The sequence below is a fragment of the Littorina saxatilis genome, linkage group LG7 (genome assembly GCF_037325665.1).
Source record: "Littorina saxatilis isolate snail1 linkage group LG7, US_GU_Lsax_2.0, whole genome shotgun sequence".
Taxonomy (NCBI): domain Eukaryota; kingdom Metazoa; phylum Mollusca; class Gastropoda; order Littorinimorpha; family Littorinidae; genus Littorina; species Littorina saxatilis.
The window spans coordinates 55,715,507-55,787,595 of NC_090251.1; the positions used below are offsets into that span (position 1 = coordinate 55,715,507).

At 41.5% G+C, this 72,089-nt stretch overlaps 1 protein-coding gene and 1 long non-coding RNA gene across 2 annotated transcripts; both read right to left on the reverse strand.

Annotated features, from left to right (window-relative positions):
* Positions 1 to 5,404: 5,404 nt before the first annotated feature.
* On the reverse strand, positions 5,405 to 38,344 carry LOC138970248 (receptor-type guanylate cyclase gcy-13-like). Its single transcript, XM_070342745.1, has 5 exons — positions 38,245 to 38,344; positions 33,887 to 33,967; positions 23,281 to 23,539; positions 10,052 to 10,216; positions 5,405 to 5,595 (listed from the first exon to the last, which is right to left on the reverse strand). Exons 2-5 carry the CDS (start codon positions 33,953 to 33,955, stop codon positions 5,405 to 5,407), a joined length of 684 nt encoding a protein of 227 aa, XP_070198846.1. The 5' UTR covers positions 33,956 to 33,967; positions 38,245 to 38,344.
* A 2,275-nt stretch (positions 38,345 to 40,619) lies between these two features.
* LOC138970394 (uncharacterized) lies at positions 40,620 to 50,410 on the reverse strand. Its single transcript, XR_011456921.1, has 3 exons — positions 50,332 to 50,410; positions 48,470 to 48,545; positions 40,620 to 40,922 (listed from the first exon to the last, which is right to left on the reverse strand). It is a non-coding gene; the product is annotated as an uncharacterized lncRNA (long non-coding RNA).
* Between the last annotated feature and the right edge of the window lie 21,679 nt (positions 50,411 to 72,089).

The following is a 72,089-nucleotide window of genomic DNA, read 5'->3' on the forward strand; positions in this document are numbered from 1 at the left end:
TCATTGCTTTGTTGTTGTTCTTTGGCCATTTACGTTGAATGACTTGTTACACATCGACATTGATAGTTTTATTCTTCTTCTTCTTCTTCGTCGTTCGCTAGATAGTTTTATTATAAGAACCTTTTCTAATTCCTATTAACTCGATGTTCTTTAACTATATTTATACATAAATGCATATTGTAAAGCAGTATGCATTGCTAGAGGATTTTCTAGTAGCAGTGTTCAAATGTCGAAGCTGCTTTTCCCAGTTTTACCTAAGAGACCGACTGTATTTTGTGTTATTGTATTTGTCAGACTTGATTGTACCAAGTCCCTACACATGTTGTAATGCGCTTAGAGCCAAATATTTTTGTTTTTTGTAAGGGATAGGCGCAATATAAATACACTTTATTATTATTATTATGTCAATGTAACCGCTAATTTGTTTAAGTCCAGTCAATCGTACAAACGTTTCATTGTGGGTGACTCGAGCTGTCGGGGTACTGCGACGAGATTTCTTTCCCAATTATATGATTGGTGTTATATATTCTTTTACACATTTTAACTAGCATTCATCATCTTGGTTGAAGCGGGACAAAATGATTTTGTCACATTGATTAAATTCTCGGACTGTCCACATTGACTGAAATCTCAGAAAAGGGCACAATTTATCGCTGTTTTATTCTTTCCCAATTATATGATTTGTTATTGTTCACAGAACCCACTGTACATTTACCACTGGGTTACTTTTTCATTCCTATTTGCTGGTGTGTAAAACTTGTGTTTGTACTGTGCACACTATTCGCTCATTTAATGCTGTGTTTATGTGTTTGTTTCATTCCCATGTGTCATATTTTCTGAGATTTCGGTCAATGTAGCCACTTGTTTTGTTTTGCCGCATTTAGCCTTTCCTTCGTGACTGTCTGCCTTCACCAAGCTGTAGATTCTTGCATTACTAATGGCGAGCAGCTACGCAAGAAAACAAAGAAAGTGTATTCAAGCGCCGAGCCTGGTAAAAAGAAAATATCGCTACATTGACCGAAATTTCAGAAAGCGTCACATGTTTGCTGCTGTGTAAATGGTTTGCAGTTCATTGCACATTGAACGCTGCTTTTTTTTAGGTTTGATGTTTTATCACATTTTGTTGTTCTGTGTGTGCTAGCGCTTTTTTGGGGGTAACTTTGTCGCAATTACTTCTACATTTAATATGTTACTGTTGTCACTGCACAAGTCATGGCCAATCCACCACTGTGCCCTTTTTTTTTATATATATCTCCCAATTAATGTATGGCATTTTGTTCTGTACGCGCGTGCCATTGCACATTGAACACGTTTTTGTTGTTGCTTATTCATAATTAACTCTGTGGGGCGGGGATATAGCTCAGTTGGTAGCGCGTTGGATTTGTATTCAGTTGGCCGCTGTCAGCGTGCGTTCGATCCCAGGTTCGGCGGAAATTTATTTCAGAGTCAACTTTGTGTGCAGACTCTCTTCGGTGTCCGAACCTCCCCCCCCGTGTACACTACATTGGGTGTGCACGTTAAAGATCCCACGATTGACAAAAGGGTCTTTCCTGGCAAAATTGCTTAGGCACAGTTAATAATTGTCTACCTATACCCGTGTGACTTGGAATAATAGGCCGTGAAAGGTAAATATGCGCCGAAATGGCTGCAATCTACTGGCCGTATAAAATTTCATTTCACACGGCATCACTGCAGAGCGCCTAGAACTGTACCCACGGAATATGCGCGATATAAGACTGATTGATTGATTAATTAATGAAGAAGAAAAAATCTCGTGCGGGGCACGGGTATTCCTAGTTAACATTAACCGCAGAAAAATACAGAATCACATGTACCATTATGTAGAACAAAATTCCACAGCAAGCTTTCTTTGGACTGTCGTTGTCTCAAAACTCGCATTCTACCTGCTGTCCAAAAGAAGGTATCTTACGTTGTGCTGCCTTGAAAAAAAATGCCAACAAAGACAAGGAATTAGCTGTTGCAAGGTAAGTTTACCAAACGTTACAGACATTAGCGAATCATGAAAGTGCGTAAACAACGAACAGTACAATCAAAGAGAGGAGTCTGGAATGAAACGTGATACAGATCTAGGTAGATCTAGCATTCTAAAACTGTCTTTCAAATTTAAGGAAGTTGTTGCAAGGTACCAAATTTTACAGACAGAACCATGACAGAGCATGTTTTGAAACTGAGGCTAAATCGTAATAATTTTGACTTTGAGAACAGATTCATTCCGTTTCCTTATATCTGCATGTTCAAATAAATGGTGGACAGTTTTATACGGGCAGAGCAAACTTGAGACTCTACTGCAAGTCTTGAAATTCACATAAACCGAACCAAGAACAAAGACAACCAAACATTACAGGCACTTTAGATCAACTCATTTCACTAGAGGTGACTGCCTAGCACTGTGTTTGATTACCGTGTCTGCTGAAATAAAAAGAAATTAAACAAAACGGATTATCAGTAAGCTTAGGTGACACGTTGTAAGAGTGGGAGACACTAGATCTGTGTCTGTACTTACCGGGGACACGACTGCCAGATCGACACTGCGCTTTCGACAGCTCTTCCTCGCGCAGACACTGGAAACACGCTGTGCAGATCAAACAGTAGCAAATCTCCTTTGGTATCTTCTTTATCTATTTTTCTGGAGCTAAGAAACCGAACAATGTGAAATCGTCTTTCCCGAATCGGCGAATGCAGAGATGAGAACTGAAAAGTAAATCTATACCACAATCCTTCACGCGACCTGACCTGATCTTGACCACATACCACACACGACACAAACCAGTCATCTGCTTTTACCCCCCCCCCCCCCCCCCCCAAAAAAAAAAAAAAAAAACACCACCCGTTTTCTATGGATACACACTTTAACTACACACATGCCGACGAAATGTTGATCATTGCTTCAATACTTTGAAGATGTTGCTTGGATAATAACCAAGTCAAATTAGTATTTCGGTGTTTAGTCAAATGTTAAAGTTTCTATCACACACACACACACACACACACACACACACACACACACACACACACACACACACATACACACACACACACACACACACATACATACTACATACGCACAGACAGACAGAGTTTACCATCGCATAGGCTACACTTACGTGAGCCAAAAACACACCAATAAACCAACCAACTTTATTTTACCAAGGCTCCCCGAACTGCGCGTCCCTGCGTCATATACGCACTAGAAGCCAAAAGCGCGTACTATATAGAACTATATTAGCATGGCCGAGGTGCACGACAAGAATACCAACCCGGTGGGACCCAGCCGCGATGTTTATTTTTGTTTTGTTTTTTGTTTGTTTGTTTGTTGTTGATCTCAGTTGCATGCAGGCTGCTTCAAGTTCAACCCCTTCTTTTTTTGTTTTTGTTTTGTTGTTGTTGTTGTTGTTGTTGTTGGCGGGGAGCATCCTTCTTCATTGATTTTTTTTCCTGCTTTTTATATTAATGTTTCTACTTTAAATATACCTATATCATTAACAATACTATATCTATATGTATTTTAAACAACTTTTCTATATAACAATTCCTTCTCAAAAATGCATACAATATCCAGAGGGGAACCATATCTATAAATACCAACACACATTTTGGCTATCACAATCAAATAATTCACATAACTTTTTAGTGCCTTGGAACTTTGTGAATTTTCAAATACGCCAAAAAAAACTTCCTTTACGGTAAATTTAACAATCATATATTTACAATTCACTTTATCCTCAACGCATTTCCAAATGGACATAATTTTCGGGCAAAAGTAAAAAAAAAGTTCAATATAATCAATTTCGTTCTCACAATAAGTACAACAATTACTCGAGGAAATGCCTATTTTATACAATAAAATATTTGTGGGGTAATTATTGTGCAAAATTTTCCATTGTAACATTCGCAATCTTGTTTCAGTGGTTACTTTGTTTACCATTAACCACTGCTCTTTTCCCGGCCTGAAATTTAACTATAACCGGCTCCACATATTTTTCCTTTATAATTAATTTGCGAAATTGACAAGGCTTACTCAGATTCTTTAAACCGTTAAATCCACATACATTTCCATTTGCAGAGCGTAGTGTTGCTGCTTTAACTGCTGTACAAATCACCCTATATTCAAAGAATCTTGTGGGCTTACATATAACCTTCTGCTGCATAACATTAAAGGGCAAAAACTCATTACCAACAGATACATCCTTTACTCAACAAACGCCTGCTTTAATCCAATCGCTAAAAAACAGCGTTTGGCCGCAATACATTATATCACTGCTGTTCCATTAACACGTATCACTTAATAACATTGCTCCACCTACTGCTCTCCAGCCGCGATGTTGCATTGGATGAAATTGAATTTTGTTGTGATGTCGACGAATCAGACCCCTCGGTTTGTTCTCACCTTATTGGATGGCACCCAATTTCGCTTCGTGCACCTCAAGCCTGCACTTTATTCTATTGCACACTGCTGTACTCTGCTACGTACTACTCTACTCTACTGCACACTTATCTACTTCACTGAACACTACTCTACACTATTTCACACAACCCTCCTCTACTGCACACTACTCTATTCTACTGCACACTACTCTACTCTACTCAACTTGACTCTACTCTTCTTAACAATAACTGTACACTTCTCTACTCTACTGCACACTACTCTACTCTACACTACTCTACTGTACACTACTCAACTCTACTCTAGTTAACAATAACTCTACACTTATCTACTCTACTCTACACTACTCTAGTCTACACTACTCTACTCTACACTGCCACACTGCACTACTCTACTCTATTCTACACTACTCTACACTACTCTACTCTATTGTACACTACTCTACACTACTCTACTCTACACTGTACTACTCTACACTACTCTACACTACTCTACTCTACACTACTCTATTCTACACTACTCTACTCTACACTACTCTACACTACTCTACTCTACACTACACTACTCTACACTACTCTACTGTACACTACTCAACTCTACTCTAGTTAACAATAACTCTACACTTCTCTACTCTACTCTACACTACTCTACTCTATTCGACACTACTCTACTCTACTCTACACTACTCTACTCTACACTGCCACACTGCACTACTCTACTCTATTGTACACTACTCTACTCTATTGTACACTACTCTACACTACTCTACTCTACACTGTACTACTCTACACTACTCTACACTACTCTACTCTACACTACTCTATTCTACACTACTCTACTCTTCTCTACACTACTCTACACTACACTACTCTACTCTACACTACTCTACTCTACTCCACACTAGTCTACTCTACTCTACTCTACACTGCACTACTCTACTCTACTCAACTCTACTCTACTCTACACTGCATTACTCTACTCTTCTCTACTCTACTCTACTCACGGGTTAGCATGTGACCGCCGCAGTCCCCGCAGGAGGATCTTGGCAGTAGGGCGGTGGGATGGGACCTCCTCCAAGCATGACTCGACAATGGGCACCATCTTCTCCAGATGGTTCTTCGACACGTCCTTGATGTAAGGCCGAAACGGATCTTTCATCCACGCGTAGTCTATGATCTTCTCGATTATGGCTGTGTGCAGAAACAGGTTAACACATATTGTAATTCAATCAAGTTGGCGTTTTAATGAAACAGATCCTGTGATTGGTCAGAATGCCCCAACTCATTAAAAATTACCGGTCATTAAATATAGGTTACACACTCCGAGTTCTGAATATCGTGCATATTTTCCCTAGGGTCGATTTTCAGGTATTACCGAGCCTCTGGCGAGGTAATACCTGTAAATCGACCACAAGTAAAATATGCACGATATTCAGGACGAGGTGTGTAAGCTTTTTATCCGATTACTCCGACGTTTTCATTAAAAAACCGAACTTTTTGACACAAACTCTGCGAGTGCCTGTTAACTGCTCATCAAACCTTCTGCCAACGAACATCGTGTCATGATATTCATGTGCGAAACGAGTCCCCTTTTGTCTTTTTGTTTCCAGGATTGTGCGGTTGAATGCATTTGATACTGTGCAGTTACCGGCCGGTTTCAGTCGGTTACTCGAGCTGGCATTCGTCAAAACTGCAAAAGACCGCTTTCTGATAATCTTCGCTTCACAGCTAGCGACGGGAGAGAATGATACCCGAAGGGAAGTAACTCATTTTTGACCTGAGTTCAGGATTCGAAAGACCGCGTGTTTGGTCGGGCGTCAATCCCCGATGACGACCTCGAAGTTTCAAATGGAAGCATGTTAATGTGTAATTAAGGACTAACACCCCCCCCCCCCCCCCCCAAAAAAAAAAAAAAAAAAAAAGCGAAAAACCCGAAAGGCCAGGGTTCACGGCGGCAGGGATAACAGCCCGCTAGGCCGTTAGGGGGGCAAAGCCCCCCCCCCCAGAAGCTGAATGGTTTTTGGCTCACGTAAGTGTAGCCTATGCGATGGTAAACTTTGTCTGTGCGTGCGTATGTATGTATGTACTAGATGAATACCCGCTTCGCCGGGTACCCGGCTTCGCCGGACCCGGCTTTGCTGGGTGAGTGGCGAACCAATACCCGGCTTCGTCGGGCGCACCGTACGCGATTGACGCCACACGAAGGAAGGGAGATAAACGCGCAAAACACTGGAGAAGATAAGGAAGAGTTACTGGGAATGGATGTACAGATAAACCAAAATCGATTCAGCGCTGCGCGCTGAGAGCACGTGTTGAAAGTTTTCATCGAGCAGATTGTGTCCGGGGTCTACCTGAATATGCCCACCACATTTGAAGCAGATCCATCGAGAACTTTGGCCGTGCATCGCGAAGAAAGACAGACACACACACACACACACACACACACACCACACACATACACACACACCACACACACGCCGTATATAGATATAGATGTATGTCTTTGGTAGAAACTTTAACATTTGACTAACCACCGAAATACTCATTTCACCTGGTTATTTATCAAGCATCATCTTCAAACTATTGAAGTAATGATCAACATTTTGTGGGGATGTGTGTAGTTAAAGTGTGTATCCAAAGAAAACGGGTGGTGGGTGGGTGGGGGGGGGGGGGGGGTGGGGGGTTTGAGGGGGTAAAAGCAGGTGACTGGTTTGTGTCGTGTGTGGTATGTAGACCAGGTCAGGGGTCAAGATCAGGTCAGGTCGCGTGAAGGATTGTGGTATAGATTCACTTTTCAGTTCTCACCTCTGCATTCGCCGATTCTTCTTGTATCTGCGCGAGGAAGAGCTGTCGAAAGCGCAGTGTCAATCTGGCAGTCGTGTCCCCGGTGAGTACAGACAGATCTAGTGTCTCCCACTCTTACAACGTGTGACCCACCGATAATCCGTTTTTTTTTCAATTTCTTTTTATTTCAGCAGTCACGGATATCAAACACAGTGCTAGACAGTCACCTCCAGTGAAATGAGTTGATCTTAAGTGCCTGTAATGTTTGGATGTCTTTGTTCTTATTTCGATTTATGTGAATTTCAAGACTTGCAGTCTCAAGTTTACTGTGCACCTATAAAACTGTCCACCATTTACTTGAACATGCATAGACTTCGGAGTGCGAGGACCAGGGAAAATAATCTCATGTGAACCTGTCTGAGTGTGACCATCGTGACGCCCATATCTTTAACTCTTAGTCTATGACAATTCCAAGAATATATTATCTTGATACACAAGTTCTAGGGTAGGTTAATGATTGTAGATAAGGTTTGCCATGATAATTATGCTGATGCAGTTTAAAAGTGTGTATGTGTGTGTGTGTGCGTGTTTGTGCGGTCTTGTGTGTGTGTGTGTGTGTGTGTGTGTGTGTGTGTGTGTGTGTGTGTGTGAGGATTGCATGTATGTTAAAGGCACATTAAGCCTCCCGTAAGACATCACTGAGCTCCCCGAGCCTCTACATACAGTGCAAGCATACTTCCATTTGAACGCTCACCGAACGGGAACAAGAGTGAAACATTTTCAAATAATTTATTTTCGTGGACTATCAGGAGCAACGTTTTGATGCTAGACCTAACTTTTAAAATCTAAATAATAAATTGACAGCTTGTTACACAAACATTCTTAAATCATAGAAGAACTCTTTTTTCATCAAGACAAGATCAGAACAATTCGAAGTTTTGAAAGTTTGAAAAAAGAAAAGCCTGGAAACGTGTAACGCAAAACGTCTTTCTCGTAGCTGCAGACGACGGTTCTGCATAGCGCCAGTTCCTCTGAACGGTCTAGTTCGTGTGACTTGCAGCCGTTTATTGCGTTTTAGATTCAGAGGTACACAATAACGTGCTATTGCAGATAAGCTTACAGCGAGTCGCATTGAAATCACAAACTCACGACTAAATTGTGAAACAAGAAGAGCAAACGCTCGATCGAGTCACTTTCGCAGTTCTGAATATTATATGAGGCATCAGATGGACAGGAAGAAATTGCTATTCACAACACAATGAGTCACGTTCACATAAAATTTGAGCCCGGTCACTTTTATAGTTTCCGAGAAAAGCCCAACGTTAAGTTGTGTGTTGCCGAACAGAAAAGGCTAGTTATCTCCCTTGTTTTTCTGATAACGTTCGTAAAAGGCTACAGATGTAAATACTTTGATGTAAAGAATAATCCTACAAAGTTTCAATCACATCCGATGAACTTTGTCAAAGATATAAAATGTCTAATTTGTCCTTTGACGCTGACCTGTGACCTTGAAAAAGGTCAAAGGTCAACGAAACCATCGTTAAAGTGTAGAGGTCATTGGAGGTCACGACTAAACAAAATATGAGCCCAATCGCTTTGATAGTTTCCGAGAAAAGTCCAACGTTAAGGTGGTGTCTACGGACGGACGGCCGGCCGGACGGCCGGCCGGACAGACTAACACTGACCGATTACATAGAGTCACTTTTTCTCAAGTGACTCAAAAAAGGAAACTGGATTACACGGGTTCACGATGGCTCAGGGGTAAGATAAACCACGCAAAAATAAATTCTTTGAAAATTGTTCGCTCTTTACGGAGGGCACCTAGGATATTCTCAATCGGTGAGTGTTTAAATGAAAGGAAGTTTGTACTGTGTGTAAAAGCCTGACAGTATCTGTGATGGATAACGGGAGGCTGACTGTGCCTTTAATAAACTATGAAATAATACACATTTTGCCTCCATCAACCATCTAAACAAACAAAAAAAATATTTTGTTTTAAAGCATTACTTTAAGAGTTTTCAAAAACCGTATTTCCGGCGAGAACCGGAAATGTGTGAGCCCGTCTGATTTTATGGCCGTGGGGGTGACTGCACCGGGTAATTTTGCCCCGAACATACCCCACCTTCCTTAAGATCCTGGATCCGCCCTTGATACAGACGAGTACTGCTCATTACTTTGACTCACAGATAACTCAGGTGAGCCAAAATCTGAAGTGGTAACAAGCCGCCGATTCTCGGATATCATCTTGCAATTTACAGGCAAGGGCAGAGGAAAGAGAAAGAGGCAGACAGAGAAAGACATAGAATGACAACTTCCCTGCTGAATGGACCCCCAAAACATACCATTAAACCCAGAAATAGGCATATAATTATGTTCAACACAGGTGGGGGGTGGGGTGGGGGGGGGAGAGTTGGTTTGTTTATCAGTACATACGCTCGGTATAGGCTCAGTATATACAAGCTAACCAGGATTCGGAGTGTGTCACCTAAATATGTATTGCACCGAAATACAGAGGGCATACCTTTAGCCAAGTATTGTACCGAAATACAGAGGGCATACTTTTAGTCGAGTATTGTACCGAAATACAGAGGGCATACCTTTAGCCAAGTATTGTACCGATATACATAGAGCATACCTTTAGCCGAGTATTGTACCGACACACAAAGGGCATACCTTTAGCCGAGTATTGCACCGAAATACAGAGGGCATACCTTTAGCCAAGTATTGTACCGAAATACAGAGGGCATACTTTTAGTCGAGTATTGTACCGAAATACAGAGGGCATACCTTTAGCCAAGTATTGTACCGATATACATAGAGCATACCTTTAGCCGAGTATTGTACCGACACACAAAGGGCATACCTTTAGCCGAGTACTGCTTGAGCTCCCGCTCATAGGGCTCCTCCAGCGTGATGAGCTCTTTGAGGATCATGCCGGCAGCGTAGATGTCCGCCTGCTGTGTGTACTCCTCCGCATTCCCGTTCCTCGCGATCTCACGGACCAGCTCTGGCGCCGTCCAGAACAACTCTGCAATCATTTAGCAAGCTCTGTGGGTGTCAAAGGATGATTTGCTATTTGCTACATCTTATTGTCCTTGGAAATTCCCTCATATGAAATATTTACTTTCATTTTGTCTTCTTCGTCGGAATGAGTTTAGGTATATGTTGAAGCAATTTGCATTTCTTTTTACATTTACAAGTTTTGACTAAATGTTTTAAAGGGATCCGACACCGATCAATGCACAGCGTAGTGACGATTGCGAACAAGTTCCGTAACTCTTATCTTCCGGGCCTTACCTCCCCCTAGTCACCTGGCTGGCTATAGTGGGGGGAGGGGGGGGGGTACTTTGGGTGGTCACAATAGATATTATGTTTTTTGGGAAGTTCGTTTTATTTGCAGCCGAAGTTCAGCAAACGACAAATGGCTAAACCCAACCACCTAAGAATGAGAAGCGTTTTCGTAACATGACCCATATTCTGCAAAAATGCAGCCATGACGCAGGGGGTAGGTTACACAAAAAACGTCATGTACCGCTTGACTGCATACGGATATAAAAAAATTATACCTTAAACGAAAGCTAAAGATCGTTGCCATCAGACAGCAAGTAAAATGCCTATTTCGTATGCACAGTTTTAATTTTAACATCTGTATAACATGCGGACGACACAACAGGAAATGCCATTTTCTCTATCGATATGTATAGCTAACTCAGAACACCTGCTTAAAACCGCAATCAGAAACATCTTGAAAATTGTTTATTCTCACAGCTAGAATTATTTAACAACAACAATTTGTTAATTTACTGAGGAAAACAACAGTCATATAAAGTACATAATGGATGATTCTGAATCAACTGGGAAAACCAAACCGGGTCGAAGCGAAAAAGAGTTTACACATACACAGGCTTGAAAAAGGATAATTTGGTTCAATTTGTTAGATTTATACCCATTTTTTACCCATTTTTATCAAATTATTACATAGCGTGCATTTGTCAGAAATTATACTAAATGCTAGAAGCGATTTAAAAGTGAAAGTAACTTTTAATAAAAGTATGCGCATTTACTTATTGATTGATACATGACTGAAATAAAGAACATGTCATTTAAACGTACAAAACGAAATTTTGCATACTACCCCTCTAAAAAAAACGTGACTATGACCGACCGATATGTATTTGTAAATTAGGTCATTGTTAGCGATGAAAACGGTTTTTCTTTAAAAGATAACACGCAAACTGTGATGTACAAGCCCATAAATGATTTTAGTACGACTTCTTCAGAACATGTCTTTTTTTCACTCCACCAGTTTCTGTTTTAATAAAATATATGTATAGCTGTCATTTTCAGATATCCTTATCTGCAAATTCACTTAACATCATGAACCCAGAAGGTATTAGAGTGAGACACTTTGCAGTGAAATATGTTATGATTCCCCTTATTTCAAAATATATGCATTTCAATTGGCATACACGATTCTCGTCGTAGGCATGTGCCCTCTGACGAAGCAACCGTTAGCATTTTTTGCCGTAAGAATTGACATTTTTAAACATAAATCATGGACAAAAAACTCATTCTGCAAAAAGTGCAGGTTTTCTTGTTATAGTCAGTTAAAGTATCTTAAAACTCAGGAAATTGTGCAATTACGTGTATGTTTTTGAAATGGCAGAAAATATTGAATGAAAGTGATTTTTGACTGATTGAAACCCTACCCCCACTGACAAAACGGGCCCTGACATTAGGGGTGTTAGTTGAAGATGAATGAATATTGGCTATGCTTTTCCCCTAAAGTATTCACAAGAAGGGCAAAGCCCATACGACTCACATGCTTGACCTTGACCTTTACATGACCTTGACCTTCAGTTAAACCTAGCAATGACATCATACACTAAGAACTGCTTTACACATTTTTCCTACCAAAATACATGTGACCAAAGCTGTTAATTCAAGACATAGGAAGTACAATGGTGCTTATTGGCTCTTTCAACCATGAGATATGGTCACTTTTAGTGGTTCACTACCTTATTTTGGTCACATTTCATAAGGGTCAAAGTGACCTTGACCTTGATCATATGTGACAAAATGTGTCTCATGATGAAAGCATAACATGTGCCCCACATAATTTTTAAGTTTGAAACAGTTATCTTCCATAGTTCAGGGTCAAGGTCACTTCAAAATATGTATACAATCCAACTTTGAAGAGCTCCTGTGACCTTGACCTTGAAGCAAGGTAAACCAAACTGGTATCAAAAGATGGGGCTTACTTTGCCCTATATATCATATATAGGTGAGGTATTAAATCTCAAAAACTTCAGAGAAAATGGGAAAAATGTGAAAAATAGCTGTTTTTTAGACAAAATTTATGGTCCCTGCGACCTTGACCTTGAAGCAAGGTCAAGATGCTATGTATGTTTTTTGGGGCCTTGTCATCATACACCATCTTGCCAAATTTGGTACTGATAGACTGAATAGTGTCCAAGAAATATCCAACGTTAAAGTTTTCCGGACGGACGCCGGGACGGACGGACGGCCGACTCGGGTGAGTACATAGACTCACTTTTGCTTCGCATGTGAGTCAAAAAAAGGGTTTGTTTGTGATCATGTAAAGATCGTGTGTGAAACGAAGCGCATTCTTGCAGTGAAGATTTGTAGTGATAACCAAAGTTTGATTATCGCAAATGTTTATGCACCAAACGAGTCCAGAGAGAAAATGACTTTTTTTGCAGATGTTTCAGACATGTTAAAAAAGGAAGATGGTGATATAGTGTGTGGTGATTTTAATTGTGTCATGAGTAATGAGCTCGACATAATAAGTGGAGAGAAACATTCAAACGTTGTTGTGAAACAATTTAATGACCTGGTGAATGAATGTTATTTATACGATGTATGGAGAATGCATAATTTAGATAGAAAAGAATTTACATGGTCCAAAAATAATCCATTTGTGGCAAGAAGACTTGACTACGTTTTTAGTAGCTTAAGTGTGTTTGAAAAGATTGTTGATTGTGACATAATCTCTGTTGCGACGTCGGACCACAGAGGCTGTAGTATTCATATTAAACTATCTGATGTCGTTAGAGGAGAGGGTTATTGGAAATTTAATAATTCTCTGTTGCATGATGTGAGCTTTGTTGATCAAATGAACAAAATGTTTGACACATTTCAACTTGATGTTGAAGAGGATTGTCAACTTGGTTGGGAATTATTGAAAATGAGAATCAAGGATTTTTCCCAAAATTATAGTAAGTTTAAAAGTTTTGAAATTAAAAATGATGTTGCAAAACTGTATGGTGAATTAAATGAGTTGGATAAAACCCTTGGGATCTCCCCTGACTGTATTCAAACGCAAGGTAAACGGCAGAAGGTCAAGCTGCAGTTAGAACTGTTAGAGCAGCGTAAATCTCGTGCAGCACAGGTGCGTGCAAGAGTTAAATGGATCGAGCAGGGTGAAAGGAACACATCTTTTTTTCTTGGGTTAGAAAAGGCGAGAGCAAACGCAAAAATAATGGAAAGTGTAAAAGATGATAACGGACGAATTGTTACAACGCAAGAAGATATCATTCTCGTCCAAAAAACGTATTTTGCTGATTTGTATAAACGGAAAATTGATGAGGGAAACATGAGCTTGAAAATTGACACTTTTTTGGATGGAACAAAGGTTTTAAAAATAAATGATCAACAGAAAGACAGCTGTGAAGGGGAAGTGGTAGAAGGAGAAGTTTTGTCAGCTCTAAAGCGTATGAATAATGGTTCTGCGCCTGGAATTGATGGATTAACAGTTGAGTTTTATAAGTTTTTTTGGAGGAGCCTAAAAAGGTATATACTTGCGTCTTTTAACTCTGCTTTTAAGAATGGAACTCTATCTAATTCACAGTGTAAAGCGGCAATTACACTGATTCATAAAGGAAAGGATTTGTCAAGAAATGATTTAAAGAATTGGAGACCTATTTCACTGACCAATACAGATTATAAGTTATTAGCGAAATGTTTAGCTCTTCGGCTCTCTGGTGTTGTTGGGAATGTTGTGAGTGAGGATCAAGTTGGGTATATAAAAGGTAGACGTGTCTCAACCTTATTGCGATTAGTTGATGATGTTTTAGAACATGCAGATTTACATAATAAGCCTGGATTGATGGTGTCAATTGACTTTTTTCATGCATTTGATTGCATCTCCAAAGAGTTTATGTTGAAGATGTTTGAAAAATTTGGTTTTGGAACTGATTTTGTGAAATGGGTTGATGTTTTGATGAAAAACGCAAAAAGTTGTGTAAATTATTGTGGTTGGTTATTTGAATTTTTTAATATTGATTCCGGAATAAGGCAAGGGTGTCCTTTTTCCGCACTAGCCTTCGTATTAGCAGTTGAATTGTTAGCAATCAAAATTCGACAGGCCAAAAAATTATAAAGGGTATGTCATTATGGAACAACGGAGATATGAATAAAGTTTTGAAAGTATTGTTGTATGCTGATGATGTTACATTGTTTTTGCAAGATGAACATGACATGTTCCAAGCCCTGGCTTTGATTGGTAAATTTTCGGAAATATCAGGTTTGAACATAAATCACCAAAAATCCAAACTAATGTGGTTTGGGTCGCGGAAGAATTGTAGGAATGAGTGTTGCGGTTTTGCATGTACAGACAAAATGAAAATTCTAGGTGTATATTTCCGTAATTACATGCGTGCGTCAAAAGTGAAAGAGAATTGGGAAGAGAGAGTGAATGTTGCAAAAAGGCTCATCTGCGTGTGGGAGAAAAGGAATTTGAGCATTATTGGTAAAGTCTGTGTATTCAAAACGTTTATTCTGCCACATTTTGTCTATATAATGCAGGCGCTGATTGTACCAGACGACGTTCTAACTGAAATTAATAGGTTAATGTTTCGCTTCGTGTGGCGCAAAAAAGACTGCAACAGAAAAGCATTTGAAAAGGTGAAAAGAACTGTTTTATGTAACGAAGTAAAGCAAGGTGGATTAAATATGATTGATTTGCGTCAGATGCAGTGTTCCTTTTTGTTAAGCTGGGTTGTGAACCTAACTCTGTAAGACCAGAAATGGTCATGGCTCCCAAAAGCACTGTTTTTCCGTTTTGGGAGTTGCTTTGAGTGTTTTTTTGCGAACATTAATAGCAAACCATTTAAAGGATTGGACAGTATTAAATCGGAATTTTGGTCCGCTGTGTTGAAGGCATGGCTTGATAACAATCAAGTCGATAATAATGGTAATTCTGTTTCGGGTTTGTTGTGGAACAACAAAGATATAATTTGTCAAGGAAACCCACTTTTTTTGCGGATTGGATTAAAAGTGGTATAATGTATGTCAGCGATGTGTGTGAGAATGGACGTTTTGCTTCCTATGAAGAAGTGTGTGAAAGAACTGGCTACACTGCAAATAGATTGCTTGAGTACAATGTTGTTCGAACAGCTGTACATCTCCTTTTAAGAAATGTCGATATAAACGATGTAAATTGTTCAGTCTGTGACATTCCGACCTTTTGTGGAAAAAAAAGTTAAATCAGTAAAAGAAATTCGAAAGATTCTGGTAGGAAAACAATACAGCCCACCCTGTTCAGAAGGATTTTGGAGAAGAAAATTAGGATTTGAAATTGACGAAAAGAATTGGAACTTAGCAGCCACTGTCACTAGTGAAGTTCGATTACGTGTACTGCATTGAAAATATTGCAAAACATTTATCCAACTAATATTTTATTGTGTAAAACGAAAGTGAAGGCTAATAAAAACTGTACATATTGTAAGGATGAACTTGATGTATTGGAGCATTTTTTCTTTCAATGCCCAACAGTGCTCAGGTTTTGGAAATATATGTATAGGTTACAACACTCGTGGTTTTTGTATATGGCTTGTATTTCAGTCAAGACCCAGCGGATGAATATCATCGGGAGACACGAGCCTCTGGCGAGTGGCTCTCGATTGATATTCCCGCTGGGTCTTGACTGAAATACAAGCCATATACAAAAACCACGAGTGTTGTAATCTGTATATCCCATTCTACTATCAAACACAAAGTGTAGACTACTAGCGGCACTGTTGCGATCTGTGGACTGTAAAACAGTGGTGCCAGCGAGACTTAGCCCTTTTGCAACCTTAAACTAAGTGACCGTCGCTGAAAAAATAAAACGAATGAATGCATCGAGAAGTACACGGTAACACTACTTTCAGACCATTTAAAAGCTTTAAGTAAAGGTTCATAAGTTGCAAGAAAGTAATGAAGTCGTATAGAAATTAATTTAGTTGAAGCGCACAATTCTTTTGTTTTGCGTTTCAGGTCGGCAGAACGGGCGAAACGGGTTTGGGACCCATTTGGCTTACTCGATTCAGAATCGATTCCACGTTGTTTTTCTCGAACGTGTTATTATACAATTAGGCTTATTGACAGAGAAGCAAATTTTAGGGAACAAATATGTAGGTTTAGATTTAACCATTTGCTCCCTATTTGAAATGTATCTACGTGATAAACTGTTTTGCGAGTGTGTTTGCATGAATGAACCTAAAATGGTATGGGTGTGAGGAAAACGGGACCGAGTTGGTATAGTCGCGAATTGCTGACACGTCTGTCACCGCCGATTGATTGCATTTTGAAGGAATATAACTGGATTACGGAAAAATACACACATGTTAAGTTCTTGGATACCTTCATCGCCAATGTGGACTTACTGCAGAGCCAGGCAAAAGAGTAGACTTGCTCGCAAAACACGTGAAACAGCCGATGTTTGATAGCGAAGCCAAACCGTGCCAGGTAAGGACGCTTCTCGGTCTCGCTACGCATGTCACCAGTGACAGTGTTGTTGCTTTGAGTTTGACTAACAAACTCGAAGCTGTCATTTAAAACATGAGCCAAATGTGTATTGATTGTGTGATTAGTCTATGTGACAGGGCTTCTATTATCTGTGCTCCCTAGCTTCTGTCAGTTCCCACACCGACACTGCCAGAGAAACTGAAGACGCACACCAAACACATTACTGACAGACTCTCAAAAGTCGTCTGCTAACGATGCAAGGGAGGGTACTCGTGGTTTTTGTTTTGGTTCGCTAGCATCTGGGTATCTTGTAAGTTGAATGTTCGTTTTTTTCGATCTGCATTGCTTTCATAATGAAGGAAACGTTTGTTTATTGCATCCCATACATCAGATCAGTTCTGAGATTCATTTTTGCGTGCAACTGATATGGTTTTCTGAGCCGTGCAATACGATTTTGGAACTTCATACAAATGTGTCACATTGTTCGGCGCGAGGTCAAAGGTCGGGAGGAAAGTAGTTCTTTGCCCAAATCGGAATCTGCACTATCACATATTTTTTGGAGTCCATGATGTATTTATTGAGCTATAAAAATACAACATATATACCCATACTGAAGTAACAGAGACAAAGAAGCGAGGTCATGGGATATTGAAATGTACATTTTAGTAAACATTGGCGAAAGAATTAGGTTGAATGTTACAGATGTGCTTTTTGGTATAAAAAGTAACAGCAAAAATATGAAGAAGATTAATCACATTATTTTAATCGCAAAGATGTGCGTAAGTATTTTTAAAAAAACCGATTCACGATTAACACTGGAAATTATTTTTGGAAATCATGTTGTTTTGAGATTTCGTTAGTCTGAAGTTTTATTAATTAAAAACAAATTATTGTTTATTTTCTTTGATATAAGGTAAAGACAGCCATACATTATGATGCGAATATTGTTTTTAAAAAGATCAATATATGATGACATAAAAAAATTATGATCATTTTGATGCTACACATGTTGAGACGTATATTTTTTTCACGTATGACTATTTTTTGTCCTTTTGTATAATGTAAAAGCTTTTTTTCTGAACCGCATGTAAATGAGAGAGTATGTGTGCAAACAGAAACTACAGTTACCATGTTTGTTATCTTGTGTTTTATTAATTGAAAAAAAAAAAAAAAAAAACCCATCAAAACCGTTTGGCTTTTTCGCTTTTTTTCACTTTTGGCAGCGTTCACTCTAAATTTGCCGCCTAAAACGGACTCGTTTCTGTCCACAGTCAAAGCTTTCATAACACAAAAATGGCTATATATGACAGCTAAGACAGTATTTGTTACATTTTAACAGTGTGTACCCCGAGTTTCTACTGCAAACAAAAAATAATAGCAAAACCTCAAAGTATGTGCGAGTCCCCTGATATGGACCACCTTCAACAAATCGAAGAAAATAAAAACTAAAGGCAATTTTAATTAATTCATTAAGAAGCTTGCTGAAAATAACCAATAACTAGCCCTCGAGATTTCCAAAAAAAATAACAAATAGTCTTTTTTTTTGTGGATGTTGATAATTTCACTTATTTTCACTCTGTTTTTGATAAGCTTCTTCAGTTTCCTGGTGTGCTTCAAATAATGCTCTCATCAACCCAAAACAGCTAAATCTAAAGCATATTTGAATTAGTCTGACTTGCACACTAAGTTGTATCATGTTATTTTGAAGTATAGGGGGCTTTTTACAGTGATTCGTGAAGGCCGCTTCACTGGTTCATATTGGGCGCCCAGGCTCCTAATATGGACCATTTGTGATTTTTTTCTGTATTTAATTTTTGCTGAAGGTTTATCAAAGCTATGTCACTCTAATTAGGCCTAACGGTTAAACTAAGAGAGAAGGACTACCAACCAAAAAACGAAACTTCTTCGCAAGAAAACAAGCTAGTTATCAGCAATAAACAAAAAGTGGTACATATTAGGGGCCCTTCCCCTACTTAATTCAAACTTTACTCATTCCCACAACTATGAATATAAGCTGTTCGTGGTTTCAAAGAGACACATTTTGTTTTGAATGGGGGACACTTTCCGTGAAGTTGGCGACAACGCTTTGCTTACACCTGGCGTGAGCGCGCTATCAGTATAGCCGAACATACGGCGTTGAAACTACTCACAACCAAAAGGTATACCCTTACTTATCCTTTGAAATTTAACATGTGTATGTTTCATTTCTTGGAACTGTTCAAATGTTTTACACTGAAAACCAAAGTCGATTACTTGCCTCATTATGATTTTATTTTAGCATACTGAATAACGTCAAAACTACAGGCACAAACAGACAATGACGTCATTTTAAGTGGCACAAACATGTACATAAATTCCTTCCCTTTCGAATGATTTACAGTTATAGGATTTCTGTCAAGCGGTTTAATGTTTATGTCCGTTTTATGAACCCAACCCTCCAAACGAGAATAGTAACGCCAAAGAAGGAAAACATAGGGCCTACACACAAACCAACTTTTTTCTCACCGGTGGTTGGGAATACTGCTCCACGACTTTTGATTTAGTGTTGTGGTGTTAAAATCTATCAGAAAAACGTGTTTGCTAACGTGACCCCAAAAAGTAACCAAAACGGTCCTTAGCCGACTGACTCCCCCTGTTTTCATGATCCCCTAAAACAAATGAGTTTGCTTGCCCTCGTGTCCTTCGTCTTTTTCTTTTGTTCCTGTGTCATTATGACGTCAAACCTACAATAACGTCACGGAACACGTAAAAGAAAGTCCATGTTTCTGGTCCAAGACTTTCCACCTATTACAAGTCTCGGTCACTATGCTTGCCAAGAATCTTTCATTCTTTGTGCGTGGTTGTGCCAGTGCGTGTTCGTTTCTGTGTGTGTGTGTGTGTGTGTGTGTGTGTGTGTGTGTGTGTGTGTGTGTGTGTGTGTGTCATCAACCTGGTCGATGATAATTTTCAACACGTGCTCTCAGCGCGCAGCGCTGAACCGATTTTGGTTTTTCTGTTCATCTTCCCAGATCCATTCCCAGTAACTCTTCCTTATCTTCTCCAGTGTTTTGCGTTTATCTCCCTTCCTTCGTGTGGCGTCAATCCATATTCCCGTTACTATTTTTAGAAGGTCACTGTCCACAACGCTCAATCCATATTCCCGTTACTATTTTTAGAAGTTTTCCTTCGTGTGGCGTCAATCGCGTACGGTGCGCCACTCACTTCGCCGGGGTACCCGGCGAAGCCGACGTACGGTGCCCCACTCACCTGGCTGTACTTCTTCCCGGCGAAGCCGGCTACCCGGCGAAGCGGGTATTCATCTAGTATGTCATGTTTACTCTTAAAATGTGATCACAATTAACGAAAATAGATTAATTAGTCTTACGATTAAAATGTAAGAAATCGATCCAAAAATGATGTCATCTTATTCGTGATCATTTCCTGATTCCAAAAACATATAGATATGATAGGTTGTATTCAAAACAAGCTCAGAAAGTTAACAAGAATACAGAAAAGCGCGCTTTCCTGCTTAGCACAATACGCTACCGCGGTTATTTGGCGTGTCAATATCACTACGTTTTGCACACGTGTGGAAGGTGAGCGATTTCCTTCACGCGGGGATTGACGAAGCTGTTCTGTCTTGGTGAAAAAATACAGTGCGTTCAGTTTCATCCCGTGAGTTCGACAGCTTGACTAAATTTACGCGACTTGTTTCTCTTGTATTTAAAATTTTTTTTCATGTACCCCCATGGGCTTTCTTGATTGAATTTGTTTTCTTGCCTTGCCTTGCCTCAAGTGATTTCAGGTTGCTATCCATGGGGATGGTGTGCAGGGACAGAATCGCGCTACCCTGGCTTTTTTTCTGGGTCTTTTTTCTGCATGCATGTATTAGTTTTTATATTTAGTCAAGTTTTGACTAAATATTTTAACATCGAGGGGGAATCGAAACGAGGGTCGTGGTGTATGTGCGTGTGTGTGTGTGTCTGTGTGTCTGTGTGTGTGTGTGTGTGTGTGTGTGTGTGTGTAGAGCGATTCAGACTAAACTACTGGACCGATCTTTATGAAATTTGACATGAGAGTTCCTGGGTATGAAATCCCGGAACGTTTTTTTCATTTTTTTGATAAATGTCTTTGATGACGTCATATCCGGCTTTTCGTGAAAGTTGAGGCGGCACTGTCACGCCCTCATTTTTCAACCAAATTGGTTGAAATTTTGGTCAAGTAATCTTCGACGAAGCTCGGACTTCGGTATTGCATTTCAGCTTGGTGGCTTAAAAATTAATCAATGACTTTGGTCATTAAAAATCTGAAAATTGTAAAAATAAATAAAAATTTATAAAACGATCCAAATTTACGTTTATCTTATTCTCCATCATTTGCTGATTCCAAAAACATATAAATATGTTATATTCGGATTAAAAACAAGCTCTTAAAATTAAATATATAAAAATTATTATCAAAATTAAATTGTCGAAATCAATTTAAAAACACTTTCATCTTATTCCTTGTCGGTTCCTGATTCCAAAAACATATAGATATGATATGTTTGGATTAAAAACACGTTCAGAAAGTTAAAACAAAGAGAGGTACAGAAAAGCGTGCTATCCTTCTTAGCGCAACTACTACCCCGCTCTTCTTGTCAATTTCACTGCCTTTGCCATGAGCGATGGACTGACGATGCTACGAGTATACGGTCTTGCTGAAAAATGGCATTGCGTTCAGTTTCATTCTGTGAGTTCGACAGCTACTTGACTAGATATTGTATTTTCGCCTTACGCGACTTGTTTCCATTTAGTCAAGTTATGACTAAATGTTTTAACATCGAGGGGGGAATCGAGACGAGGGTCGTGGTGTATGTGCGTGTGTCTGTGTGTGTGTGTGTGTGTGTGTGTGTAGAGTGATTCAGACTAAACTACTGGACCGATCTTTATGAAATTTGACATGAGAGTTCCTGGGTATGAAATCCCCGAACGTTTTTTTCATTTTTTTGATAAATGTCTTTGATGACGTCATATCCGGCTTTTCGTGAAAGTTGAGGCGGCACTGTCACGCCCTCATTTTTCAACCAAATTGATTAAAATTTTGGTCAAGTAATCTTCGACGAAGCCCGGACTTCGGTATTGCATTTCAGTTTGGTGGCTTAAAAATTAATTAATGACTTTGGTCATTAAACATCTGAAAATTGTAAAAAAAAAATACAAATTTATAAAACGATCCAAATTTACGTTTATCTTATTCTCCATCATTTGCTGATTCCAAAAACATATAAATATGTTATATTCGGATTAAAAACAAGCTCTGAAAATTAAATATATAAAAATTATTATCAATTTTTTTTTTCGAAATCAATTTAAAAACACTTTCATCTTATTCCTTGTCGGTTTCTGATTCCAAAAACATATAGATATGATATGTTTGGATTAAAAACACGCTCAGAAAGTTAAAACGAAGAGAAGTACAGAAAAGCGTGCTATCCTTCTCAGCGCAACGAATACCCCGCTCTTCTTGTCAATTCCACGGGCACTGCCTTTGCCACGGGCGGTGGAGTGACGATGCTTCGAGTATACGGTCTTGCTGCGTTGCATTGCGTTCAGTTTCATTCTGTGAGTTCGACAGCTACTTGACTAAATGTTGTATTTTCGCCTTACGCGACTTGTTTTTTTTTTTAACAAAGCCTGCGACTTTCGCTGTGACCTCAGGATCTTTATCGTCGTCGTAGGCGTTGTCGTCATTATCGGCATAGTCACCGTTGTCAATATCATTGTCGTTGTTGTTGTCGTCATCGCTGTTGTCTTCGTCGTCGTCTTCTTCGTCGCTGTCATCCTATCATCTTCATCCTTTCAAAACTGTCCTCGTTTACACTCATCAACACCGTCATCGTCGCAGTCGACCTCAACGATTTCTTCCTGGGGCTCCCCAGCTCATTCTTGTCATCATCCTGACCTCTGACTATGTAGGCTATTATTGTTGCCAGCTCCAGACCGACCAGACCAATATTAATTGGGCGAAGTCGACTGCGTGAAGTGGACTCCACGAAGCTAGCCGCATGACCCCTTCACGAAGTCAACTTCGGTATCTTCTTCTAATTCTTCTTCTTCTTCAGCGTTCGACGGTTGTGCAACTTCGGGCTCAGTTAAGGGGATATTAGTGAATTCAAGTTACGTCCCCTGCAATGTGACGTCATTTTGCTTCCTTTTTTTCAAGGAGTTACTGCCCTTACTTTTTTCTCTCCAAAGACAAGAAATACAACCGATTAATTGCCCTGAACGTCGAGAACTTACTTTCTTTTCAGGAGACAAAAAATAGACTTAATTTCTGAGTCTTGGTCATCGACAAGCGAACAACACCACAAAACACACTCACTGCTGTAGTCAAACGTGCAGGATTCGTCGCAGCCCAAGCTCAGTCGGGGAGCATTCAAGAGACTGCCAGAATAGTCCAGAATGAAGCTCTTTTGCTCGACAGAGTCGTGCTGACACGCGTTGATATGAGCCTGTTGTTCGTAGAACTTGCTGAGGCCGAAGCAGGACAACCTGCACACCCAATGCTCGTTCACGTAGCACGTGTCGCTTCTCAGTTGCCCGTGGACTTTGATTTCAGAGTCGTGGATGTACTTTAACCCCTGGACACCGGAAACACATTCGTGATTACCTGATTCTGTGATATAATTTCAATGTGATTTAATAATAATAATAATGCATAATATTCATATAGCGCATGATTGTATCCAGGGTTTAACCCTGCTCAAAGCGCTGTACAATCAAAATACTACGACAACAAAACATTATTTAACGTGCAATCACACATATCAAAGAATAACACATTACACTATAACACATTACACTATAACACATTACACTATAACACATTACACTATAACACATTACACTATAACACATTATCACAAACACACGCATGGGCACACACACGCACTACATAAAGCAAATTGCACAATAATACATTATCACAAACATACGCACTCACGCGCGGGCAACGCTCTGTTGGGGGTCTGGGGGGCAAAGCCCCCCTGGAGCTGAAGAATTGTAGCTATTTTATAAACAATTTGTGGGTTATCCTTGATTTTAAACATGATCAAATGGTGAGAAACAAAATTCACAGACAGAAAATGTTTTGTTTTTTTCTAACAGAAACAATTTGTCACGATCGGGTGACAGAGACCAAGAAAGTGTCACTCAGTGGAGTGCCTGTTCTTGGTCGTGTATGATAGAAAGCGCCTGTGCGTGAGATTGGGTTACAGCAGAGTTTGCTGACGGTGCTCAACGAGCACGGATGTTTTGTATCGCACGAGTTTTACAGTGGAGGTTTCTGCTGTCATAGCTAGGGCTGACGGTTTTTCGCTGACAGCGCACACGGGATTTTCACGGATTGAGTTTCTCGTGTCTTTTTCTGCTTGGGAGGCAGAATTGTGTATAGCTGGACTGGTTTTGTGACAAGGTCAGTCACGTGTATTTGGCTAGGTGGTCTGTCAGAGACTCAAGGACGGCACACTTGACACCCAGCGGCAGAAGGGGAAGGATCGTATATTCAGTTTCTAGAGTATGATGGTTTTTCACCGAGTATTATATTCGGCACTCTAGGGGAGCTTCCACCGGTTATTTCCTTCACACTGTTACGTATTTTGCTGAGGACAAGTCGTCAACTTTCCTTCGTCGGCGATGGCTTTCGCATAAGGATTCGACAAGGGGTTCTGGACGGTTTTGGTCACTGTTGACGAACAGAGGCTGGTCCAGGGAGGAAGCGGACTTTGCTTCCATTGAGAGTACAATCATAGGCTTTTGAGGTAATAAATCATTATTTAACGCTGTTGATGAGTCTGTGTTGTGGAATGAAATACTCTCTGTTGTTCTTTCCAGGTTAGCGCATAATTTACTCTCTGTGACGCTAAAATACTAATCTGTATATGGTTTTTGCAGATAGGGAGAGAAGGACGGAAAATGACTGTTTTGTTGTTGTAAAAAGTCCGTTTTGTGCAGGCCCACGTGCTCGATGAGATATTTAAAGATGACATGTTTTAAGGTGGTGGGTGAGGGGTAGCTGACATGTTTAGTGCACCGATGCTTTCTGTTTGCAGCCTTCGCTTCGTTTCGTTCGCCTCGCTTCGTTACATTCCTGTAACATCTGCACGGCTGACTCTGGCGGGAACTGTTGAAGCTGCGCTAACCAGCGGACCGGCTAACCAGCGAACCGGCTAACCAGCGGACCGGCTAACCAGCGAACCGACTAACCAGCATACCGGCTAAGCAGCAGCAGCAGAGATAAAGCTAAGTGCACCATGTCGTACGCACCCCGTTGACCACCGTTGTCTTTTCGTATCTATGATTTCATTGGAGTAGTGACAACGTGGGGTGTGTGACACCTGCACGAACTAGAGCTTTTCGAACAGAACATTCGCATTTAACTATATTTACACGGGTTCAGCGTGTTCCTATAATTTTCTATATACTACTGGCATTTTGTCAGTGAACACTGGTTTTTTACGTGTTGAGAACGTAAAAGGAACATATTTTGAGTGAAGGCTCGAGGGAGGTGGAGAGTTTATACATAAACAGGCGTCTGAAACTTATACTTTTGTTGACTCTATTTAATTGTATGACTGCGAGAGTGGATCGTGGTGTGGTTAGTTAATTAGTAGTAATTAACCGGTTCATAATCACCTTTAGTGATATATTGAAACGTGACACATGGGGGCCAAGCCGGGATTTACTCAGTTAATTTCCAACTGATAAAGACCCACCAATTAAGGATAACTAAGAGCAGATAATCTCGTCAGTGCTCGACTTATTTTCTGCTTGGTGCTACCCTTTTTTTGTATAGTTTTGATCATATACCACACCTTAAGCGATTCACATCTTGCAGGAAATGTAAATTGTAATTTGTGAGTTATTGTATGCGCTAACTGTGATTATCTCCCTTTCCTTCGTTTGTGAATCTTTGTTGTTGTACGTTCAGAGTTTTCCGTTGCAGAGAGCTGAGCGGGGTTAGCGGATTCGTTATTCGTTTTACTCAGTTTTCTCTACATTGTTGTTTCGTATTCTGTAACAGGTTACATTTCTACCGTCTTGTTTTACTTGGATTTTTCTCCATATTTTGACTTTGTTGGAATTTTGGGGGGGAAGGGTCCGAGGACTTCTGTCCTAACCAAGGCTGTGGGAGACACTCTGTTTCACCGCAAAAAGCAGCCGATAAAGTAGGCCACGGCTGTGGGAAACACTTTGTTTCACCGCAAAAAGCAGCCATAAAGTAGGCTACGCGTTTTGTTCTACACCGTTTGGATTTTTCTTCTGCATTTTCCGGTTGCTGGATTTTTGTATCCACCGCTTTCATCACCGCGTGTTCTAGCTATAGCTGCGTTAGACTTACTTTGGTAATAAAGCTTTGCTAAAACTAACCATGGCTACAGGGGGATCTCCGACGAGGAGAATAACTTTCGAGACTCCTGGCAGTGAGGAACAGACAGAGCGAGACGCACGCGTTAGAGCGCGTAGTTTGCTTAAACGCAAGGAGCTGGAACGTAGGGAAGACATAGAGCGACAGACGAGAAAAGAAGAGCTTGACAGACAAGAACGACAGGCCGAACGTGACAGACAGGACAAGAAGGACGAACTTGACAGACAAGAAAGAGAACGACAGGCAGAACGAGACAGACAGGAAAAGAAAGACGAACTTGACAGACAAGAAAGAGAACGAGACAGACAGGAAAAGAAAGACGAACTTGCAAGACAGGAACGACAGGCCGAACGACAGGCCGAACTTGACAGACAGGAAAAGAAAGACGAACGTGACAGACTAGACCGGAAGGAACAGGCGGATCGCGATCTCCAGCTAGAACTAGCTAGGCTACAGGCCGAGAAGGGTACGCTTACTCAGGCTAGCGCGCCGACGTTTGTTGCCGACCGTACGAGACTGCCGACGTTCGACGATGACAAGGACGAGCTCGACGACTTTTTACGCCGGTTTGAGCGCATTGCATCTGACCAGAAGTGGGAAGAGGCCACGTGGGCTAGCCGCCTTAGCACCTGCTTGAAAGGACGCGCATTGCAGCTCTACAACGCTTTGGAGGACGACGAGGCGAGAGACTATCAGGCACTAAAGAAGGCGTTACTCCAGCGCTTCAACCTGACTGCGGAAGCCTACAGACGACGTCTGCGGAACAGCAAGAGACTGAGCGGCGAGCTGAGCCATCAGTTTGTGGCACGCCTTAATCTCTACCTGCGGCGCTGGGTGGAGATGGCCGAAAAGGACTGGACCGTCGACGACCTTGCCGACCTCATAGTCATGGAACAACTGATGTCCAGCCTGCGACCTGAGGTGGTGACCTTCGTGCAGGAACACCAGCCTAAGACTACTCAGGAAGCAGCCGACTGGATCAGAGTACACGAGGACGCCCAGGCGATCTCCGGCAAATCTTCAGGCTCACGGCCGGGAAAATCGGGAAATTCGGGTTCTTCAGGACCCAAGGACGGGAAGGACGATCAGGGACACAAAGGATCAAGTTCCAGAACTGACATCCAGTGTTACTACTGCAACAAGCGGGGCCACGTGAAGAAGGACTGCCACAGGAGACAGCATCAGGGTGAGAATGGCCGAGGCATCTCACGCTTACGATTTGAACACGGCAGTGATCAAGGTCGTAACACCGTTGTTCACGGGAACCATTGTGGCCGTCGTCATGGACGATCCTCCATGCGACTTGCTCATTGGGAACCGGGTTCAGTTTGTGGACGGCGTCACCAGGGAGGTTCCCGTTTATCGGTCTCCCGACGTCATTTCAGTGCTCACGCGGGCACAGGCGGAGCGAGAGGACAAACCTCTCAAACCCCTACCTGCTGCACGAGCTGCCCTGGGGAACGTGACCCCCGCGCTTCTCGCGAAGGCTCAGGATTCTGACCCGACCTTAGCTACTCCTCGGGAGCACGCGAAGTCGGGGAAGGTGAAGCTGAGCGGGAAGCATGGGAGGTCAAGGTTCCTCAGGGACAAGAAGTTGCTCTACCGTGAGTTCAGCAACAAGGAAGGTGCATTCAAACAGGTTGTCGTGCCTCGCGAGTTTCGCGAGGGTGTCATGGCAACGGCACACGACTCGATTCTGGGAGGTCATCTTGGCACCAAGAAGACCACGGATCGTGTCTGGCGCCACTTTTACTGGCCAGGCATCTGCACGGATGTCCGACGTTTCTGTGCGTCCTGCGATAAGTGCCAGAAGGTGGTTGCCAAAGGAAGGGTGAGGAAGGTCCCCTTAGAGAAGATGCCGCTCATCGACGAACCCTTTCGTCGGGTGGCAGTGGACATCATCGGGCCCATCTTGCCTGCGTCTGAGGACGGAAACAGATACATTTTGACCATGGTGGACTACGCTACTCGATACCCAGAGGCGATCCCTCTGAAATCGATTGAAGCCACGCGAGTAGCTGAGGCTCTGGTTACTATGTGGTCCCGGCTGGGAATTCCATCAGAGGTACTCACCGACAGAGGCACGCAGTTCACGGGAGGAGTGATGGCGGAGGCAGCACGACTGCTATCACTGGAGCAGCACTTCACCACTCCTTACCATGCTCAGTGCAACGGACTGGTGGAGAGGTTCAATGGCACCTTGAAGACCATGCTGAGGAAACTAGCTCAGGAGAAACCACGCACGTGGGACAGGTACATCCCAGCATTGCTTTTTGCATACCGCGAGGTTCCTCAGGAGAGCTTGGGCTTTTCCCCATTCGAGCTGTTGTACGGCAGACAGGTACGCGGTCCCATGGCTATCCTGCGTCAGGCTTGGACAGACGAAGAAGCTGACGAGGAGGTGCAGACGACAGCGACCTACATCGTAGAACTCAGGAACAGGATTGAAGAGACCTGCAAACTGGCTCAAGAGAACCTGGGGAGAGCAGCACAGCGTTATGCGCGAGGATTCGACCGCAAGGCACGGCCGCGCAGCTTCAAGATTGGAGAACGGGTGTTGCTACTTCTACCTGTCAAACACAACAAGCTACAACTGCAGTGGCAAGGACCTTTTGAGGTGACAGCGAGGGTGGGCCAGAACGACTACAGGATCATGATGCACGGGAAAGCACGCCTGTACCACGCCAACCTGCTGCGCGCCTACATAGAGAGGACAGCCTACGGGGAGAAGAACAAAGACCAGAAGAACAAAGACAAGAAGACAGAGAAGGTTGCAGTCATCAGGGGTGAAACGAGGGGTTGCTCGTTCTTGAGGACGACCTTTCTGTCTGGAAACAGACCATCAACCTCTGCAATATCTTCAGGTTGCAAGGTTGGCAAACGCCAGACTTATGCGCTGGGCGTTGATTCTCCAACCGTACCAATTCACGGTACGCGTCATTCCAGGCGCCAACAATGTTGGAGCTGACTTTCTCTCTCGGGCTGTAGAGGAGAACATGACTGTAAGCGAAACCGAGGTTTCGTCTTGAAGAGGGGAGGTATGTCACGATCGGGTGACAGAGACCAAGAAAGTGTCACTCAGTGGAGTGCCTGTTCTTGGTCGTGTATGATAGAAAGCGCCTGTGCGTGATATTGGGTTACAGCAGAGTTTGCTGACGGTGCTCAACGAGCACGGATGTTTTGTATCGCACGAGTTTTACAGTGGAGGTTTCTGCTGTCATAGCTAGGGCTGACGGTTTTTCGCTGACAGCGCACACGGGATTTTCACGGATTGAGTTTCTCGTGTCTTTTTCTGCTTGGGAGGCAGAATTGTGTATAGCTGGACTGGTTTTGTGACAAGGTCAGTCACGTGTATTTGGCTAGGTGGTCTGTCAGAGACTCAAGGACGGCACACTTGACACCCAGCGGCAGAAGGGGAAGGATCGTATATTCAGTTTCTAGAGTATGATGGTTTTTCACCGAGTATTATATTCGGCACTCTAGGGGAGCTTCCACCGGTTATTTCCTTTTCCCTGCCACGTATTTTGCTGAGGACAAGTCGTCAACTTTCCTTCGTCGGCGATGGCTTTCGCATAAGGATTCGACAAGGGGTTCTGGACGGTTTTGGTCACTGTTGACGAACAGAGGCTGGTCCAGGGAGGAAGCGGACTTTGCTTCCATTGAGAGTACAATCATAGGCTTTTGAGGTAATAAATCATTATTTAACGCTGTTGATGAGTCTGTGTTGTGGAATGAAATACTCTCTGTTGTTCTTTCCAGGTTAGCGCATAATTTACTCTCTGTGACGCTAAAATACTAATCTGTATATGGTTTTTGCAGATAGGGAGAGAAGGACGGAAAATGACTGTTTTGTTGTTGTAAAAAGTCCGTTTTGTGCAGGCCCACGTGCTCGATGAGATATTTAAAGATGACATGTTTTAAGGTGGTGGGTGAGGGGTAGCTGACATGTTTAGTGCACCGATGCTTTCTGTTTGCAGCCTTCGCTTCGTTTCGTTCGCCTCGCTTCGTTACATTCCTGTAACATCTGCACGGCTGACTCTGGCGGGAACTGTTGAAGCTGCGCTAACCAGCGGACCGGCTAACCAGCGAACCGGCTAACCAGCGGACCGGCTAACCAGCGAACCGACTAACCAGCATACCGGCTAAGCAGCAGCAGCAGAGATAAAGCTAAGTGCACCATGTCGTACGCACCCCGTTGACCACCGTTGTCTTTTCGTATCTATGATTTCATTGGAGTAGTGACAACGTGGGGTGTGTGACACCTGCACGAACTAGAGCTTTTCGAACAGAACATTCGCATTTAACTATATTTACACGGGTTCAGCGTGTTACTATAATTTTCTATATACTACTGGCATTTTGTCAGTGAACACTGGTTTTTTACGTGTTGAGAACGTAAAAGGAACATATTTTGAGTGAAGGCTCGAGGGAGGTGGAGAGTTTATACATAAACAGGCGTCTGAAACTTATACTTTTGTTGACTCTATTTAATTGTATGACTGCGAGAGTGGATCGTGGTGTGGTTAGTTAATTAGTAGTAATTAACCGGTTCATAATCACCTTTAGTGATATATTGAAACGTGACACAATTGCACAAAAAAAATGACAGCCGGGGGGGGGGGGGGGGTTCCGGAACCCCTGTAACACCCCCCCCCCCCTAATCCGTCCCTGCTTTGCATCGGTGAGTTCATTTCTTTTTTTTGCGTGTGTTCATCTCACCACAGTGACTTTGTTGTATAGATCATCAACACAGGCTGCACAGAAAGCACAATTTTTGAACTTGGGTTAAGTCAGGGATGGTCGTACCACAATTCTTTCTTTCTTTATTTGGTGTTTAACGTCGTTTTCAACCGTTCAAGGTTATATCGCGACGGGGAAAGGGGGGGGGGGGGGATGGGATAGAGCCACTTGTTAATTGTTTCTTGTTCACAAAAGCACTAATCAAAAAATTGCTTCAGGGGCTTGCAACGTAGTACAATATATGACCTTACTGGGAGAATGCAAGTTTCCAGTACAAAGGACTTAACATTTCTTACATACTGCTTGACTAAAATCTTTACAAATATTGACTATATTCAGAATCCATTAGTCGCCTCTTACGACATGCTGGGGAGCATCGCGTAAATTCTTCCCCCTAACCCTACCCCATGTACAAGGCTGTCACAATCTGATATCGTGAGACCTGGGTTTGTCACGGAAAGAACAATGCCTTTAAGATAGAAAGACAAAAGTAAACAAAAAACAAGTCGCGTAAGGCGAAAATTCAACATTTAGTCAAGTAGCTGTCGAACTCACAGAATGAAACTGAACGCAATGCAATTTTTCAGCAAGACCGTATACTCGTAGCATCGTCAGTCCACCGCTCATGGCAAAGGCAGTGAAATTGACAAGAAGAGCGGGGTAGTAGTTGCGCTAAGAAGGATAGCACGCTTTTCTGTACCTCTCTTTGTTTTAACTTTCTGAGCGTGTTTTTAATCCAAACATATCATATCTATATGTTTTTGGAATCAGGAACCGACAAGGAATAAGATGAAAGTGGTTTTAAATTGATTTGGACAATTTAATTTTGATAATAATTTTTATATATTTAATTTTCAGAGCTTGTTTTTAATCCGAATATAACATATTTATATGTTTTTGGAATCAGAAAATGATGGAAAATAAGATAAACGTAAATTTGGATCGTTTTATAAATTTTTATTTTTTTTACAATTTTCAGATTTTTAATGACCAAAGTCATTATTTAATTTTTAAGCCACCAAGCTGAAATGCAATACCGAACCCCGGGCTTCGTCGAAGATTACTTGACCAAAATTTCAACCAATTTGGTTGAAAAATGAGGGCGTGACAGTGCCGCCTCAACTTTCACGAAAAGCCGGATATGACGTCATCAAAGACATTTATCAAACAAGAAGAGCAAACGCTCGATCGAGTCACTTTCGCAGTTCTGAATATTATATGAGGCATCAGATGGACAGGAAGAAATTGCTATTCACAACACAATGAGTCACGTTCACATAAAATTTGAGCCCGGTCACTTTTATAGTTTCCGAGAAAAGCCCAACGTTAAGTTGTGTGTTGCCGAACAGAAAAGGCTAGTTATCTCCCTTGTTTTTCTGATAACGTTCGTAAAAGGCTACAGATGTAAATACTTTGATGTAAAGAATAATCCTACAAAGTTTCAATCACATCCGATGAACTTTGTCAAAGATATAAAATGTCTAATTTTTCCTTTGACGCTGACCTGTGACCTTGAAAAAGGTCAAAGGTCAACGAAACCATCGTTAAAGTGTAGAGGTCATTGGAGGTCACGACTAAACAAAATATGAGCCCGATCGCTTTGATAGTTTCCGAGAAAAGTCCAACGTTAAGGTGGTGTCTACGGACGGCCGGCCGGACGGCCGGCCGGACAGACTAACACTGACCGATTACATAGAGTCACTTTTTCTCAAGTGACTCAAAAAATGAAAAAAACGTTCGGGGATTTCATACCCAGGAACTCTCATGTCAAATTTCATAAAGATCGGTCCAGTAGTTTAGTCTGAATCGCTCTACACACACACACACACGCACGCACGCACACACACACGCACATACACCACGACCCTCGTTTCGATTCCCCCTCGATGTTAAAATATTTAGTCAAAACTTGACTAAATATAACAAGTCGCGTAAGGCGAAAATTCAACATTTAGTCAAGTAGCTGTCGAACTCACAGAATGAAACTGAACGCAATGCAATTTTTCAGCAAGACCGTATACTCGTAGCATCGTCAGTCCACCGCTCGTGGCAAAGGCAGTGAAATTGACAAGAAGAGCGGGGTAGTAGTTGCGCTGAGAAGGATAGCACGCTTTTCTGTACCTCTCTTCGTTTTAACTTTCTGAGCGTGTTTTTAATCCAAACATATCATATCTATATGTTTTTGGAATCAGGAACCGACAAGGAATAAGATGAAAGTTGTTTTTAATTTGATTTCGAAAATTTCATTTTGATCATATATTTTTTTTAAATTTTCAGAGCTTGTTTTTAATCCAAATATAACATATTTATATGTTTTTGGAATCAGAAAATGATGAAAAATAAGATGAACGTAAATTTGGATTGTTTTATAATTTTTTTATATTTTTTTACTATTTTCAGATTTTTAATGACCACAGTCATTAATTAATTTTTAAGCCACCAAGCTAAAATGCAAGACCTAAGTCAGGACTTCGTCGAAGATTGCTTGGCCAAAATTTCAATCAATTTGATTGAAAAATAAGGGGTGTGACAGTGCCGCCTCAACGTTTACAAAAAGCCGGATATGACGTCATCAAAGGTATTTATCGAAAAAAAGAAAAAAAAATGTCCGGGGATATCATTCCCAGGAACTGTCATGTAAAATTTCATAAAGATCGGTCCAGTAGTTTGGTCTGAATCGCTCTACACACACACACGCACAGACACACACACATACACACACACACATACACCACGACTCTCGTCTCGATTCCCCCTCTATGTTAAAACATTTAGTCAAAACTTGACTAAATGTAATGTAATGTAATGTAATGAGTCTTACAGTGCTCAGGTCTCGCGCAAAAGAATATTGTACCAGGCTCTCCACTAGAAATGACCTCTTGGTCCACATGCGTATCAAGTCCTGTAAAGCAATGAACAAGTTGTTACCAAAGAAGGCATACAGATGAAATAACGAGCACTGTTAACCTTGGTCACCAACAAACATATTCAACAAAGACACATATAATCCAAACAACCAACCCACTGAATAGCGAGAGAAATAGAGACAGAAGGGAGGGGGAAAAAAGAGCGAGAGAGCGAAAGAATGGGGGAAGGAGAGAGAATGAGAAAGGGAGGGAGGAGAGGAGGAAGAGAGAGAGAGAGAGATAGGGGGATGGAGAGAGAGAGAGAGAGAGAGAGAGAGAGAGAGGGGGGATGGAGAGAGAGAGAGAGAGAGAGAGCCAGAAAGAGAGAGCGAGAAAGAGAGAGATAGGGGAGATTGGGGAGAGAGAGAACGAACGAACGAACGAACGAACCAACTTTATTTTATAGAGAGAGAGAGAGAGAGAGAGAGGGGGATGGAGTGAGAGTGAGAGGAGTGAAAGATGATGATGATGATGATGATAGAACTTTATTTTTCAAGGATAGATGTTTAAGGCGACGCCTTTTCTTACAACCGGTCCTTACTTCTAATATAAATGATAAACAAGTAAAACAAGAAGGGCAAAGCCCATACGACTCACATGCTTGACCTTGACAGCAATGACATCGTACACTAAGAACTGCTTTACACATTTTTCCTACCAAAATACATGTGACCTTGACCCAAGGTCAAGGTCATCCAAGGTCATGCAACACAAAGCTGTTAATTCAAGACATAGGAAGTACAATGGTGCTTATTGGCTCTTTCTACCATGAGATATGGTCACTTTTAGTGGTTCACTACCTTATTTTGGTCACATTTCATAAGGGTCAAAGTGACCTTGACCATGATCATATGTGACCAAATGTGTCTCATGATGAAAGCATAACATGTGCCCCACATAATTTTTAAGTTTGAAACAGTTATCTTCCATAGTTCAGAGTCAAGGTCACTTCAAAATATGTATACAATCCAACTTTGAAGAGCTCCTGTGACCTTGACCTTGAAGCAAGGTAAACCAAACTGGTATCAAAAGATGGGGCTTACTTTGCCCTATATATCATATATAGGTGAGGTATTGAATCTCAAAAACTTCAGAGAAAATGGGAAAAATGTGAAAAATAGCTGTTTTTTAGGCAACATTTATGGCCCATGCGACCTTGACCTTGAAGCAAGGTCAAGATGCTATGTATGTTTTTTGGGGCCTTGTCATCATACACCATCTTGCCAAATTTGGTACTGATAGACTGAATAGTGTCCAAGAAATATCCAACGTTAAAGTTTTCCGGACGTCCGGACGGACGTCCGGACGTCCGGACGTCCGGACGGACGGACGGACGACTCGGGTGAGTACATAGACTCACTTTTGCTTCGCATGTGAGTCAACAACATGACAAATAAACAAATTAAACGAACGAATCAGCAAACAAGCAAATAAACACAAACAACAAAATGACAAAGTAAGCAACATACAAATCGAAAGAGAAACATGCCACATGTTAATTGAGGGAGGCAGCCAGGCAGCAAGAGAGATACAGACAGACGACGAGAAACAGACAGAGACAACGATACAGATAGAGGCACAGGCTGGCACTGGCACATAGACATATAGACAGATACAGAAAAACCGAGCCAGAGAGAAAAACAAGTCGCGTAAGGCGAAAATACAACATTTAGTCAAGCTCAGTCGAACTCACAGAATGAAACTGAACGCATTGCATTTTTTTCCGCAAGACCGTACACTCGTAGCATCGTCTGTCCACCGCTCGTGGCAAAGGCAGTTAAATTAACAATCCAGAAAAGCGCGGTAGCCGTTGCGCTGAGGAGGACAGCACGCTTTTCTATATCTCTATTCTTTTTAACTATCTGAACGTGTTTTTAATCCAAACATATCATATCTATATGTTTTTGGAATCAGGAACGGACAAGGAATAAGATGAAATCGTTTTTAAATCGATTTCGGAATTTAATTTTAATCATAATTGTTATATTTTTAATTTTCAGAGCTTGTTTTTAATCCGAATATAACATATGTATATGTTTTTGGAATCAGAAAATGATAAAGAATACGATAAACGTACTTTTGGATCGTTTTATAAAAAAAATAATTTTAATGACAATTTTCAGATTTTTAATGACCAAAGTCATCAATTAATTTTTAAGCCTCCAAGCTGAAATGCAATACCAAAGTCCGGCCTTCGTCGAAAATTGCTTGGCCAAAATATCAATCAATTTGATTGAAAAATGAGGGTGTGACAGTGCCGCCTCAACTTTTACAAAATGCCGGATATGACGTCATCATACCCAGGAACTCTCATGAAAAATTTCATAAAGATCGGTCCAGTAGTTTACTCTGAATCGCTCTTCACACACACACACACACACACACACACACACACACACACACACACACACACACACACACACACACACACATACATACACACACACATACACACACACACACACACACACACACCACGACCATCGTCTCGATTCCCCTCTCTATGTTAAAACATTTAGTCAAAACTTGACTTAATGTAACAAGTCGCGTAAGGCGAAATTACTACATTTAGTCAAGCTGCGGAACTCACAGAATGAAACTGAACGTAGTCCGCCGCTAGTGCAAAAGGCAGTGAAAGTGACGAGCCTGTTTGGCGCGGTAGCGGTTGCGCTGTGCTTCATAGCACGCTTTACTGTACCTCTCTTCGCTTTAACTTTCTGAGCGTGTTTTTAATCCAAACATATCATATCTATATGTTTTTGGAATCAGGAACCGACAAGGAATAAGATGAAATAGTTTTTAAAACGATATCGGAAATTTAATTTTGATCATAATTTTTATATTTTTAATTTTCAGAGCTTGTTTTTAATCCAAATATAACATATTTATATGTTTTTGGAATCAGAAAATGATGAAAAATAAGATGAACGTAAATTTGGATCGTTTTATAAATAATTGTTTTTTTTTACAATTTTCAGATTTTTAATGACCAAAGTAATTAATTAGGTTTTTAGCCACCAAACTGAAATGCAATACCGAAGTCCGGCCTTCGTCGAAGATTGCTTGGCCAAAATTTCAATCAATTTGATTGAAAAATAAGGGGTGTGACAGTGCCGCCTCAACTTTTACAAAAAGCCGGATATGACGTCATCAAAGACATTTATCGAAAAAAAGAAAAACAAGTCGCGTAAGGCGAAAATACAACATTTAGTCAAGTAGCTGTCGAACTCACAGAATGAAACTGAACGCAATGCAACGCAGCAAGACCGTATACTCGTAGCATCGTCAGTCCACCGCTCATGGCAAAGGCAGTGAAATTGACAAGAAGAGCGGGGTAGTAGTTGCGCTGAGAAGGATAGCACGCTTTTCTGTACCTCTCTTTGTTTTAACTTTCTGAGCGTGTTTTCAATCCAAACATATCATATCTATATGTTTTTGCAATCAGGAACCGACAAGGAATAAGATGAAAGTGTTTTTAAATTGATTTCGGAATTTAATTTTAATCATAATTGTTATATTTTTAATTTTCAGAGCTTGTTTTTAATCCGAATATAACATATGTATATGTTTTTGGAATCAGAAAATGATAAAGAATACGATAAACGTACTTTTGGATCGTTTTATAAAAAAAATAATTTTAATTACAATTTTCAGATTTTTAATGACCAAAGTCATTAATTAATTTTTAAGCCACCAAGCTGAAATGCAATACCGAAGTCCGGGCTTCGTCGGAGATTACTTGACCAAAATTTCAACCAATTTGGTTGAAAAATGAGAGCGTGACAGTGCCGCCTCAACTTTCACGAAAAGCCGGATATGACGTCATCAAAGATATTCATCAAAAAAATGAAAAAAAAGGCTGAGGATATCATACCCAGGAACTCTCATGTCAAATTTCATAAAGATCGGTCCAGTAGTTTAGTCTGAATCGCTCTACACACACACACAGACAGACAGACACACACACATACACCACGACCCTCGTCTCGATTCCCCCCTCTATGTTAAAACATTTAGTCAAAACTTGACTAAATGTAAAAAGTCCGGGGATATCATTCATAAAGATCGGTCCAGTAGTTTAGTCTGAATCGCTCTACACATACACACAGACACACGCACACACACACACACACACATACACCATGACCCTCGTCTCGATTCCCCCTCTATGTTTAAACATTTAGTCAAAACTTGACTCACACTCACACTCACACACACACACACACACACACACACACATACACAAACAAACAAGACAAACAGACAGACAGACCTGTAAAGATCCATTGGGGCAGTATTCCCAAACACCATACAGCTGAGATATGTCGTAACACACACCGTAGAATTGTACCAGAGTCTGATGTTTAATGGTCTTCAGCTGCCGAACAAAATAAATAGCGACATTATTGGGTGTCTTCGTTAAAGGCACAGTTCCGTGTAAATAATGTGACTGATTGTGTAAGATGTAATTACATACAATCATCATTATTTAATATTATCATTTACATGGAATAGGAACATTTGCTAACTTGAACATATACTAGAAATCAATTGCCCCCAGGACTGAACCTAGTGTACATCAGAGAGTGGTTTCCAAAAGAATGAGGCAAGGGTACAGGGGCTCAGGGTTTGCCCCCCAACTGCTGTTTAAATTTGAAAGGGGTGATTTGGGTGTCTCCTTCAGAAACAGGTATATTTTGGGCTGCTGTGAATCCAGGACCAAGCAGCCAACTACTTAACATTAGCTGCTAAACAAAATGTACATGAGATACACTCAAAGTCAATGTCATCAGTTACACAATTAGCTTTCAAACAAACAGTAACGTTTTAGCTTAAGGCTCACATCTGAAATGATTCTGACATAGGTGGTGGGGGGAGACATAGAGAATGAACACCTTTGATATAAAAGACACAGTCCTTGCGTGAAATCTCTTCGACTCGTCATTTTAGATCTGTACAGCCTTTTACATTTGGGACATATCAAAAACCAACTGTCTGGATGCTCTGTGTGCAAAGTGTCATGTGTATTGTAATATATGCTCTATTAATTAACTGGTGTTTGTCAAATTGATTCATCACAATATTCTCACGTTTCCCAGCAAGCAGTCACGATGTTGATTGTTGGTAAGTGTCTAAGTGGTTGGATCTATGTAAAACCCTGGCCAGATCTAAAATGGTGATTTGAACTGTTTACACGGAAAGGAGTCTTCTTCTTCTTCTTCTTCTTCTTCTTCTTCTTCTTCTTCTTCTTCTTCTTCTTCTTCTTCTTCTTCTTCTTCTTCTTCTTCTTCTTCTTTTGCTTAGTAATATTTATTGATTGGCTAGTTATTATGACTACTATCGGTAAAACACTATCAAAACAAGCAGCAGCATCATCCGCTCGCAACCTGCAACACCCTTCTTAACAAGTGCCCTATTGAATGTGATCGAAAAGAGGGTTGTAATCTAAACAAGTCGCGTAAGGCGAAAATACAACATTTAGTCAAGTAGCTGTCGAACTCACAGAATGAAAGTGAACGCAATGCCATTTTTCAGCAAGACCGTATACTCGTAGCATCGTCAGTCCACCGCTCATGGCAAAGGCAGTGAAATTGACAAGAAGAGCGGGGTAGTAGTTGCGCTAAGAAGGATAGCACGCTTTTCTGTACCTCTCTTTGTTTTAACTTTCTGAGCGTGTTTTTAATCCAAACATATAATATATATATGTTTTTGGAATCAGGAACCGACAAGGAATGAGATGAAAGTGTTTTTAAATTGATTTCGACAATTTAATTTTGATAATGAATTTTATATATTTAATTTTCAGAGCTTGTTTTTAATCCAAATATAACATATGTATATGTTTTTGGAATCAGAAAATGATGGAGAATAAGATGAACGTAAATGTGGATCGTTTTATAAATTTTTATTTTATTTTACAATTTTCAGATTTTTAATGACCAAAGTCATTAATTAATTTTTAAGCCACCAAGCTGAAATGCAATACCGAAGTCCGGGCTTTGTCGAACATTACTTGACCAAAATTTCAACCAATTTGGTTGAAAAATGAGAGCGTGACAGTGCCACCTCAACTTTCACGAAAAGCCGGATATGACGTCATAAAAGACATTTATCAAAAAAATGAAAAACACGTCTGGGGATTTCATACCCAGAACTCTCATGTCAAATTTCATAAAGATCGGTCCAGTAGTTTAGTCTGAATCGCTCTACACACACACACAGACACAGACACACACACACACACACAGACACAGACACACACACACACACGCACGCACGCACATACACCACGACCCTCGTCTCGATTCCCCCTCTACGTTAAAACATTTAGTCAAAACTTGACTAAATGTAAAAAGGAACCGAAGAACATGATCAGTAAACCGGAAGGAAACACGCGGAATGTCACGCCATGACGCGGTATAGGCCCTTCCTAAGAGCCAGACATGCTGCGGTATGAAGCCTCTTAGGAAGGCAAAAATGTGTGTGCTACAGTTGTCTTCTTCTTCTTCTTCTTCTTCTTCTTCTTCTTCTTCTTCTTCTTCTTCTTCTTCGTTCATGGACTGAAACTCACTCATATTTTTGCACGGGCGGATTTGTACGTGTGGTGCCGTTTTTACCCCGCCATTCAGGCAGCATACGCCGATATCGGGGGAAACTGCAAATTCAAAACAGTTCTACCTTTAAAATCCTTTCCCGAAACTGCCGGTTGGATTTCAGATCCTCATGAGTGATACGCATTCAAAACAGTTCTACCTTTAAAATCCGTTCCCGAAACTGGTGGTTGGGTCTCAGATCCACTTGAGTGATGCGGTGAAACTGAACCTTATCCGAGTTGTCGAGCTTAAAGACCTTGACGTCAGTGAGTCCTATGTTGTAGCTCGCGGTGCAGAAGGAGGTTTCCCCAGGCAGGCCATTCAGACTGTCACTGTCATCTTGAATGCGCTTCTTTTCCTGGACACAAGGTTAAAGTGTTTGTTAAACCTAATAAATTTGCTTTCAAATCAAATCAGCATAAAATGCAAATAAATGCATCTTACATCAAGACACACAACTCAGTCTATATTAAATCGGTTTTCCGGGCTATTACTCTTCTGTAAATCTAATTAGCTTCCAAAACGGACAACCTATTTAAACACTTTGCAACCAGTCTGGGTCCATTTTGGAATTAGTCAGCTTGTTTGGTGCAGTTATCCTGAACAAGAACAGCGACTTTGTTTGCTTGTTTGTTTGCTTAACGCCCAGCCGACCACGAAGAAAATGATAGATTCCTACTAATTGGTCTGAACTTTACCGCATTGTGACCTTGACATTTGAACAAGATCGACCAGATTTGGGTCATGTTTAGAGGTCATCAAACCCTGAAAGCCTGTGCAAGATCTAGCTTCAAAAACGTCCCCAAAAATATAACAAATAGTCTTCTTTTAGAGGAAGTTGATAATTTCATGTTGTCAGTGATTCAAATAATGTTCTCGTCAAATCGAAAAAGATAAATCTGAAGCATTTATTTGAATCAGTCTGACTTGCACACTAAGTTGTATCATGTTATTTTGAAAAAATCCGCTTGCGGTTTACTAACAAGAGGCCGAAAACTCAGCCAAGCTAAGTTCTTGTTACTTATTGTTTGTCTGTGCACAGGAGCTACCTTCAAATACACCGTTTTTCTCTTCAAGTCATTTGACCACAGCATTCATGAAACAGAACTGTTTGTGTTAAAATTCGATGTGCTTTTGCGTCAATGTATGTAGAGTAATCGTATATGATAGAAAACAAAATGTGCTTTTAGATTGACTTAGTAAAAATTATTAAATGCAAAATAAGCAAAGCGTTGAATCGAAACATGTTAGTTCTCGGATGACAAGATACTTTCAACACTATTCATCAGAATGATTTGAACTCACACACACACACACACACACACACACACGCATACACACACACACACACACACACACGCTCACACACACTCACTCATGTAAACACATTCACATACTCTCTCTCTCTCTCTCTCTCTCTCTCTCTGTCTCTCTCTCTCTCTCTCTCTCTCTCTCTCTCTCTCTCTCTCTCTCTCTCTCTCTCTTTGAGAAAACACACTCTGCATTTATTTGATAAAGAAACAACATTACTCATTGTGTCATGTTTAAGCAAACGACAACAAATGGACTGTGCAGATGGAGATGCATGTACTTAATTCTCTAGCTTTCAGAATTTACAATGATGTTCCCGAAGTTTCTCTTGTTATTCCAATTCTGTTTTTGTATATATACTTCTTTGACTTACCAATACGAATCACAAATCTGTGTGATTTTTTCGCAGACGATACGATCATATTTACATTCCTGCCATAGATGTAGAGGTTACACGCCGAGTCTCAGTGATTATCAAAAATAATGGTCGAAGTTAGCGGATCATGAAAAATGCGAGCTTTAGCGAGCTTTTTCATGACCGCGAACTGAGACCATTATTTTTTATAATCACTGAGACGAGGTGTGTAACCTCTTTATTCCTCCTTTCTTCAGTTATTCAAAGAAAAGAGGAGTTTTTTTGCGAAAGTTTGATCGAATCCTATTCTCTCAACCAGTCAACCTGCGCAGGCGATCGATTAATGCGCGGTTGTATAGTTCCGTGCAAATTATTCCATTCTGTTAACACTTCTTGTCAGTTTTCCTATTTTGGGCTAAAATCAAGTACACATATATGCTGTTATTCTGCCGTGGCGGCAAAGGCAGATATTGTGTGTTCTGTATATGTTTTAGTATCGCTTAGGATAATGTTTTTTCGTCAAATGGGACTAGCAGACGAACTTTTGCACCCGTGTATGAAACCCCTTTATGTTGTTTAAATTGATGAGATGTGTGCATCTGGTTGCGTGTGATCTGTTTATTAAATGAAATATTGTTGAAAACTGACCGTCGGATTGCAGTCTGTTGTCGAAGGAACTGAGTGAAAAAAAGGGGAACTACTCGTAAGAGGCGACTAACGGTTCTGTTTCTTCTCTTCTTTTGTCTTATTTCTGCCTTACCAGTCCTTTCACCTATATTTCCTTCCAAGAAAACTCTCCCTACTATTCCCTGCAGTTTTCCAATTCTTTTCTTGTTGTCTTATTTCTACCTGACTGGATCCATCACCTTTATTTCACTTACCAAAAGTCTTCTTTTCCACATCCTTATTTCTCTGCACCCCGCATGTCGTATGAGGCGACTAACGGATTCTGTTTCTCCTTTAACCCTTGTTAAGTGGTTCTTGTATAGAATATAGTCAATGTTTGTAAAGATTTTAGTCAAGCAGTATGTAAGAAATGTTTAGTCCTTTGTACTGGAAACTTGCATTCTCCCAGTAAGGTCATATATTGTACTACGTTGCAAGCCCCTGGAGCAATTTTTTGATTAGTGCTTTTGTGAACAAGAAACACTTAACAAGTGGCTCTATCCCATCTCCCCCTTTCCCCTATCCCATCTCCCCCCTTTCCCTCGTCGCGATATAACCTTCGTGGTTGAAAACGACGTTAAACACCAAATAAAGAAAGAAAGAAAGAAAGAACAACGACTCTAATGGACCAAACAAAACCACATTTCATTCACTATCAATAAAACATAATACATTTTGATAACGGCGATTCAAAAGTGCCAACATCTTGATATCAAAATTAAAGACTTGCAAAAGTAAACACACACAACAATATAAATGAGGTTCTACATCCCAACGTATAAGATGTTATCTTTCACTATTATTGTGTTGCTCATGTTTCGAAACTTAACTATGCAAGACAGTTTTTAAAAAGATAGATTTACTGTCAAGAATTAAATGTTTCTACATTTTTGAAAAATCATTTTTGTATGCACACATTCAAACAAGAATTGACTGTTCATCGAAACTGACTATGAGACACTCCAAGTGCTAATACAATGAAGCCATTTCTAAGTTTTACAAAAGAGTACTCAAAGTAATTCTGTTAATGCATACAACACTTCTAGCAAAAGATTTCCAACATTTAGACATATTGCCGCTGTACGAAATAAAGCTTCAAAATAAAGCAGGTAATTCATGAACAGAAGAACTGCTGTTATTCTTCTTTCTAAATTCGTAATTATTAATCCACGACACCCAAATAAATGTCTTACCCCTCTCCCCGAGCAAATCTGTTATAACAATTAAGCATACACATTTCTGACAGCAGTGTCTTGAACTTACTCCCTAAAGTTATCAGAGAAACCATAAATGCGAGAGGCTTTATAAACACACTTGCGAACTTTCTACAAATTGATTTTGCTGAATGACCGGCACGATTGGCCTAGTGGTAAGGCGTCCGCCCCGTGATCGGGAGGTCGTGGGTTCGAACCCCGGCCGGGTCATACCTAAGACTTTAAAATTGACAATCTAGTGGCTGCTTCGCCTGGCGTCTGGCATTATGGGGTTAGTGCTAGGACTGGTTGGTCCGGTGTCAGAATAATGTGACTGGGTGAGACATGAAGCCTGTGCTGCGACTTCTGTCTTGTGTGTGGCGCACGTTACATGTCAAAGCAGGACAATATGGCTGTCACAAAGATGTGAGGGGGATATTTGTGATGTGAAGCACGTCGTGATTTTAACCTCCCTAAATATTGAAGTGCGATGCGTAGGGGACAAGAGAAGCGTTATCACGGGTTTCGTGGGTTGCACGAGAAAATAGCTTTCGCTTGACATGAGTTGTGTTTACAAGTTTGAGAAATATAGCTGGCTATGAACTGGGAACATTTCAGCGTTTAAGATTCTCAACCGAGAAGGTTGTCAGCGCGTGTCGGTCTTGTTCGGGGAACAAGCACTCTTTCAAGAGACGGGTCTCTTAAGGTAAATGATTCACTATGTTGTATATTATTGAAGCTTGAATACATAGTTGGAATGTAAATGTTAGTGTATACAAAGTGCACTAAATTCTAGTTTGAAGTTTTAAGAGAATTCTTGTTGTGATTGTATCAGGGTTTTTGTTGGGAAATTTCTTGAACATAATGTTACGCATTTATGTTATGTTTAAGACAGTGATGCTATGTATGGCAGTGTTATTCATAGATTAAGTATAGTTTGGATATTGAATGTGGACGGAATGCGAATGTAGAATGAACGGGAATGTATAAGATGATACATGAATGTTTTGGAAGAAGATATGGTTTAAGAGAATGTTGTATTAAGACTTGGGTTAATTCTTTAGGAGTTTCCATGAGGAGTTTTCCATGGCGTGTACGAGGGACGGACCTTACACGGGAGAATGCGGAGCGATGGTGGAGGAAGAGACCACATCGGCGCAGAGATGGCTAGACGGAGGAGTCTTCATCGTTACCGGTCGTAGAGACGACGGTTACTTTCGCTAATGGCGGAAGTGTTTCTCGGGGAGAAACGTGAAAGGTGTGTGTTGGCACCTATAAGGAGAGTTTCTGGGAATTCATCATCTACGGGATTCAGCGACACAAGGATGTGTAAATGACGACATGCAGTGAGCCGTGTTACGAACTCGTGAGTGTCTGTCAGCACCTTATCTTGTGCGTTAATCTATCTTTGAGAAAGTATCTTTATTCTATGTATTTACATGCATTGAGAGAATGCTATAATTATGTTTGTGTGAACTGTGTGTTCGAGAAGTTGATTGGTATTGATGTTGTTTTCTTTAGGTGAAGAATTGTGTTATAATTTGTGTGAGGAAATAATAAGTCTGCATCCTCTCAACAAGAAGGGCAAAGCCCATACGACTCACATGCTTGACCTTGACAGCAATGACATCATACACTAAGAACTGCTTTACACATTTTTCCTACCAAAATACATGTGACCTTGACCCAAGGTCAAGGTCATCCAAGGTCATGCAACACAAAGCTGTTAATTCAAGACATAGGAAGTACAATGGTGCTTATTGGCTCTTTCTACCATGAGATATGGTCACTTTTAGTGGTTCACTACCTTATTTTGGTCACATTTCATAAGGGTCAAAGTGACCTTGACCATGATCATATGTGACCAAATGTGTCTCATGATGAAAGCATAACATGTGCCCCACATAATTTTTAAGTTTGAAACAGTTATCTTCCATAGTTCAGAGTCAAGGTCACTTCAAAATATGTATACAATCCAACTTTGAAGAGCTCCTGTGACCTTGACCTTGAAGCAAGGTAAACCAAACTGGTATCAAAAGATGGGGCTTACTTTGCCCTATATATCATATATAGGTGAGGTATTCAATCTCAAAAACTTCAGAGAAAATGGGAAAAATGTGAAAAATAGCTGTTTTTTAGGCAACATTTATGGCCCCTGCGACCTTGACCTTGAAGCAAGGTCAAGATGCTATGTATGTTATTTGGGGCCTTGTCATCATACACCATCTTGCCAAATTTGGTACTGATAGACTGAATAGTGTCCAAGAAATATCCAACGTTAAAGTTTTCCGGACGTCCGGACGGACGTCCGGACGTCCGGACGTCCGGACGGACGGACGGACGGACGACTCGGGTGAGTACATAGACTCACTTTTGCTTCGCATGTGAGTCAAAAATCTGTGTTTGGAGTGTTTTGGTGTGAAGATGAAGTCAGTGTAATAAGATTGGGCAGAACACGTTTACAGAAAAGTAAATCCTTTATTCACACTACAATCCACTTCATGACAATGGCCCTTCGTGGTCGGCTGGGCGTTAAGCAAACAAACAAACAAAAATTGTGCTAAATTAAATTAGATGCTATTTACAAAATGTTTGTAATATTTTTGTTAAATCTTATCTCTTGTTTAACTCTCACCCTCTCTCTTTCTCGCTCACTTTTTCTCTGTCTGTCTGTCTGTCTGTCTGTCTGTCTGTCTGCCTCTGTCTCTGTCTCTGTCTCTCTCTCTCTCTCTCTCTCTCTCTCTCTCTCTCTCTCTCTCTCTCTCTCTCTCTCTCTCTCTCTCTATTTGTCTGTCTGAACCTACAATCTCGCATGTGAGGAATTGCATGCATCATTTTTGTTCTGCTCGTTCATGCAAAACTAAACGTTTTAAACAATTTTGTCTCGTCACTATTGTTGAGTTTGGGAATGCAAAACCTCGTATACACAAGAAAACAGCCCATGACTTAGGGTCAATTCCTCGTATACACAAGAAAACAGCCCATGACTTAGGGTCAATTCCTCGTATCTGCACATTTTTGTACCTACGTCACGCGCATTGCATTTGATTAACACAAAAAGATACACGTACGAAGCCTCCCCAGTACATTAGAAGTCCACGGAAGGCCGACTGTTACAGGTAACATTAACACAGATTTTTGGCTCACGTAAGTGTAGCCTATGCGATGCTAACTTTTGTCTGTCTGTGCGTATGTATGTGTGTGTGTATGTGATAGAAACTTTAACATTTGACTGAACACCGAAATACTAATTTTACCTGGTTATTATCCAAGCAACAGCTTCAAAGTATTGAAGCAATGATCAACATTTCGTCGGCACGTATGTAGTTAAAGTGTGTATCCAAAGAAAACGGGTGGTGGGGGGTAAAAACAGCTGACTGGGTTGTGTCGTGTGTGGTATGTAGACCAGGTCAGGAGTCAAGGTTAGGTCAGATCGCGTGAAGGATTGTGGTATATGGTCGATCGATGTGTGCGCGTTTGATCGAGCCACCAAACGCGCAGCGCGATCGCGCAGATCGATCAAACGCGCCTAACATAGATAGAGTTATCACCGAGCTGCAGTTCGCCGATTCAGTCGGAGAAGACGATTTTACATTGTTCGGTTTCGTAGCTCCAGAAATATAGATAAAGAAGATACCAAAGGAGATTTCCTACAGGTTGATCTGCACAGCGTGTTTCCAGTGTCTGCGCGAGGAAGCGCAGCGCTGTCGTCCCCCCCCCCCCCCCCCCCCCCCCCGCGGGTTAGGGGGAAGAATTTACCCGATGCTCCCCAGCATGTCGTAAGAGGCGACTAACGGATTCTGTTTCTCCTTTTACCCTTGTTAAGTGTTTCTTGTATAGAATATAGTCAATGTTTGTACAGATTTTAGTCAAGCAGTATGTAAGAAATGTTAAGTCCTTTGTACTGGAAACTTGCATTCTCCCAGTAAGGTCATATATTGTACTACGTTGCAAGCCCCTGGAGCAATTTTTTGATTAGTGCTTTTGTGAACAAGTGGCTCTATCCCATCTCCCCCCCTTTCCCCGTCGCGATATAACCTTCGTGGTTGAAAACGACGTTAAACACCAAATAAAGAAAAGCGCTGTCGAAAGCGCAGCCGTGTCGATCTGGCCATCTCAGGCAGTCGTGTAAGTAAGTAGGCTACAGACAGACAGATCTAGATCAAGTGTCTCTCACTCTTGCACCGTGTCACCTATGCCGACTGTGTGTGTGTATGTGTGACGGAGTGATTGAGTTTGTGTTACTGTTTGTTGATTTCTTACGTGAGCCTTGAAGGCTTCGCCTCTTGTTTTTAAACGTTTTTTTCGTTTGTCTCAAAACTGCAAAAGTGCACGTATGAGGTCTTGTACTGACAGCGACGGTATACAATTATTACTCACGCGTAAAGACCTGATCATACCCAGTCGGTAGGGTTGGATGTCCCACTCATGTCTCCCACTGTTTCTTCTCCGCCATCTGTGTAATCGGAGACAGTAACGATTAGCACAGGAGTAATGCTCGACTTCCAAATAAATCACAAACACACAGACACACACACACACACACACACACACACACACACACACACACACACACACACACACACACACAGCCACAGACGCGCATGGAACTACACACACACACACACACACACACACACGCGCATGGAACTACACACACACACACACACTCACGCACACACACACACGCACACATACACACACAAACACAGTATAACATACTGTGTGCATCCGTGTGTTCGTGCGCATATACACTAGAACGTACGCATGTACGTACATACGCGCGTGCGTACGTTCTAGTGTATATATATATATATATATATCCCATGACCTCCCTTCTTTGTCTCTGTTACTTCAGTATGGGTATATATGTTGTATTTTTATAGCTCAATAAATACATCATGGACTCAAAAAAATATATGATAGTGCAGATTCCGATTTGGGCGAAGAACTACTTTGCTCCCGACCTTTGACCTCGCGCCGAACAATGTGACACATTTGTATGAAGTTCCAAAATCGTATTGCACGGCTCAGAAAACCATATCAGTTGCACGCAAAAATGAATCTCAGAACTGATCTGATGTATGAGATGCAATAAGCAAACGTTTCTTTCATTATGAAAGCAATGCAGGTGGGAAAAAACGAACATTCAACTTACAAGATAACCAGATGCTAGCGAACCAAAACAAAAACACGAGTACCCTCCCCTTGCTTCGTTAGCAGACGACTTTTGAGAATCTGTCAGACCGTCCTTACCTGGCACGGTTGAGCTTCGCTATCATCAGCTGTTTCACGTGTTTTGCGAGCAAGTCTACTCTTTTGCCTGGCTCTGCAGTAAGTCCACATTGGCGATGAAGGTATCTAAGAACTTAACATGTGTGTATTTTTCCGTAATCCAGTCATATTCTTTCAAAATGCAATCAAGCGGCGGTGACAGACTTGGGTCCTGTTTTCCTCGCACCCATACCAGTTTAGGTTCATGCAAACACACTCGCAAAACATGTAGATACATTTCAAATAGGGAGCAAATGGTTAAATCTACATATGTATTCCCTAAAATTTGCTTCTCTGTCAATAAGACTAATTGTATAATAATGCGTTCGAAAAAAACAACGTGGAATCGATTCTGAATCGAGTCGAGTAAGCCAAATGGGGGCCAAACCGGTTTCCCCGTTCCGCCGACCTGAAACGCAAAAGAATTGTGCGCTTCAACTAAATGGATTTCTATACGACTTCATTACTTTCTTGCAACTTATGAACCTTTACTTAAAGCTTTTAAACGGTCTGAAAGTAGTGTTACCGCGTACTTATAGATGCACTCATTCGTTTTATTTTTTCAGCGACGGTCACTTAGTTTAAGGTTGCAAAAAGGCCAAGTCTCGCTGAAAACACTGTTTCACACTCCACACGGATCGCAACAGTGCCGCTAGTAGTCTACACTTTGTGTTTGATGGTAGAATGGGATATACAGATTACAACACTCGTGGTTTTTTATATGGCTTGTATTTCAGTCAAGACCCAGCGGGAATATCAATCGAGAGCCACTCGCCAAAGGCTCGTGTCTCCCGATGATATTCATCCGCTGGGTCTTGACTGAAATACAAGCCATATAAAAAACCACTCGTGTTGTAACCTATACATATATATATGTGTGTGTGTGTGTGTGTGTCCGTACAGGCGTGCGTGCGTGCGTGTAGGCCTATGTGTGTGTGTTTGTCTGTGTGTTTGTGTGTGAAACATACCTCTTGTAAAGCAAGTAAATGAGGAGGAGCTTGAGCAAAACAAGGACAGCTACTCCAACCATACCAAGTATCCAGCCTACTCCTAGAACAAAATTGAAAAAAATAGTGTCCGAGTCTACAGACCATGCATAATACACAAGCGCGCGTATGCACAGACGGTACAGGGCGATCAAAAAAAAAATGCAACCCACACAAATATGGCAATCCGAATGGTGCAAAAGTCCCTTTTAGCTCTTGATGTCTAAATAACACATTATTTAGCTAAATAACGCGTTATTTAGCTAAACAATGCTTTATTTAGCTATATCATGCATTATTTAGCTAAATAATGCATTGTTTAAATTAAACAATGCATTATTTACAGATACAGAAAAAAGAGAGCCCAGAGCACTAAATAATGCATTGTTTAGCATAAATAAGAGATTGTGTTTGTAAATAACTCATTATTTATAAATAATTACGCGTTTTCTCTAAACAATATATTATATGTAAATAAAGTGTTATTTAAATAAATAAAATATTATTTAGATAAATAAAATATTATTTATCTAAATAAAATATTATTTAGATAAATAAAATATTATATGTAAATAAAATATTATTTATCTAAATAAAATATTATTTATCTAAATAAAATATTATTTAGATAAATAATTTATTATTTAGATAAATAATTTATTATTTAGATAAATAATTTATTATTTAGATAAATAATTTATTATTTACTGTTTTTGCCTTGAAATAGTATTATTACACTAAATAATGCTTTATATAGCTATATAATAGGTTTCCGCTATATAATTCATGATTTGGTAAATAATACATTATATACCGTAAATAAAATATTATATACCGTAAACAATTCATTGTTTAGCGCATCGCGAAGCCGTTTTTTCTCTTGTTGTTTTTTTCCACGTGTTTCCGTGGATCCACGAGAGCTCTGTTGATTCTCAAACTGACCAATCAGACAACTAGCATCTGTACACTAATTAAAGTCCCATTGTTGAGTGTGACGAAAACTCGTGGTGACGATTTTAAAACATGTTGGGTCACGCATGGTCCAATCTTACATGGTCCAATCTTACATGGTCCAACCTTACATGGTCCAACCTTACATGGTCCAACCTTACATGGTCCAATCTTACATGGTCCAACCTTACATGGTCCAACCTTACATGGTCCAATCTTACATGGTCCAATCTTACATGGTCCAACCTTACATGGTTCAACCTTACATGGTCCAATCTTACATGGTCCAATCTTGCATGGTCCAATCTTACATGGTCCAATCTTACATGGTCCAACCTTACATGGTCCAACCTTACATGGTCCAATCTTACATGGTTCAACCTTACATGGTCCAACCTTACATGGTCCAATCTTACATGGTCCAATCTTGCATGGTCCAACCTTACATGGTCCAATCTTACATGGTCCAACCTTACATGGTCCAACCTTACATGGTCCAATCTTACATGGTCCAATCTTACATGGTCCAACCTTACATGGTTCAACCTTACATGGTCCAATCTTACATGGTCCAATCTTGCATGGTCCAATCTTACATGGTCCAACCTTGCATGGTCCAACCTTGCATGGTCCAATCTTACATGGTCCAACCTTACATGGTCCAACCTTACATGGTCCAATCTTACATGGTCCAACCTTACATGGTCCAACCTTACATGGTCCAATCTTACATGGTCCAATCTTGCATGGACCAATCTTGCATGGTCCAACCTTACATGGTCCAACCTTACATGGTCCAATCTTACATGGTCCCATCTTACATGGTCCAACCTTACATGGTTCAACCTTACATGGTCCAATCTTACATGGTCCAATCTTGCATGGTCCAATCTTACATGGTCCAACCTTGCATGGTCCAACCTTGCATGGTCCAATCTTACATGGTCCAACCTTACATGGTCCAACCTTACATGGTCCAACCTTACATGGTCCAACCTTACATGGTCCAATCTTACATGGTCCAATCTTGCATGGTCCAATCTTACATGGTCCAACCTTACATGGTCCAATCTTACATGGTCCAATCTTACATGGTCCAACCTTACATGGTCCAATCTTACATGGTCCAATCTTACATGGTCCAACCTTACATGGTCCAACCTTACATGGTCCAATCTTACATGGTCCAACCTTACATGGTCCAACCTTACATGGTCCAATCTTGCATGGTCCAATCTTGCATGGTCCAACTTTACATGGTCCAATCTTACATGGTCCAACCTTACATGGTCCAACCTTACATGGTCCAATCTTACATGGTCCAACCTTACATGGTTCAACCTTACATGGTCCAATCTTACATGGTCCAATCTTGCATGGTCCAATCTTACATGGTCCAACCTTGCATGGTCCAACCTTGCATGGTCCAATCTTACATGGTCCAACCTTACATGGTCCAACCTTACATGGTCCAACCTTACATGGTCCAACCTTACATGGTCCAATCTTACATGGTCCAATCTTGCATGGTCCAATCTTGCATGGTCCAACCTTGCATGGTCCAATCTTACATGGTCCAACCTTACATGGTCCAACCTTACATGGTCCAACCTTACATGGTCCAATCTTACATGGTCCAATCTTGCATGGTCCAATCTTACATGGTCCAACCTTGCATGGTCCAACCTTGCATGGTCCAATCTTACATGGTCCAATCTTACATGGTCCAACCTTACATGGTCCAACCTTACATGGTCCAACCTTACATGGTCCAATCTTACATGGTCCAACCTTACATGGTCCAACCTTGCATGGTCCAATCTTACATGGTCCAACCTTACATGGTCCAACCTTACATGGTCCAACCTTACATGGTCCAATCTTACATGGTCCAACCTTACATGGTCCAACCTTACATGGTCCAATCTTACATGGTCCAATCTTGCATGGTCCAATCTTGCATGGTCCAATCTTACATGGTCCAACCTTGCATGGTCCAACCTTGCATGGTCCAACCTTACATGGTCCAATCTTACATGGTCCAACCTTGCATGGTCCAACCTTACATGGTCCAACCTTACATGGTCCAACCTTACATGGTCCAATCTTACATGATCCAACCTTACATGGTCCAACCTTACATGGTCCAATCTTACATGGTCCAACCTTACATGGTCCAACCTTACATGGTTCAACCTTACATGGTCCAATCTTACATGGTCCAATCTTGCATGGTCCAATCTTACATGGTCCAACCTTGCATGGTCCAACCCTGCATGGTCCAATCTTACATGGTCCAACCTTACATGGTCCAACCTTGCATGGTCCAACCTTACATGGTCCAATCGTGCATGGTCCAACCTTACATGGTCCAATCTTACATGGTCCAACCTTACATGGTCCAATCTTACATGGTCCATATATATTATTGGACCATGTAAGATTGGACCATGCAAGGTTGGACCATGTAAGGTTGGACCATGTAAGATTGGACCATGTAAGGTTGGACCATGTAAGGTTGGACCATGTAAGATTGGACCATGCAAGGTTGGACCATGCAAGATTGGACCATGCAAGATTGGACCATGTAAGATTGGACCATGTAAGGTTGGACCATGTAAGGTTGGACCATGTAAGATTGGACCATGTAAGGTTGGACCATGTAAGGTTGGACCATGTAAGGTTGGACCATGTAAGATTGGACCATGCAAGGTTGGACCATGCAAGGTTGGACCATGTAAGATTGGACCATGCAAGATTGGACCATGTAAGATTGGACCATGTAAGGTTGAACCATGTAAGGTTGGACCATGTAAGATTGGACCATGTAAGATTGGACCATGTAAGGTTGGACCATGTAAGGTTGGACCATGTAAGATTGGACCATGTAAGGTTGGACCATGTAAGGTTGGACCATGCAAGGTTGGACCATGTAAGGTTGGACCATGCAAGATTGGACCATGCAAGATTGGACCATGTAAGATTGGACCATGTAAGGTTGGACCATGTACGGTTGGACCATGTAAGATTGGACCATGTAAGGTTGGACCATGTAAGGTTGGACCATGTAAGATTGGACCATGTAAGATTGGACCATGCAAGGTTGGACCATGTAAGGTTGGACCATGTAAGATTGGACCATGTAAGGTTGGACCATGTAAGGTTGGACCATGTAAGATTGGACCATGTAAGATTGGACCATGCAAGGTTGGACCATGCAAGGTTGGACCATGTAAGATTGGACCATGCAAGATTGGACCATGTAAGATTGGACCATGTAAGGTTGGACCATGTAAGGTTGGACCATGTAAGATTGGACCATGTAAGGTTGGACCATGTAAGGTTGGACCATGTAAGGTTGGACCATGTAAGATTGGACCATGCAAGGTTGGACCATGTAAGGTTGGACCATGTAAGATTGGACCATGTAAGGTTGGACCATGTAAGGTTGGACCATGTAAGGTTGGACCATGTAAGATTGGACCATGTAAGATTGGACCATGCAAGGTTGGACCATGCAAGGTTGGACCATGTAAGATTGGACCATGCAAGATTGGACCATGTAAGGTTGGACCATGTAAGGTTAGACCATGTAAGGTTGGACCATGTAAGATTGGACCATGCAAGGTTGGACCATGCAAGATTGGACCATGTAAGATTGGACCATGTAAGGTTGGACCATGTAAGGTTGGACCATGTAAGATTGGACCATGTAAGGTTGGACCATGTAAGGTTGGACCATGTAAGATTGGACCATGCAAGGTTGGACCATGCAAGGTTGGACCATGTAAGATTGGACCATGCAAGATTGGACCATGTAAGATTGGACCATGTAAGGTTGAACCATGTAAGGTTGGACCATGTAAGATTGGACCATGTAAGATTGGACCATGTAAGGTTGGACCATGTAAGGTTGGACCATGTAAGATTGGACCATGTAAGGTTGGACCATGCAAGATTGGACCATGTAAGATTGGACCATGTAAGGTTGGACCATGTAAGGTTGGACCATGTAAGATTGGACCATGTAAGGTTGGACCATGTAAGGTTGGACCATGTAAGATTGGACCATGCAAGATTGGACCATGTAAGATTGGACCATGTAAGGTTGAACCATGTAAGGTTGGACCATGTAAGATTGGACCATGTAAGATTGGACCATGTAAGGTTGGACCATGTAAGGTTGGACCATGTAAGATTGGACCATGTAAGGTTGGACCATGTAAGGTTGGACCATGTAAGGTTGGACCATGTAAGATTGGACCATGTAAGATTGGACCATGCGTGACCCAACATGTTTTAAAATCGTCACCACGAGTTTTCGTCACACTCAACAATGGGACTTTAATTAGTGTACAGATGCTAGTTGTCTGATTGGTCAGTTTGAGAATCAACAGAGCTCTCGTGGATCCACGGAAACACGTGGAAAAAAACAACAAGAGAAAAAACGGCTTCGCGATGCGCTAAACAATGAATTGTTTACGGTATATAATATTTTATTTACGGTATATAATGTATTATTTACCAAATCATGAATTATATAGCGGAAACCTATTATATAGCTATATAAAGCATTATTTAGTGTAATAATACTATTTCAAGGCAAAAACAGTAAATAATAAATTATTTATCTAAATAATAAATTATTTATCTAAATAATAAATTATTTATCTAAATAATAAATTATTTATCTAAATAATATTTTATTTAGATAAATAATATTTTATTTAGATAAATAATATTTTATTTACATATAATATTTTATTTATCTAAATAATATTTTATTTAGATAAATAATATTTTATTTATCTAAATAATATTTTATTTATTTAAATAACACTTTATTTACATATAATATATTGTTTAGAGAAAACGCGTAATTATTTATAAATAATGAGTTATTTACAAACACAATCTCTTATTTATGCTAAACAATGCATTATTTAGTGCTCTGGGCTCTCTTTTTTCTGTATCTGTAAATAATGCATTGTTTAATTTAAACAATGCATTATTTAGCTAAATAATGCATGATATAGCTAAATAAAGCATTGTTTAGCTAAATAACGCGTTATTTAGCTAAATAATGTGTTATTTAGACATCAAGAGCTAAAAGGGACTTTTGCACCATTCGGATTGCCATACACAAATGCTAATAACTTCTACATCTGTTGACCGAATTACTTCATATGTTGTGCACATTAACTTCAGCTTATGTGCAACCTGTCCAAGAAGTGGCAAGTTTGTTGGTTAAGTGGCCTGACATCTGTCTCATTTCAAAAAAAGTTTCCAAATTCGGGGATCGACTCAACAGAACGAGGTTTGACATTGAGCGGTAGTCACACTTACCCGCTTTAAACCCTTCAGACCTTTACCTTTTGGATTACCTAAATGTCTGAGTAAGCAAAAACACCCCCAGTACAACCCAGATCATCGGTGACCGTAAGAAAGCAATTCCATCTGGGTTCAGGGCAATCCCTAGACAAGAGAGCGTTGTTGTGATTGCCAATTGCCAATTTCGGTGTAAGTTGGAACACATTTTTTTGAGAGAAGATAAAAGTCACACCATTGTGCCTGCAGACTGGAAACTTTATAAGAAATGGTCGTGAACAAACTGAAGGATAAGGATAAGAATAAGGATAAGATTGATATAGTCCTGTAAGGTTACCCTTTCTCCCTGGGGAAAGCGAGCTGCCATACAAGTATACGGCGCTACCCATTTTTACATTTAGTCAAGTTTTGACTAAATGTTTTAACATAGGGGGGGGAATCGAGACGAGGGTCGTGGTGTATGTGTGTCTGTATGTGTGTCTGTCTGTCTGTCTGTCTGTCTGTGTGTGTGTGTGTGTGTGTAGAGCGATTCAGACTAAACTACTGGGCCGATCTTTATGAAATTTGACATGAGAGTTCCTGGGTATGATATCCCCGGACGTTTTTTTCTTTTTTTCGATAAATACCTTTGATGACGTCATATCCGGCTTTTTGTAAAAGTTGAGGCGGCACTGTCACACCCTCATTTTTCAATTAAATTGATTGAAATTTTGGCAAAACAATCTTCGACAAAGGCCGGGGTTTGGTATTGCATTTCAGCTTGGTCGCTTAAAAACTAATGAGTGAGTTTGGTCATTAAAAATTGAAAACTTCTAATTAAATTTTTTTTTTATTAAACGATCCAAAAACAATTTCATCCTATTCTTCGTCATTTTATGATTCCAAAAACATATACATATGTTATATTTGGATTAAAAACAAGCTCTGAAAATTAAAAATATAAAAATAATGATCAAAATTAAATTTCCGAAATCGTTTTAAAAACTACTTCATCTTATTTCTTGTCGGTTCCTGATTCCAAAAACATATAGATATGATATGTTTGGATTAAAAACACGCTCAGAAAGTTAAAACGAAGAGAGGTACAGTAAAGCGCAGCGCAATCGCAACCGCGCCAAACAGGCTCGTCACTTTCACTGCCTTTTGCACGAGCGGCGGACTGCGTTCAGTTTCATTCTGTGAGTTCCACAGCTTGACTAAATGTAGTAATTTCGCCTTACGCGACTTGTTTTTTCCTGCATGCGTGTATTCATGTTTCCGAGCCCTGAGACTTTCGCTGTAAACTTGGGTTCCTTATCGTGCGGCATGGGTGCACACGGGGGGAGTTCGGACACCGAGGTGAGTCTGCACAAGGTTGACTCTGGGAAATAAATCCCTCGCTGAATGTGGGGATCGAACCCACGCCGATAGCGACAACTGGGTTTGAAGCCAGCGCCGCTACCGACTGAGCTATTTCCCCGACATGGAGTACATGCACAACAACTATGAATATATTTGTTAAACTCAGATGACTTGAACAACTACCCCCTTCGTTGTAATGTTACTCTTGCGCATCGGGACGCAATATTCATCAATGACCCGGGCCGAATCAGTGAGTTTGTAAGGAGGGGAGGTGGAGGGGGGGGGGAGAGGAGGGCTAATTAAAGGGAGCGAAGCGACCTAGACGAATGAGCGAAACAACCGATATTCCTAGGGGGTCCGGGGGCATGCCCCACCCCCCTCCCCCACAAAATTGTGTTTGTCCAAAGAAGCCAAACGGGGCTATCTGGGCTTAGAAATTGCTCTGTCTTTTTTTTCTCCCCCTATTTTTGGGGAGCAATTCTAACTTTTTTATGTTAACATTTTTTGGCATGAAAACAATATTTCAATTTGAAATTCCACCGTACTAACTGCTTTGCCAACTGCTTGAGCCCCCCTCCTCCCCCCCCCCCCCCCCTCGATTCGTCCGGCCCTACTGACATGAACGCATTCCTCCATAGAAAATGCCCTGATCCTGCCTGAATTGGCTGTATTCAAGTCACTGATTGTCTAATGTTGGTTGTAGTGGACTGGGTCCTTTAAATCATAGCAAAGGTAACAATCTGGAGGCTTGAAACGGGTTAGTTTGGCTACCGTTCATTTTCAAACCTCGTACTGTTGAGTCGATCTCCGAATTTGGACATTATTTTAGAAATTTAACGAATGTCAGACCGTTTAATCTTCAACCTAGCAACTTTGTGGACAGGTCAAGCATATGTTGAAGTTCATGTACATCATATAAGAAGCAGTTTGGTCAATAATAATAATAATAATAATAATTGTCAGTAAGTACTGGTGTCACATGACTGATGTGAACCAGTTGATTGGCTAATGGCGATGCGCTAAAACTGTTAGCGCACTCTTGGAGTGCGCTAACTTTTCCACAGAGCGTATTCTTCCGCCCTTTGCCTAAGCGAGAGTGTACTCTCATCCTCAGAATTAATTAATGACATGTGGCTTATATTCTCCACAATACCAATGATTATGACCATAAATTTCCTGCTTCTCAATTAAAGCAGGAGTGGGTGTTTTTTCTGACAGATTGCATGTGCCTGTGCCACAGTTGCCACTGATCTAAAAATAGAACCCGCTGTGTCTAATTTTTCAGTTTCGACTTGCGAAGATTCCTCTCATAATTATGCCATGTTAGTGGCATGTAGCTTATTATCCACATTACCAAATGATGAGTTAGTATACAATTCCCAGCAGCTAACAGAAAACACAAGTGTTATTCCGATAACGTAGCAGCTAGATCAGCACGTAGCAGACTGCACTGAAATACGACTGCATCTGTTCAGTAAATGAATGTTTTCCGAATTATTATTTCAAGGCAAGAACAATCGGAATCGAAAACGTGTAGGGTTTAGAACGTTCTTACCCCGCTCAGCAAATTACCATGTGACTTATTACCAGCCTGCCTCATGCGTGCAGACTCAGTGCAACGTGACGAGCAATTTTTGTTTTTGAAATGAGACTCAGTGCAGTGGTTCGATTGCGAGAGCCTAGCAGACGACATAAATCCCGCTCAGCAAATTAACATGTTGGGCAAATGTGAACGATAAAACGATGGGGATATAATACGTGTAGGGTTCAGAGCATTCTTACTGTTCATATTTAGTACCAGACTCCCCGATGAGTGAACATACCACACGAGAAACATGCCACATTTATTTTGAAAATGTGCTTACCGTCGACCTTGGCAAGGGGCAAAACTCTGCACAGTCAATCTGTCGAAGCTCGATGAAGGTTTCGAATTGCAAATAACTAAGAGCACAGTCCTTTCTCCGAGTTTAAATGAGGTCTCTATGAAAGATCATCACTTTTTAGCTTAACGCTACACTGGAATTTACCAACAGAAATTAAAACAAGAGTTTGCGTGTGACGAAAGCACGACACACTTGAGACAGCCCACACAAAAGTAGATCTGACACAAACCTGACCACACAGTTACGCCTATCCAAATGCGCGTTGCAAAATGTGCGTTTTGAATCTTCTTTTTTATCTGGCGGTACTGACAATATCGTTATTGAAACAATTCCAGTGCACAAAGGGATTTATAGAGCAAATCTCGAAAATAATTATTGAACTCAGCGCTATGCGCTTCGTTCAATAATGAATTTTCTCGATTTGCTCTATAAATCCCTTAATGCACTGGGATGTCTCAATAACTTAAATAATAATAATAATAATAATAATAATAATAATAATAATAATAATAATAATAATAATTGTCAGTAAGTACTGGTGTCACATGACTGATGTGAACCAGTTTATTGGCTAATGGCGATGCGCTAAAACTGTTAGTGCACTCTTGGGGCGGGGATATAGCTCAGTTGGTAGCGCGCTGGATTTGTATTCAGTTGGCCGCTGTCAGCGTGAGTTCGATCCCAGGTTCGGCGGAAATTTATTTCAGAGTCAACTTTGTGTGCAGACTCTCTTCGGTGTCCGAACTCCCCCCCGTGTACACTACATTGGGTGTGCACGTTAAAGATCCCACGATTAACAAAAGGGTCTTTCCTGGAAAAATTGCTTTGGCACAGTTAATAATTGTCTACCTATACCCGTGTGACTTGGAATAATAGGCCGTGAAAGGTAAATATGCGCCGAAATGGCTGCAATTACTGGCCGTATAAAATTTCATCTCACACGGCATCACTGCTGAGCGCCTAGAACTGTACCCACGGAATATGCGCGATATAAGCCTCATTGATTGATTGATTGAACTTTTCCACAGAGCGTATTCTTCCGCCCTTTGCCTAAGCGAGACTGTGCTCTCATCCTCAGAATTAATTAATGACATGTAGCTTATATTCTCCACAATACCAAATGACCATAAATTCCCTGCTTCTCAATTAAAGCAGAAGTGGTTTTTTTTTGACAGATTGCATGTGCCTGTGCCAGTGCCAGTGATCTAAAAATAGAAGCCGCTGTGTTTCATCTAATTTTCGCCGACTTGCATAGATTCTTCTCATATGCCGTGTTAGTGGCATGTAGCTTATCATCCACATTACCAAATGATGAGTTAGTATACAATTCAATCAATCAATCAATCAATCAATCAATGAGTCTTATATCGCGCATATTCCGTGGGTACAGTTCTAGGCGCTCTGCAGTGATGCCTGTAGTGTCTTTGAATGCTAGAGTGTATGTATGAGTGGAACTATTGCTATGTGCCTTCGCTCGCAGCCTTCCAACATGCACACGGATTCCGCCATTAGTCTCCAACTGATTTAATATTCATGAACCACGTGATACACCAGAACCAATCGTGGTGGAACAATATTACATCTCTTCCTTTCTTTCAGGAATAAAACAAGAACATCAGAACAAAACATAACATTCCGAAGAAATAAACAAAAACATCTGAAGCACAAAGTCAAATCAATGATTAAAACATTTTCGCATCGCTTATCAATTTACTCTCATTTTCTCTCCCCAAGCGCACAGAAGTACAACAGTTTGTAGGAACAAGAGAAACAAATACAACCAAAACGCTAATAATGTAGGCTATCAATGCAATACTGAGTCGACAATCTTTGTAGGCAAGAACATTATAAGACAAGAAGAGCAAACGCTCGATCGAGTCACTTTCGCAGTTCTGAATATTATATGAGGCATCAGATGGACAGGAAGAAATTGCTATTCACAACACAATGAGTCACGTTCACATAAAATTTGAGCCCGGTCACTTTTATAGTTTCCGAGAAAAGCCCAACGTTAAGTTGTGTGTTGCCGAACAGAAAAGGCTAGTTATCTCCCTTGTTTTTCTGATAACGTTCGTAAAAGGCTACAGATGTAAATACTTTGATGTAAAGAATAATCCTACAAAGTTTCAATCACATCCGATGAACTTTGTCAAAGATATAAAATGTCTAATTTTTCCTTTGACGCTGACCTGTGACCTTGAAAAAGGTCAAAGGTCAACGAAACCATCGTTAAAGTGTAGAGGTCATGGGAGGTCACGACTAAACAAAATATGAGCCCGATCGCTTTGATAGTTTCCGAGAAAAGTCCAACGTTAAGGTGGTGTCTACGGACGGCCGGCCGGACGGCCGGCCGGACGGCCGGCCGGACAGACTAACACTGACCGATTACATAGAGTCACTTTTTCTCAAGTGACTCAAAAACCAAAACCAAAACAACAGTTGGCATGGAAGATAGAAAATCAATAATCTGGCATTGATAATGCGCTAATACAGTACCACGTCAACGCTGTTTGTTGACAATAAAACAAAAACAAATATTGTGCACGCACATCTGAGTGCATTACTTAATGCATAATCAGATAAAAAGAAGGGAAAAAATGGGGGGGAAAATTTTTTAGTTAACTTCTGATGTGATAGCGTTTGAATCTCAAAAATCAGTCACATAGTCTTTGAAACGAGTTGGGGATTTCTTTTGACGGGTTGACCGCCTTGGATATGAGGTCATAGAGGGGGCAATACTGACAGTCTGTGAGGTGATAGGAGATGTTTGTGTCCGTGGTTGCGTGAGAGAACATGGTTGTGTTGACGATGCTGATGGACCGCATGCTGTTTGTGTCTGTGATTGCGTGAGAGAACATGGTTGTGTTGACGATGTTGCTTGACCGCATGCCTCTTTCACGCCAGTATCTGGGACAGTGTTCTGAGGGACAATACTTTCTTGAACGTCTAAGGGAGGTTCATCTACGTCATCAGCAGACTGATGGCGATCTGGTGGCGCATGCTTTAGCTTTTTGAAATATGAGCTGTTGCGGGTGAGTGTGACTGGCTGTCCCTGTGAGGACTGAGCGGTTATCATGGAACCGTTTGTGGCAGTGACCACCATGGGAGTCGGGTTGAACGGCGGTGTGAGTTTGTTCCTTTTCCTTTGCTTTGCTAGAACAAAATCACCACTGGCGATTTCAGCACGTTTGGCGTGATTTCGTTTGTCTGCATAGAGCTTCATTTTCTGTTTTGCGCAAGCGTCATGCTTTCGGGCAAGCTCTTCAGTTGCTCTGTTTTGGGGATGTGCATATATTGGTGGCTCTGGAAGTTTGGTTTTCGGGTCGCGTCCCAGTAAGAGCCTGAAGGGTGTAAACAGTGTCGAAGGGTGCGGTGTCGCCCTGTATGTGCGAATAAACGAAGTGAGCTCTAATCGCCAATTTTTGTGTTGTGCGTGTGCCGCACGGATGGCTTTCTCTAGTGGCTTGTTAAAAGCTTCTGCTTGAGCATTAGCCTGTGGCCAAAGTGGCGTGACTCTGCGGTGTTTGACGCCCGATCTTTTCATAAATGACCTCCATTGGTGGCTTTGGAATGGGGGTCCGTTGTCCGTTTTGATCACCTCCGGGCACCCGAACATGGCAAAGGCTTTGTCAACTATTGGAATCACGCAATCCGCTGAAGTGCTGCGAATGATTTCTGCGATTGGATAACGTGAGTATTCATCGACCAGCACAAGTATGTAATCGCCGCTTGGCAGAGGGCCACAGAAATCAAGAGACAATTCAAGCCAAGGACCTCTTGGAAGGTCGAACATGTTCATGGGTTCTTTCTGACTACGATTTGTGTTGGCCTGACACGGAATGCAACTCTCGACTTCCAGTTCTACTGCTTTGTCCATGCCTGGGAACCAGACTTTGCTGCGTATGAACGATTTCGTTTTCGTTATACCCTGGTGCCCTTCATGGGCCACTTGAACGACCCGTTTTCGCAAAGAGGCGGGAATCACGAGCTGCGTACCTTTTAGAATGACATTGTGTTCGGCATTGACGCAGAGATCATCTTTAACGTTGCGAAAACGTATCAAGTCTTCCAAGTTTGCCTCAGGATCTGCGAGTTCTTTGAGTGCATGCCATTTGCCTGTGCTGATGATTTTCATGACTGTTTGCAGTGTGGCGTCTTGTACGGTTTCTGCTTTAATCTCATCAAGCGTGACCGCAGAGAGTGTGTCAGTGTCAGCGAGAAAACTGATGTATGCTTCTGCCATCTTTTCATGTATTGATGCAGCGACTGCATGCGTTGGGTGTCTGGACATGTAGTCAGCGGGGTTTTCTTTTCCCGGCTTGTACTTCATCGTAAGTAAGTACGGTTGAAGGCGCAACGACCATCGTGCGATCCGAGTGGGAGGTGATGGCTTCTGCCAGATGTTGAGTAGAGGGCGGTGGTCGGTTATGACTGTGAACGGCGCACCGCTGACATAAATGTCGAAGTGCTTGCATGCCCAAACGACAGCAAGGGCCTCGCGTTCGGTCTGAGAGTACCTCTGCTCCACTGCGGTGAGAACACGGCTCGCGTAAGCAATCGTGCGACCTTCCTGACACAGAAGGCCTGCGACGCCAACGGGACTGGCGTCGACGTATATTTCTGTGTGTTTCTTTGGGTCGAAGTATGCGAGAGTGGTTGTCGCTGACAGAGCTTGTTTGATCGTATCAAATGCGGTCTCGTGCGTTTCGGTCCACGCCCATGGCGTGTTTTGTTTTGTAAGAGAGCGAAGTGGCTCAGTGATGGTCGCAAAGTTGTTGATGAAACGCGAGCTGTATTGGACCATGCCAAGAAACGAGCGGACCTCGGATGCATTTTGCGGCCTGGGCATGTCATGAAGTGCTTGCACTTTTTTGGGATCTGGGCGGAGGCCTGCAGCGGAGAAGATGAAACCGAAGAATTCGATCTCGTCCTTGTTGAATTCACATTTCTGTCTGTGAACGGTTAGCCCAGCCTGATGGAGCCGTTTCAAAGTCTCATCGAGGGCCCGATCGTGATCTGCTTGATCTGACCCGAAGACAATGATGTCATCAGAGACATTTCTGGCACCGGAAACGCCAGAGATCACTTCTTGAATAGTGTGCTGGAAAATTTCCGCAGCTGAGTTTAGGCCAAATGGGAGTCTTTTGTACCTGTACAGGCCCAAGTGTGTGGAAAATGTGGTGAACTGTCTAGATGCTGGGTCAAGCTCAAGTTGGTGATAGCCTGAACGCAGATCGATCTTGCTGAAAACCTTTGCACCATTTAAGTCTGACACTAGCTCTTCAATAGTGGATGTGATGTGTCTTGTGCGAAGTACGGCCTTGTTTACGTCACGCATGTCGCAGCAAACGCGTATTTCTGACGGGTTTTTGGGCTTTGGCGGTGTGACAATGCGTGAGACCCACTCTGTAGGTCCTGTGACCTTTTCAATGATATCCTGTTCTTGCAGTTTGTTCAGCTCTTTTTCCACTTTATCACGTAAATGGAACGGGGCACGGTTGTGTTTTCTGGCAACAGGTGGAATACTTTTGTCAACGTGAACTGTGACTGTGTGGCTTTTGAGCTTGCCTATTCCTTGGTCAATTCCCGGGAATCTGTCCAGTGGGGATGACGGAGATGTCGGTGTTGTGGGGTTCGGGATGTTCACTGCATTTACAATGAACAAGATTTTAAGCTTCTCTGCAGTTTGTCTACCGAGTAGTGACACATGTGTGCCCGGGATTATCAGAAACTTTGTTCTGACTACAGTGTCTGCAAATTGAACATCTGCGGTGATGTATTCAGTGACATGTATGGGGTCTGATCTGTATGGTCGCACACGCCTGTTACACTTGTGTATTTTGATACCTCTGTCAATCAATTTCTTTGAATCAGCTGTGTTCAGAACGTTGCAAGACGCACCAGAATCAATCAACAAACGAGTTTCTGTACCAGAGATATTCACCGCTGTTGTCGACGCGTCATCATCAAGTGAAAACAATGCTTGTACCGCGTCCTCGTCAGTGTCGGAGGACTCAAAATCTGATTGTGCAATGTCGGGATCGAGTGCGCGTACCGAACGACGAGCAGAATCATTCTTGTTTTGTGACGAACGTTGCTTGTTTTGATTTGAACTGCGGCATGCGGATGCAAAGTGATTGAGGCCATCGCATGCAAAACAACGTTTCCCGCGAGTGCATCTGCACTCTTCCGACGTGTGACCCCGGCGGCCACAGCGCCCACATTGTTTGATTTTTCTCGGCGGCGAGTTGGAGTTGGCGGAATCCTGCTTTGCGTTAGATCTGCTACCCGACGGTGCATGCGTTTGTCCGCGCGAGCGACTGACTGAGAACGCTTGGTCTGACTCGGCCATTTGTGCAGCTTGCAACTGACTAGCTTCTTTGGCCTGCGAGATTTCGATTACTTTCTTGAGCGTCAGTTCGGGCTCGGACAAAAGCTTTTCTCGCAATTTCCTTGACTTGCACTTGTCAATGACCTGATCGCGAATAAAGTTATCAACTTCGTCTTCAGGAAATGCACAGGTCTGGGCAAGCTTACGCAATCGCACAACAAATTGGGTCACGGTTTCGTCATCTTTTTGACATTCCTTTCTGAACAAATGCCGCTGGTATGAGATGTTCTTTTTCGGCTTGAAATGCGCGTCAAGTTTTTCTCTGGCAGCGTTATAGGTAGTGCCTGTATCACCGAATGTCTTGAATAACTCTTGCACCTCTTTCCCGGCACAGTGAAGTAGAAGCGCGCGTTTTTGCACACCTGAATCAACGCCGGAAGCGGCGGCATAGATCTCGAATGAATCTACCCAATCATCTTCCCAACGAATCGAGAGACTTGACACGTCGCCGTGAATGTCAAAATTACTGACCTGTGTCACCGAAATGGCCTTTGCCATTATGTGCGCGTGATGCTCGGAATCCTCGTCGCCAAAATGTAGTGTCTTTGAATGCTAGAGTGTATGTATGAGTGGAACTATTGCTATGTGCCTTCGCTCGCAGCCTTCCAACATGCACACGGATTCCGCCATTAGTCTCCAACTGATTTAATATTCATGAACCACGTGATAGACCAGAACCAATCGTGGTGGAACAATATTACAATGCCGTGTGAGATGAAATTTTATACGGCCAGTAGATTGCAGCCAATTCCCAGCGGCTAACAGAAAACACAAGTGTTATTCCGATAACGCAGGCTACCTCCTGCAGACTGCAGTGGTTCGATTGCCCAGGTCCTAGCACAGTAGCAGACAACATTAACCCCGCTCAGCAAATTACCATGTTGGGCAAATGTGAACGAAAAAACGATGGGGATATAATACGTGTAGGGTTCAGAGCATTCTTACCGTTCATATTTAGCATCAGACTCCCCGATGAGTGAAGATACAACACGAGAAATATGCCACATTTGTTTTGAAAATGTGCGAACCGTCGAGTCACGCTTCGAGTCAATTCAAGGGGAGTCACTCCGCACAGTCAATCCGTCGAAGCTCGACTGGAAGTTTCGAATCGCACATAATGAAGAGCACAGTCCTTTCTCCGAGTTCAAATGAGGTCTCTCTGAAAGATCATCACTGTTCAGATTAACGCTACACTGGAATTTACTAACAGAAATTAAAATGCGTGTGACGAAAGCACGACACACTTGAGACACCCCACACAAAAGTAGATCTTTACTGTACACGACCTGACCACACAGTTATGCCTATTCAAATGCGCGTTGCAAAATGTGCGTTTGGAATCTTCTTTTTTCTATGGCGGTACTGACAATATCGTTATTGAAACAATCCCAGTGCACTAAGGGATTTATAGAGCAAATCTCGAAAATAATTATTGAACTCAGCGCTATGCGCTTCGTTCAATAATGAATTTTCTCGATTTGCTCTATAAATCCCTTAGTGCACTGGGATGTCTCAATAACTTAAATAATAATAATAATAATAATAATAATAATAATAATAATAATAATAATAATAATAATAATAATAATAATACGAGAATTTATAACGCGCACATACCTCACCACAAGGCGACTCAAGGCGCACTCATACACAATTTTTCGCATTAACAACTCAAGCATACTCAAATACACTTACGCATAAATTACATGAAGATGAGAAGGCAACAACACAAACAGAGACACGGCACTCAAAAGTAAGCATGAAAAAGAAAAGAAAATGTCAAACAATAATTTGCTGTTTACAACTGATCTGATTTAGGCTTGCGGGTGAGATGGGTGAGGGGGGGGGAGGGGGTGTAGCGGGGCACTGTAGTCTGAGGAGTATTTAGGGAAAAGAAAAGTCTTGAGGCTTTAACATCAATAGATGTAGATGTTATTAGCATTTTTGTGGGTTTAATGTTGGGGGGTCACCCTGTACAGAAACAGTAACACTGACAAAAAGACAGACAGAAAAAAACCACAAACACACATGAACAAATTGAGTGGCAGGTCTAATATCAGATTATCAGACCGTCACACATACAGATAAAGGAAAGTTACAGAAACACACACACACACACACACACACACACACACACACACACACACACACGCACACACACACACACGCACGCACGCACGCACGCACATACACACGCACGCACGCACATACACACACACACACACACACACACACACACACACACGCACGCACATACACACTTTCACACACACACACACACACACACACACACTTTCTCTCTCCCCTCTCTCTCTCTGTCTCGCTGTCTCTCTTTGTCTCTCTCTGTCTCTTTCTCTTTCTCTATCTTTCCAACTGTCTCTCTCTCTATCTCTCCAACTGTCTCTGTCATTTGATCTGTCTTACTCTCTATTTCTTGTTGTCCTCTGTCTCTATGTGTGTGTTTGCGATTGTGTGTGTGTGTGCGTGTGTGTGTGTGTGTGTGTGCGTGTGTATGTGTGTGTGTGTGTGTGTGTTCGTGCGTGTGTGTGTGCGCGCGCGTGCGTGCGTGCGTGCGTGTGTGTGTTTGAGTATGCGTGCGTGCGTGCGTGCGCGTGTGTGTGTGTGTGTGTGTGTGTGTGCGTGTGTGCGTGTGGGGCGGTGTACGTGTTTGGGTGTGGTGGCCCAAACTCCACTTCCTCCCCTTAAACATTTGCGACATGTGCGAACACATACACAGTATGCCTAACTAACCTGTTTTAGAATCGTCATCAGGTACATCGCATTTCTGTCCGCAAAAATCACAGGTAGGTTTGGAAGTAGGTACCTCATCTGGGCAGCTCGAGTTTCCCCAGAATACGTTGGCTATCTTCAAGCTCTAGAGAAAAATAAAGTAAGCCATTTACGATAGTATTTTGAGAAATCAGAAACGGATTGACTGCTCACGTTCTTAAAATCAAGAATAAATTGAAAGAAGTCGCGTGAAGCGATATAAAGACATTTAATCAATCGGTAAGCATCAAACTAAAAAATCAACACCAAAAACCAGTCATCGCCGAGACTACATTCAGATAGTCTCGGCTAAACTTTCCCGAACACCGATACGGGTCACGCTCGTCTCCGCGAAGCATGCGAACATAATACTCGACCTATTTTCTTTAATTCTGAGCTCGTTTTTCAAGTAAACATTGCATATCTATATATTTTTGAATTCAGGAAAAGATGAGGACTACAATGCAATACTTTTTTTTTAATCTGTACGTGAAAAAACGTTTTTAATGACAACATTAATGAGCAAACTGATTAATTAATTTTCAAACGTCCGAGCTGAAATGCGATCCCAGAGTCAAAAATTGCTTGACCGAAATTTCAATCAATTTGGTTGAAAAATGAGGGCGTGACAGTGCCGCCTCAACTATCACTATAAGCCGGATGTGACGTCATCAAAGACATTTATTGAAAAAAAAGAAAAATGTGTGGGGATATCATACCCAGGAACTCTCATGTCAAGTTTCATGAAGATCGGTCCAGCAGTTTTGTCTGAATCGCTCCACACACACACACACACACACACATACACCACGACCCTCGTCTCGATTCCCCGTCTATGTTAAAACATTTAGTCAAAACTTGACTAAATGTAAAAATATAGGGAAGTAAATTAATGTAATAAATTATATAATGATATATACAGAAACAATAAAAGCAAATGCTTTATACGACTCCCCTTCATGTCCCGATACACTCACTACATTACATTGGAACAAACCGAAAGTAACATGTTCGTCCGACAGTAGGTCGAGATTCTGGTGCATGAATTGTTTTTTCTATAATTGAACGTTACCTCAACTTACCTTTGTAATACCTAGAGATCATAGCCAACTTACCTTTGTAATACCTAGAGATCATACCCAACTTACCTTTGTAAGACGTAGAGAGCATACCCAACTTACCTTTGTTATACCTAGATTACATACCCAACTTACCTTTGTAATACCTAGAGATCATACCTGGTTGCTGGAGGTATCGTTGGAAGTGAAAAACTCTGTCACGTTGCCAACAATGACGAAGCCTCCGCTAATGGGTTCCATGTTCCAGACACTGACTGTCGCCATGCGGTCGCCAAACCCATCCAAAGACACTGGGCCCGTCAAACCTAAACATAAAAGGTGACCCCAACAAATGCAACCCTTCAAAATTCTAATACCTTCTGCATCAATTGACCGAAATACTTCTTATCCCATGACCTGCCCCTTTGTCTCTGTTAGCTGAGGAGGTGATTATTCTGAATAATCCATCACAACCATATGGATAACCCATCACAACCGAGTTTCGATCTCAACTGTCATTGGTCATTGTCTTTGATTTCAGAGTACAATTGAATAATTTATAGAGGTCATCTGCATATTCAGAGTTTACAGATGGACTACTTTTTTCAACATACGACTGAAATAGTTTGTGGTGTCAAAGTCAATATCACGTATAGCCTAGGTACAGGCCTACATGTATCAATATTGAAAAAATAAAGAATACTTCATACAATACGCACATGCTGCATGGATTTAAAGAGCGGAGTCGAGATATTTCGCTGGCTGAAGCGACTGCATGGTCAAAGGCATGTTCAACGAGTATCGCGAGTGGGATCAAGGGACGATACTCCCTAATTTTTACACAGACAGCCATCTACACAGAACCGTGAGAGAGAGAGAGGGAGAGGCAGAGGGAAAGAGAGAGAGAGAGAGAGAGAGAGAGAGAGAGAGAGAGAGAGAGAGAGAGAGAGAGAGAGAGAGAGAGAGAGAGAGCAATCAAAACACAACCCAGTCACCTGGTAGTTCGAAAACTCAATCTGAAACTGACATCGATTGTCGAAGGCATGCCTGCGGTGCATAACTCTGGAAAAGTTGTCGTAGCTGGGAACCCGTTGAGATCCATTCCAACGCCAAAAAAATTATCAGAAGAGTCACCATGAAGTCAAATCAAACGTTAGGTTTTCTCATTTGGTTATTTGCTTTGGCTTTAAGTGTATTGCTTCGATTGATAGCTGAATCTGCTTGCAACCGTGCTGTTCAAGACTGTTCGAACTGTCGTCTGCTAGACGGGCTTGTGTGAATCCGAGTCGAGTCAACTGCGGGGTTTAGTGACAAATGAGGTAGTGGCATCAAAATGAAAAGAAGAAGACGAACAGACTGTTGGAGATACAGTCAAGATATATTGGGAAGAGAAGAGGATGTGAGGTGTTAGATGTAGCCAACCTTAGGTGTTCAAACTCAAGACCGGGACAAAGTAGAAAGCGATGTACCGCGACCGACTCTCAGTGCCGACATACAACTTCCAAGCTTTATTGCTCAACGTCTACAACAGGCGAAGTATTGAAGCTTTGGCTCACCTAAACCCGACGACTGAATATGTAAGTGATCCACGTGTGAAAACCGAAACAGAACAGCGCGATGACAGCCAACATTTCTATCCCCGACTGACAAACAGTAACACTGCATGCGAACTGACTTGGGTCAACGATCAAACCAGCACGGCCCGAACTGAATTTGTTGCGCTGCCATTATCGTGCGCAATTCTGGTAAAAATATAAACCCGGTATGCCGAATTGAGTATAACGAAAGCCGATGTCACAGGGATATTTTAAAATGACTTTCAAAATGTAAAAGCAGACAGCAGACCTTTTTATAAGCAATATGAATGACTGAATGTCCACATACAAGTCGAATGACGCCGTCCATTATGCTGACAAATGGGAACTAGCTTTGCGCATGAATTCATTAACATGAATTTCGACTGCGGAGGCTTTTGGCAAGCTGAAAACAGGCACGGGCAGGTTTTAGTGGAAAAAGTAA

Bases quoted from the DNA above. Each gene is read 5' to 3' on its own strand.
- LOC138970248 (XM_070342745.1), bottom strand. From the start codon at position 33,955: ATGTGGACCAAGAGGTCATTTCTAGTGGAGAGCCTGGTACAATATTCT. The intron at 23,540-33,886 runs GTAAGACTCATT...TCCGGTGTCCAG, and splicing joins TTGCGCGAGACCTGAGCACT to GGGTTAAAGTACATCCACGA. The intron at 5,596-10,051 runs GTATGCCCTTTG...TTCTGCACACAG, and splicing joins CAAGCAGTACTCGGCTAAAG to CCATAATCGAGAAGATCATA.